The following is a 71767-nucleotide window of genomic DNA, read 5'->3' as shown; positions in this document are numbered from 1 at the left end:
CAGCAGCAGTTTTGTGACATCTCATCTTCCTTTTTAATCCAAAAGAGCTTGACAATTTTGGCCACGTAGAGGTTGCATAAATTATGATGGTTGAATAAGAGATTTAGAGTTCAATTCCGCCTACATCAAAAAACGATTAGTGTTTTAGTCTGATAATAAAAAACTATCATTTTGGAGCAGATGTTATAAGTTAAAACTCTTTAAAAAGAAAAACATGAAATGAGAAGCAAGGGTTACCACTTATTATAGCACATGTACAGATTTCACATGCATATATTACACCATCACTTAGTCACAGGTCAATTAATCTCACCAAACTAACATAATTATCTAGAGTCTAGACATTGATATCCAAGATGAGGGTTCTTATCTTAATATCTTTGAGGAGGATCACCAAGTTCGATACTGATACAGTGATACTATACATCAAAGCTAGTATACGTATCCTCCTTGCACATCACTTCGTTTCAACAATTGTATAAGACTGATCACACATGATAGCTAGAAAAATATGATATGCATATGTTGGATTTATATAAAATAACTTTTCCTTATTTGAAAAGAAATGACAGATCGATGATTCAACATCCCACATAAAAAGTTGAAGAGACAACTAAAACAAGAGTCCTGTCAATGAATGTTTTTAGGCATTTGTTAATGGATTATTTTAGAAAAGTTTTAATACCACATGAAACTATTTAGTCTTTACTGTATATTTCCAAATCCAAGTCATTCTCTTTTGTGGTTTTAAACATTTTAGTCTCTTATTTTGTATATGCATCGACCCTCATATGTAATGTTGATTTAACAATTATATAGGATTTATGCATGGTAAAAGATGATACATATGCTGAATGTATAAGATAATTTCTCTTCATGTTAACAGATACCCTCATGCACTCATTATATGCACTTGTTTTAAGGAGACTAAAACAAGATTTTCCAATGGATTTTTGTAGTTGTTGAAAAAATTGTCACAAATAACAATCTTTTTTGTAGAAGTAGCAAAAACTAATATATATGCAAAAGCATTCTACTATTACGTGCCACTACCAGTAAATTTAGAAGATCCAAGATACTTTTAGTAATGTATTATTATTGCATACTACTAGTAGTAAATTCAGAGAATCTAAGACACCTTTAGCAATATATACATTTTAAACTAAAAGTGACTCGATTTCTTATTAAAAGTCAATTGATTAGGGTATAAAACTCAACCTTAACCAATATCCAAAGACACTCATTACCTTGATGTTTTATCAAAAAATGCATTAGTGGGTATCATATAAAACCATTTAGGTAAACCACATTAAACGTTGAAATGAAATACTAGCAGACCTCTTTAACGACTCCTTTGTTTTCTTGGTCAGACAACCCAAGACTCCTTTTCTAGAACCACATTAAACGTGAAACGAAATACTAGCAGATCTCTTTAACGACTCCTTTGTTTTCTTGGTCAGACAACTCAAGATTCCTTTTAAAAAAAAAAAAAAAAAAAAACCTTTATGTTTCCTTTTACCTTTCCATCTTTCAAGTGACTATGTCACAACACGAAATTGTAACTTGCTTTCAGGAGGATGTAATAAAAAGCACTAAGTATTATCATCATATGTCATAGCAAAGGTGAAAGAAGTAGTAAAGTGTAGCATCATAAAGTTAAGTTACAAACCTAAACCATGGCAAACTAGCCACATAGGTGCTATAAGAAAGCATAATGTACTAAACAGAGTCATAAGGAAAAAGAAACAACAAAACAAGGAAGAAACTGCATCATCATCAACACAGTCCGGAAATGAGAGGCTGATCTCCAAAACAATCAGACCCACCAATACTGGAAAGAAAACGCTTGCGACAGCCCTCCAAGTCTGCCACCTCCTTCCTTAGGATCTCAAGGCGCGAGTCAATAATATCAACAGTGGGCCGCACCCTCCTTATGAAAACGGCCCGGGCAATCTCTCGAAGGTAATCCAAAATGAACTCCACAGCAAAGCCGACGCTGACAAGCTCCTGCACCGCAGCCCTCCACTGCAGGATCCTCTCGATAGAGACAGTGTCAACAAAGCTATGCTTGATGTCATTCAACACACTCCCCAACATCCTCAAAAAATGCTCTCTAGCTGATCGGCCAAGTTGGAAGCCCTGCATGAAGTCCCCACGGTTGTTATAGACCATCACCAAATGAGAAGCACAGTCCTCAGGGATTCTAAAGCCATGAAAATCCACGTAAGGAGGCCCGGAGCCCTAGAAAGCTGCAGGATCAAGGTCATTGACTTCAAGCTAATCAAAGCATGCGAAAAAGGCAACATCCTCACCCACAAGATTTGGAAGGGTAGCGGAACTACTGCCCACTTCAAACTGAGGTGGGACTATAGGGAGTGGCCCTGCCAAGGAAAACACAAGGCATGAGACGAGGAAATAAAAAAGAAAAGAGGAAAGAAACAAACCCATGGGGAGCAAATGAAAAATAGACAAAGGGAAAGAAAGCTTACCAAGACCGGTAACAATGGGGGCTGTGGAAAGAACCGAAGCAGACACAGAAGGAATGGCAGAAACCGATGCTGTAAATATGGCAGAAGCTGGTACAAAAAATACAACAGGAATAGGTGCTGTGGGCGCGGCAGGAGTAGCTGCTGCAAGCACCCCTACACTTGCTGCAATGCCTAGCCCTTCAAAGGTCTCTGCAAACAGAGAAGATAGACATGCAAATAAAAAGAAGAGAAGAGTGGGCCCAGTAAATAAAGAAGGAAAAGTGAACTTAATGAAAAAGGGAGAGGGGCCATACCCATGAATCTAGCCTCGAGTGGAGCACCCTCTTCTTCCTCGGACTCAGAAATCCTCCTCAGCAGGACGAGCTCATCACCAAGATCCTCAAGAATATCCTCAGACTCCTCGGAGGACAAATCAACATCGGGCCCGCGACTGGCCGAACTGGGAATAGAAGAAGGAGTAACTACCAAGGAAGAATTGTCCTTCACGGCCTGAGACAGAGTTCCAAAAGGATCACTGGTAGAAATGACAAGAGGAGTGACGGGAGAAACTGCCTCGGTCTGAGTTATGGCAGGAGGAACAACTTCCTTTGGAGTAGGCATCTCGGCCGGAAATGCAGTGGTCTTGCTAACCCCCTCAATGTAAGTACCCTCTTCTCTGGGTACCGATCCGGTGGGAGGGCTAGGAACCTCGGTAGGAATCCCATGTGCAGCGGCAGAAGTAACGGGCATCTGAAAAGCTTCACCAGCCCCATCAAAAGAACCCACCACGGGTGTGCCCATGGAAGCAGACAGCTCCTCAGCTGTGGGATGATAGATGGAAAAGAGCTCGGGCTGATCCTGGAAGGCAAAAGAAAAAAGAAAGGCATATATACACATGTGGTAAAGAATAAAGGAACCTACGGCTGATCAAGACAAATGAAGAACACGTGGCAAGTGAAATATGTGTAAAAAAAAAAAAAAAAGAGGAAGGTAGTGGAGATTACCTCAAATGCAGGCTCATCAAGCTCAATGGGATGGGCGGCTGACGCATCCTCCTTATGCTTAGACTGCAAAGAAAAGGGGGGGACAAGAGGCAGTGTTAAAGAAAGAAATCAGTAGGAATGGCATGGGTTAACCACAGGAAATTTAAAGTCAAAACACAAAAGACAAGGGAAAATTTTTCTAACATAACGTACCCTTCGCTCAGTGGCAGACGTAGGGTGGGGAGTTGTTTTCCTCTTGCTACCCTGTGTCCTACTAAAGAGGGGAGCGCCTATGGCTAGCTGTGGAGCAGCAGACTTAGGCTTGCTTGCGGACTTGTGCTTGGCAGGAGTTTTCTTGGTTGGCGCAGGAATATTGGTTACCTTAACTTTCTTCTCCCAACCCGGGGGAAAATCACCCGTGAGCCAACACCATCCTTTCTTCTCCTCGTCCCACTCGAAGATGGCAAAACGACTCTGTTTCTTGGCATAAGCTAAAACTGATTTGGAAGACATGAGCAACCGAGGGTTGGGAGAGACAAACATACTTAGCCCGTCAGGAGGGATAAGGGAAAAGGCACGACTACCTACCAACTCTTGCCCAGATGAGGTCATCACAGCCCGCCAATAGCCATGCATCGTAGGAGTGAAAAGACCCTCTCTCAACGAGCCAGGAATGGTAACTGGACTAAAGTGCTGTCTCCAAAAGTCAAAAGCAGTCTGCCGCAGGAAAGGCCGAACTGAAGTAGGAGATTCCATGAGATAGGAAAGGTCATCAGGGATGTCCTGGTCCAGCCCAAACTGCCTCCTCACCTGGTTGGTAGGGTAGTGAACAAATCTGATACCCTTATCGGCCAAGTATGGCAACCATCCAACATTGGTAGCCGCCAAATAGGTGATCCCCATCTCATCAAAACCGGCCAAAGGGGTGGTGGTCCCAATGGTATCAGTAAACGAACCCATAGCAGAATCAATACATGTGTAACCCCTACCTAAGTTTTTATAAGCTCTCTAAGAAAAATCGGTACCACTATCAAAGGACTCAACGACTAAGTGACCGATGGGGTTCAGACCAGACCAACGAAAAGCTAAAGGGAAATCAGATTCAAACCTGCTGCAAAAGTCAGTGATCACTTGCGGACATGATTGGTACTTCTCCTTCGCGAAATGAACGGGCCTACATTTCGCCAAGTATTGGGCACTGTGCTCAAACAACAATTGCTGCAGGATGGTGCTGTGAACAGAGGAAGTGACAATGTGACAGGAGCCCGCCTGGCTCTTGTCACTCCGTAGGATGTCCAGATGAACATAAAAATGCCCTAAGAATATGGGGGCCAACGGCAGACTCACTCCGGCGGATATTTTAATAGCCAAACAAAAATACAAAGGCTCGCTCAAACAACAATTGCTGCAGGATGGTGCTGTGAACAGAGGAAGTGACAATGTGGCAGGAGCCCGCCTGGCTCTTGTCACTCCGCAGGATGTCCAGTTGAACATAAAAATGCCCTAAGAACATGGGGGCCAACGGCAGACTCACTCCGGCGGATATTTTAATAGCCAAACAAAAATACAAAGGCTTGACAACGTAATGGGGGTGCGAACCAAAGACGAACTTGCAAAGCCAAAAAGCAACAAAGGCCGCACGGTGGGCGGCGATAGAAAACTTAGAGGAAGAACTAACCCAGTATGATAACTTAGCATTCCCGGTCATTCTTTTTCTCAACTCGGCCTCAATGGCTTCTTCCTCCGAAGAAAGCTCTTTAGTGGCAGGATCTGCATCACCAAGGATTGGCAGGAGTAGTTGATTGGCCATAACCTTAAGAATCACGATCAGTTCGCCGCAGGAGAAGAAGAATGTGTGGGTGGTGGCACACCACCGGCGGACCAAGTGACGAAGGTTATAGAGGTCTCGAAAATTAGAAAGACTTCAAGATAAAACGATGGCCTTCAGAACACCGACCCACTGCAGCAAACGCATAAAGGCCATATTGGATAACTCTCGGTCAACCCACTCCTTCCAACCCAAGGCCGTTCCTGACCCAAACTCGAAATGAATCGGCACGGGAAGAGAGACCCCCTGACGGATGACCAAATTGGAAATGGAGGAAGACACCGGAGCCCATGAAATATTGGGGTTCCGTCTGCACATGGAGAGCTACACGTGGCCTGGCGGTGGCGGCACATAATCGCCGGGAACCTCGGGGAAGTGAGGATAGGCATTATACCAAGGATCGATTAGAGGGGCGCACTCACTGTCTGAGTCGCACAGCGTATCTTCCTCATCGAAATGATCGGATTCAGAGTACATGGCCTCCTCACCCATTTCTTTTCTAGCAGGAGGATTAAAAACTTTCTCTTTCCCATTGTGGCAGGAAGAACTTTGACTTTTCACCAGCGCCATTGTGCGATGGTTCGATAGGACTAAAAGGGGTATGGGTGTCCAAAGAGAAGAAGACAGTAAAGGAAGAGGGACAGATACAATGTTTTGAAAAAGAAGGTATTTGTGTTTCATTTTCGAAGGGATTCTCTTCTTAAATACCTGAGTCACTAATACCGGCCTGAAGGAAGGCGACTGATTAGCCATCAAAAGAAGAATGAAATTAATAAAGCGGCAGTTGTGTCTTAGGATAACTGCCATTCTGGGAAATTCGAAGAGTCACCACTGTTCACGGCAGGAAAATAAATATATGTATATATGAAGGGGCCCATAGTTTTAAAAAGCCCACGAAGAAAAAGAAAGAAGGAAAACAGAAAGGACAGAAAGGTCTTTTATTCACATATAGACTGCAAGAACGCTCCATATGTTCAGGGGGCTAAATGTAGAGGGTCATTTTTTGAAATAGACAGAAGGCAGCCCAACCCAGCAATACGGGCAGCAGAGAAGCATCAGACTAAGTAAAACCATTAGGTCCAAGCGGCAGGAATAATGGATCACAGGCCCTTAATATAAACAAATGGGTCTTGAGGAAGTAAGTGGGCCTAAAAGGCCCAGAAAGAGAGAAAATAGCACCCATTGGCAGTATATGGTATGGAAAAGTGAGAATGGGTCGCAGCAGGCCCAAAGCAATGTAAATAAAGAAAGTAGGGGATAATGGCAAGCCCATGAATCCCAAGGATGAGAATGAGGAAATTGGGCTAGGGAAGCCCAATTAAGTTAGTAAAAGCCCATGGGATGCGGAGTTAGTAAATGGGCCAAAGAAGTCCAAAGGAAGTAAATGGGCCGGAGAGGCTCAAGGAAAAAGAAAGGGACACTAGAGCCCATAAGTGAGAACACTAATGGCCATATTAAGCCACTGGGGGAAAGAATGGAACGGCAGGCCTGAAAAGAGGCCCAGCAGGAACAAATCGCGTGGCAGGAAATGCCAAGTAATGCGGTAGGAAGCCAAGGCAATTAAAGAATTGGGTTGAAAAGAACGCAAAGCCCAGTACTAAGTAAAGCCCAGACCCTAAGGGAGCGGGAAATCAAAGTAGCAGCTCATGAAAAGCCAGAAATGGACAGCAGGCAGTGCAGGCAAAGTCTCCAATCCACGGCAGATGCATGAACAGTAGGCAGATTTCAAACATATGCAAGCGCAAGGCCCAGGCACCACCAGCCTGTACCCAGCCAATACGGGACATGGTGAGGTCATGGGTTAGAGGTAAGAGGGTATGGTTTGGAGGTAGGGAGAGGGGAAGACCTATTTTGAGGTTCCTGCTCAAGCTCTTTTGGGGGATACGTCCTGCTGGGATGACATACCTCCTAAAAGAGGCATGGCTGAGTTGGAACCACTAGGTGCATGCCATGAGGGATAAAGAGAGAGAAACATCACCGCGGCAGGAAGAGGTGCCACGGCAGACTAACAGACAAAATAGTTGTCTTTGTCTGTAATAAGGGAACTCGCAGACAGAACAGTGATGGTCGGTAAGTACACCCAGACCAGACAAAGGTGGTTAAGGGGTAGAATAGTAAAATTCGGTCACGACAGGCACTATAAGAAGGAAGCCTCTGTTGTGTACAGGGAACACAACGCAATACAACACAACGTAACAAGGACTCTAAGGCATACTTAGGAAAACAGGGGAAGCATAATACTGAGAACCACAATTGTGGAAATCATTAAGAAAAGACTAAAAAAAAAAGAGAGAGAGGAAAAAAAGGAAAGAAAGATAGAGAGAAAAAGAGCAAGAGTTAGCGACATGCACTGATAGGTCCCTTCCTTTCTCTCCCTCTCAAATCCTTGCTTTCTTCTATAATCGTCCTAGGCATTGTCCATTCAGGTCCGCCTCCCTCAAACCCATTAATTTCCACAGCAGGAATTCTTTTCCTCGGAGGTTAATCGTGTTGAGAAGAGGCGTTCTTCCTCTTTGGCCTTGCTCCTGCAGACCGAACTGAACTTATTTCCTTTATCTGTTGATTAAATCTTTATTACTATTTGCCCTTACTATTTCATTTGTGAAAATTGTTAATATCATGGTAATTATGGATCATTTGGTCATTTCCTATTAAAAGAACTATCTGGTTATTCTAGAATACATGGTTCTGTTTTACCAATTGTATCTGTCTGCCACAAGCTTCTCTGAAATAGCTCTGCTTGTCGTAAGCACTCTCCTGGCAGACGAGGCATAGTTTGCGCATAAGCCGGCCAAGTTGAGTTCTAGTTGGACCGATCTCGACTCCCGCAACCCAGAACACTTAGGCCTACAATCACAAAGGGACAGCCCAGCCCAACACAGTAAAAAAAAAAGGCCCCTACGCCCTGTAATTCACTCTTCTATGCATCCCCATCATGAACATCCTTTACCATTTGCTTTTCATCGGCTTTTCTCATCTCTTCTGAGGGCCTGTCATCCATATCAGACTTATCTTGACACAAACTCTTGTTCTTCAGAGAAGCAAGCTCTTCCAGGCTTTCTTCCTTACTAAGACGTGGAGCATCTCTACCGCAAAAGAGCAGGAAGTCTCTTGAAGAAGATGGTTGGCGTGTGCAATGCTAGTTTATGGCGTCAAGTAGTAACTCATAATACCAAAAGAAGACAGTTTTGAGTATTGATAAGGGAATGGCATTGCTAAGAGCTATCAATGATGTCTTAATGCTTTTATCAGATGCTAGATATTATGTTTATTGTTTACACTAGTGTTAGATTTTGATCCGAAGGTACTAGACCCATACTAGCTAGTTAAAAGTTTTGGATTTTTGGGTGATTAGGCATATTCTATTTGTGAGAAATGTTCAATATGTTTTATACAATATACATTTAGATATGCTCTTCTGGATTATATGCATCCTTTTCACAATCCACCTTGTTTAACCTCTGATTTGTCCCTACTGTATCTCCAGCAGAGAATCCATGTGTATAGGGACAGAGCTACCGAGAGAAGAACCTTGCATGGGGGTTTTGAAGTGGGCCCCGGACAAAAGAATTCAAGGTTTGATGAAGATGAACAGTCATCATCATATGCTTCTGCCAATACAGAAGAAGCTGCAGCCGAGGCCTTGAATATGTCGTTTGGAGCTGGTAGTTATGCCAAAAAACTTCTGGAAGGCATGGGCTGGAAGGAGGTATGTTCTCATCACAAAATTAGCATTTTTTTGTTGGAAATCTGCTTAGAAGAAAACTGTAACAATTGATGATATTCTTGATTCTAGGCAAATAGTGTCACTTGGCTAACACTAGCACACATTATTACTGGTTTTTGATTGATGATTGGGGTTGGGGTTTGGTCTTTGAGGAAAGATGACTTGAATGGATGGAAAAGGTCCTCCAATTTGACATCTACGACAATCTACATGCTGATTTTGTTAACTCACTCCCTATGTTGACATTTCATTTTGTAATATCTGCAGGGGGAGGGACTTGGCAGCACTACAAAGGGGATGGCGGAACCAATACAAGCAGTTGGAAATGTTGGTAACGCTGGATTGGGGTGGCCTCAGGGAATAGCAAAGCACCATTAAGATAACTAGACATATCCAACAAATACAAGTGTAGTCCCAATCGTTAAGGCTATTACAAGTGTTTAGCTCTTTTTTTTAGCTCTCTCTCTCTCTCTCTCTCTCTCTCTCTCTCTCTCTCTAGTTTATAGTGGTCCTTTGCCAAATCTGCTCATTGTTCTCAAGTCCTTTTTTAAATGATGAAATCCTACCATATGTTACGGTGGTGTGGTAGTCTATTTTAGTCTTGGTAAACAATGTATACTTTTGTGGCATACATGCATAAACATTGCTCTCCTTTTCTAATGGGCAGGAAGAAATCTACTAAACAATGCACCAGTACCTGATTCTAATACTACATTTTTTACTGGACTTTTAAAAAAGGCAGTGAGACTTATAACTGCCAAACAGGTCAGGCAGGCGTTAGACACATCTGTGGTTCAGCCGGTCCAATTCACTGGTAAAATCTTGTATTTGGGATGAGGGAACCTAAAATTCAAGATGATGTTACCTCATCCACTAACCTGGTGGTGGTGCAGATTGAAAATGAAACGCATAAACGTCACCAAAAAGAATGACATTAATATTTGATGTACAAATCACAAATGGAAGGCGAATAAATTAATTAAATCCTACAAAATTGCATTGAATAACTCAGTTGTTGGTTTCCCCATCAATCATCTCTTCATCTCTCTCTTTCTGGATAGGAGCCGAATTAGTTTTTTCCTCCATTTCCTCCTCAATTACGCTCTTTTGTTACGCCTCATTCTTCAGCCTTTCAATCTCTTGATCTTTTTTCTTCTAGCTTTTCTTGCAAGATAAGCGCCTGCAATAGATGCACAATATTTTTTATGATCACTCATATAACACGGTTACATTTAGATCACCTTTACCAATATTTCGTTTAGTTCAAAGCATCTAAAGCCAAATCACAGATTAACCTAAAGATTCCGGCTATAATTGATGATCCTATAAATGTCAAACAAAGACAATCATATAGCATCAATCATCAACAACAAGATATTTGACCCAGAAAATTGGTATAATACAATTATGCAATCATGATTCTGTGGGGAAACATGTCTATTTTCAGTTACCCCTAGAAATATGTTATATATAAGCATATAAACACTAACATAACAATAAACTGCAAAATTTACTCCAAGTAAATTAAGAAATGAAAGAAAGATGAAAACCATTTCATTTGATCTTTCCACATCATTCGTAAGCCCCTCCATATGTTTGTGCAGTCCTGCACGCAATAGAACAAAGAGAATCAATATAGCATGAACTTTGAAAACCATGGTATAGCAACTTTGGTTTCAACTTAATGTACAAAGAGAATCAATATAGCATGAACTTTGAAAACCATGGTATAGCAACATTGGTTTCAGCTTAATGCACAAAACGAGTAAGTGTACCCTTAACAATCTCCCTTATTTTCTTCTGAACAAAAAAGCAGAGCGAACTAAATGTTTGATGCCACAGAAACTGAAAGTGAAGATTAATTGTGACGACAATTTGAGTTCTATCCGGATTGGAATTGTGGTGGGATCATAATTCTAGCAATTTGACAAATAAAACAGAAAGAGGGATGCACCTTATTCATTAGAAATGAATATTCTATAGGTCTTTTACAAACAGAATGTCTTCTCCTCAAAAAGGATTGATTACGTTAAGATATTTGCATGAAGACTTCAATAAATAAAAAATTGTTTAGTTACCAATAAATTATATTAATTTTGATAAGTAGAAAAGAACTCCTAAAATGTTAACTATACAGTATCTGAAAGTTAAAAAGGTTTTTTCCTGTAAATGATTGGAGTCTTTTAATTTACTTGTTACCTAGGCATCTATTATAATTGAAATCCAGCCAAGGAAATAAATATACATACAGTTGATATATACTAAGTACTAACCTTCAAATTGGCTTCTGAGTTCTGCATTTTGAGATTTCTGCAAAGCAAGTTGCATTGCTAACTCATGCATCTGACAGCAGAATGTAGAGAAAAATCAAGTTAACCAAGAGTTTAGCATAAGGAAAATCAATCACTTCTGGAAACATAAGATAACATCATACTATGAACTATATTAAATTGGTTTAATTAAGTATGTGCATAATCCTCCTGAACCATATAGAGTCAGTAGTAAAAGTGTTTCTTATCGTATACCACCTATCCCCTAACCCCCACCCCCGGAAAACCGCCCTTAATGCTAGCTCATGCATGAAATCATGTCTCCGTTTGTCATAGAAGAAACATAAATATAAAAAGAAACCTAGAGAAAAAAATTCTCAAAGCCAAAATGAAAATTGATACAAACTGAGAAGTATGATGACAGGAACTATAATGCAATGCAGTTGCAGCACCTTTCCTTCGGAAGCTAGATTTCCAATCTCCTCATTTTCCTCTTGCAGAGCCATCAGCATCTTACCCGTCTTGCTTTGTGGAGTGAAACTGAGTGCAGAAATAGTATCCTGTTTCTCCTTCAGCTCTTTCTCCTTCTCCTCAACCAAATTCTAGCATTATGGCATCACAAGAAAACATAAACAGACTTTCTAAAAGCAAAAAACAAATACTGAGCCACTTTGGGGTGCTCTAAAGTAACAGAAAACAACAAAAGTATAACTTCAAATCAGAAATCTTATTAAAACAATTAACAGCAATCACAATCAGATATGGTAGAAAATGGCATGAAATGTAAACAAAGAAATTATTACCATTTTCTTTCTAAATGCTGATACTTTGTGTGATTTCAAGTTATGGTCTCCAAAGGACTAGAAGCAACCTTGGGTTATTAATGGATCCCCTGCTTTTATTTCATTTATTGCCTCTGCTTTCTAAACTTGCATCTGGAAACTTAGTGTACTTCAACATATAAAAAGCTCCAAATTGAAATTTTATATTTGACCTAGGAGCGGAGCATATAAATGCCCTCCATTAATCTATGAGGTGACCATGAAGAAAATTTGGTCAAAGCCTTATTATTTGTTCGAATTTAAATATGATCCCTATTCCTTTTTACATAAATCAATTCACACAGCAAATCCAGCAGTCAATTGAATGTAAAAAGACGTGGGCATTAGTCACAATGCCCTACATCAATGGATCAACAAATGACCATATCTTAGACATGAGCATTGGTCACAATGACTGTCCTCCTTTTTGCAATAAAGTCATTGCTGTTCATAACCAAAAAGAAAAGAGAAGGAGCACGTCCATACTCATGGGTAATAACACCCATATCTAATGGAGTTTTACAAACCTTTAAACGTGTAAACTCTTCATGAATTGCAAGATCTAGCAATAATCTCCTAGCCTGTCAAATCAACCACCATACCAATTTTGTTAGTTAATTTAAACAATTAACAAAAAAGAGAACACTTCTTTCCCAAAGAAACCAAATAATGAAACATTTATCTACGAAATTTCCAATTGATAGAGGATAAACATTTTTAGAATCAAGAAACCGTGAAAGAGTAAAAGCAAGGATTATATTGATGTTATTAGACACAATACTGTCATAGCAGTAAGGTAACCAAATAGAGGAATCAGGATGACTAATATTTTTGGAAATAGTGGCAATTAGCCATTCAAGATCAAGAATGTGGATGACATTTGGAAATGTATTGTTACCACAAAAAAAATTAAAAAATTAAAAAAAAAAATCTTGTATATTTTCATAAGACTACATATGATAAAGACAAGGTAAACAAAAATTGCCTGTGTGCAAGCCTAAGAAAACACAAATTTCTAGGTATAACTAGCTCAGAATTTCCACACTGATGCCTAACCAATCCCATTAACTTTCAAAGATGCACTTAGAACAGGTTATATACTTCAGAGAAACATTGTTTGAGCCTCAATAAACAAAGGAATCCAGTTCTCAGCTTGCCCATCAAGTACCATCCCACAAACCTTAAATATGGCCACCAGTTTTCAAAGCTGAAAAGCATGGCAAGACTGCTTTCAATGCCAGTATGAGCATCATTATAATCTTAATATATTTAGGTAAGTGCATATTTAATTTGCTATTAAATATGAGTTTTTAAAAAGTAGCAAATTATTTTTGTAGTAGGACATGCACAACCATAACAGATTTTAGCAACTTTTGTGACACAGAAAGAAACTGCATTATAACATTTGAAGTTTAAAAACAGTTCATAATTAAGTTTTTTCCAGAGTACAGAGAGTCACACTAGAAAGCTAAACATATTTGAAAGTGTGGAGACATGAACAAGTTACAAGATACAATCCAAATTTTTAAGGACTTGTTGCTACACAGTCCTATAACATCAAACATGTGTCCCCTTATGGCATCTTATCCTAGTCTCCAAGCATATTAGCAAACAATTGTAAGGATAATATAACTTGCACGGAAAACGTTATTTTCATAAGTTTGAAGGTCATTGAAAATAAACAAAAGCACTTGCTCTCTCTAGAGAAAGTGGGGAAAAAAGTTAGCAGTAAATTTAACCACACTTCCAATGTTGAACTCCAGCGATTGCACCATAACTCAAAATGAGTACTCAACAAGGGATGATCTTGACGAATTAGGCCAAGGAACTTGCACTGTGACCATTTTATCTTCATAACTAAATTCCACACCTACTCCATCAATCTTGCAACTCATAGGTTTCTCTGATGCAAACACTCTCATTTCTCCACTTCCCCTAACTCCAACTCTTACCAAATTCTCATTATCATCAAATTCAACTGACTGAATTGCACCACCACAACTTAGCATGTTGACTAATCCAACTGGAGCAAATTGGATTATTTGTTTAGGCAAGACTGTCACTGGAGAAACAATGGCTCAAGTGAACTCTCCTATGTCTCTGATGACTTCAACAACTTCAGCTTCTTTTCTTGGAGCATATAGACTGCAAATATATCCACCCCTTTTATGGAATTGGGGTGCTTTCCATTGTTCCATTCAATTTCTTTAGGACTAGTAACACAGGTCACTAAGCGTGAAAATTGTGAGGCACTCTTGTTTCGCCCGGATTGAGGGCACCACCCCCCTCCTTGACAGTTGAAAAGTCCTAAAACTCCCGTGTGCTATGACAAATTTTAAATAACAAAACATTATATTAAAATTACTGTATATAAATCATATGTTGGATTGCATATTTGGTCTCTCAAAATTTCTTTGTACTTTAAAATATTCCAAAAAGGTTCTTCCTATCATTCAATGGATGAAAAATGTTGACATAACAAACGAAATTCAGGAAACCAAGATTACTTTGATGACATGATATGAGTTCCATTTGCCACTTTTGAGTCTTCCATCCATTAGATAATAATAATGACATTTTAAAACAATTTTGAAAGAATATGTATTAAAGTGAAAAATTTTAAAGTATAATTTTGAAACAAATTTCAAAATTGAGAACTAAATATGCAGTCTAATCTAAATTGTATTATATTATGCTTTATAAATATACTTTTAGGTATGCTACAATCAAACTTGCTTGAACTTGTAAATATTAATGGCTTACTTTGTTAAGGTTCCAAATGTTGAGCATTGTTTTCCCATCATGTAAAGGGTCTTCAAATAGGCAATCTCTAGTACGAAGATTTTTTTTTTTTTTTTTTTTTCCTGGGGTTTTGATTTGGAAAACACCTTTTGATTTGTTTCACAGGGTTAAAACACATGTTCATAGCCTTCAGTATAAAGGAAAACAAACCGCTTAAATCAGTAAATTGCAATCAAATTAAAAAAAATCTTGTATATTTTCATAAGACTACATATGATAAAGACAAGGCAAACAAAATTTCCCTGTGTGCATGCCTAAGAAAACACAAGTTTCTAGGTATAACTAGCTCAGAATTTCCACACTGATGCCTAACCAATCCCATTAACTTTCAAAGATGCACTTAGAACAGGTTATATACTTCAGAGAAACATTGTTGGAGCCTCAATAAACAAAGGAATCCAGTTCTCAGCTTGCCCATCAAGTACCATCCCACAAACCTTAAATATGGCCACCAGTTTTCAAAGCTGAAAAGCATGGCAAGACTGCTTTCAATGCCAGTATGAGCATCACTATAATCTTAATATATTTAGGTAAGTGCATATTTAATTTGCTATTAAATATGAGTTTTTAAAAAGTAGCAAATTATTTATGTAGTATCCATGCACAACCATAACAGATTTTAGCAACTTTTGTGACACAGAAAGAAAATGCATTATAACATTTTAAGTTTAAAAACAGTTCATAATTAAGTTTTTTCCAGAGTACAGAGAGTCACACTAGAAAGCTAAACATATTTGAAAGTGTGGAGACATGAACAAGTTACAAGATACAATCCAAATTTTTAAGGACATGTTGCTACACAGTCCTATAACATCAAACACGTGTCCCCTTATGGCATCTTATCCTAGTCTCCAAGCATATTAGCAAACAATTGTAAGGATAATATAACTTGCAGGGAAAACATTTTTTTTATAAGTTTGAAGGTCATTGAAAATAAACAAATGCACTTGCTCTCTCTAGAGAAAGTGGGGGAAAATGTTAGCAGTAAATTTAACCACACTTCCAATGTTGAACTCCAGCGATTGCACCATAACTCCATAACTCAAAATGAGTACTCAACAAGGGATGATCTTGAGGAATTAGGCCAAGGAACTTGCACTGTGACCATCTTATCTTCATAACTAAATTCCACACCTACTCCATCAATCTTGCAACTCATAGGTTTCTCTGATGCAAACACTCTCATTTCTCCACTTCCCCTGACTCCAACTTTTACCAAATTCTCATTATCATCAAATTCAACTGACTGAATTGCACCAACACAACTCAGCATGTTGACTAATCCAACTGGAGCAAATTGGATTATTTGTTTGGGCAAGACTGTCACTGGAGAAACAATGGCTCAAGTGAAATCTCCTATGTCTCTGATGACTTCAACAACTTCAGCTTCTTTTCTTGGAGCATATAGACTGCAAATATATCCACTCCTTTTGTGGAAATGGGGTGCTTTCCATTGTTCCATTCAATATCTTTAGGACTAGTAACACAGGTCACTAAGCGTGAAAATTGTGAGGCACTCTTGTTTCGCCTGGATTGAGGGCACCACCCCCCTCCTTGACAGTTGAAAAGTCCTAAAACTCCCGTGTGCTGTGACAAATTTTAAATAACAAAACATTATATTAAAATTACTATATATAAATCATATGTTGGATTGCATATTTGGTCTCTCAAAATTTCTTTGTACTTTAAAATATTCCAAAAAGGTTCTTACTATCATTCAATGGATGAAAAATGTTGACATAACAAACGAAATTTAGGAAACCAAGATTACTTTGATGACATGATATGAGTTCCATTTGCCACTTCTGAGTCTTCCATCCATTAGATAATAATAATGACATTTTAAAACAATTTTGAAAGAATATGTATTAAAGTGAAAAATTTTAAAGTATAATTTTGAAACAAATTTCAAAATTGAGAACTAAATATGCAGTCTAATCTAAATTGTATTATATTATGCTTTATAAATATACTTTTAGGTATGCTACAATCAAACTTGCTTGAACTTGTAAATATTAATGGCTTACTTTGTTAAGGTTCCAAATGTTGAGCACTGTTTTCCCATCATGTAAAGGGTCTTCAAATAGGCAATCTCTAGTACGACGTGCATAGTGTTGGCATCGCAGAATAGACCCATTTGGCAACTCTAGGCTTTTGAGTAACTTAAACTTGTGTTTTCCAACAGAGTTGCTTACATAAATTGGTCCACCAGAAATAGCTCGGGATGTAGCATGGAATTCAGCACAAGGATGAGTGGATTGGAACATGTCCCAATCTAGATGTATAAAATTTCCCATGCACAAGCTATTATAGGCACAGTGCACCATGTGACACCCATGTAGCCAAAATGTACCATTTGGATCCCCCAATGGGTCAGTGCACCAAAAATCATCTCCTATATGCATCACAAACAGTACTCAACAATTTAGCTTAAAAGACCATTTGCTAAACTGGATATGAGTGTTCTTATCAGCTTAGCATCTGAACTGTAACTTAGAAATTAGTCATTGGACCAATTGAAACATAGATTAGATAGTGACATGGTGCCATTCATCACTCTTGTGTCTGCTTTTCTATGAATGATGGGGTATAGTAAACACAAATGAATGAGAATAGACTAAAAACTTTATAAAACTTGATGGAAAATAACAAAAACAATGCCTGGATTTCCACCCCCCACCCCTCTTTGTTTTGTAATGGAAGCTTTTGTGGATTCATGTAGTGGAAAGCATGAGACCGTGTTCAAGCAAGAGTTTCTATCCATGCTTTGGCTTATCAATTCTATTTCTAGAATTTGGCTCAGCAAATCTATGTGAAGAACTAATAATCTGCCGGAGGGTTTACTTTGCAGCTTCATTTGGTTGAAAGAGAAAAAGGAATGAAGAATTAGAATCTGATTAGATTTCTAGTAAAGCATGAGCCTGACTAGATTAGGACGTAGTACAGAAATATGCATCTGAAATAATCAAATAACTCATGATTTATAACTTAATGCTTTTAAAACAAGCTAAAAGAATAATGGCATTGAAAAATCATAGAATTAGGTCAAAATTTTGACTTCGACTTCTGCTTTATACAAAAGTAATGAGTATTCAATCAAACCAAATTGTCTATATCACTAGACCACTTATCTGCAATCTCACTAAACCCAGCCATCTTATATCATACAAAATCATATGTTTCAATAATTCCATGATTTTCAACAAACTCTAACTAATTCAAGTAGTTAAAACGTATTTAAAAAAAAAAAAAAAGCATAACATCAATCAACTATAGGTGCAAAGAATATAAAGCCGTCTGTGATTTAGTGAAATATTAAAAATTAGTCTTATTTATTTATTGCTTACCACCAATAAATCAACTTTCTGCAACCTGGACAGATTGCAAAAATTAAGCCCTTTTTTTTTTTGGTGGGGGCTGAAGGCAAAGAGATCAAGCTCGTCAAATTGTTCATGAGGGCAATCACATGTGATAAGATTATTTTAGTTAAGCATGAATACAGCACCATTACATTGCCATCTTTGTGGTTGTGAACAATGTTATTGACACAAATATCAATTGAGAAATAATAGCCACAATATCCATTAAGATTTTTTTTCTTAATAAATTAATACCTCTGATGTTCATGTCATAAACACTAAGAAGGAAGAAAGAAACAACATAACAAAAGCTCGAATTCAAATTGCATATTTGATACCAAAAGACTTGTCATTGACCTTCACAAAAATAGCCACCTTCACAAAAACAGTCTCTTATTAATCATGGAATGGAGATGCTAAAGGGTTGGGCATCAAAGTGGGTGATCACTATGTCCCAATTCATTATGGGTGTATTTTAAATCCATCTTTGAGGATTTTAATCATTTTAACGGTCAAGCAAATAGGAGATTGGAGTTGACATAAACATCAATTCAAATACATGTTTAAAGTTAGGGAGTACCAAGGGCCTTCCATTTTTGTGAAATTTTATCTAAATTCCATACACAAATTAAATGAAGAATATATCTACCCCACATTAGTATTAGTCAAGTAGAATGTTTACACCTACATCACAACATTTACTCTAGATATTGAGAATTGTCCATTTACCATAGTTACAGTTCGTTACAGTTCATTACAGTACAAATGTAGTACACAATAGACCATCTAGAAAGGTTACCTTGTGCACTACACAACTGAGAATATTTATTAACTACTGTAGCAACACTTAAATAAAAAATTCTGAGGTAATCCTCCTCAATCCACAACAAATTCATGAATTTAGAAAATAGCAGGTAGTAAAGAAAAGTATGCATACCCATAATACTCAATGCAACTATATTCTATCAAAAGAAAAAAAGGAGGTTACAAAAGGATTACTTCACTAATTAACAAAAAAAGAAAAGAAAAGGATTACAGCACTAATATCTTGTTACATCGAATCAAAAGGGGAAAATGAAAAAAAGGCAAACACAAAAATACCACTCATGTTGTCAAACTTCTAAGCAGCTGTATCCCAAATCCAAATGACCGTCCCTGTAGTATCAACACTCTTCAATTAGCATGACAACCATAAAAATAACAAATATATAAAATTAGAGTGGCGGAGGCATATAAATTACAGAAAAGGAAGAGTCATAAATAAAGAAAGAGATGCATACTTACCCCACGAAGCCATCAAGAAAAGTCTTTACCCAAGGCATAACGTAGGATTGGCATGACAGGATAGAGGCATCCAAGAGAAAAGTTGATCCTTGCTTTGGGTGAACTTTGGAAATACGAAACTTCAGGCAGTGAAGGCGAGATGTGATGCTGTCAAGAGGGCCACCAGGTTCATAATGCTGGCAGGGGGATCCCCAAAACAAGCAGAAATAATCACCAGCTAGATGAGCCAAGCGCGGAGGTGAATTGATCTCTCCATCCAATAGACATTGATCACTGTCATGTATAGGGACATAGGCCAATGACCACTCATTTGTGACCACATCAAATGCCACTAGGCATTGATCGTTGAATTCATACCAATAAAACTTGCTATCAACAGCCACAGATTGTCCCAGAGGGAAAAGATAAAAGCCATCCTGGTTTATAAACTCATGTAGTCTCCAACGCTTGGTATGCACATCATAGATTTGGAGATGACAAGGCTGCAAAGTTGAACCCACCACGATAGTTGGGGTTGAGACCTCTATAGCTGCTGAAAAAATATTATCAACTCTTTTGGAACAGCGAGGAGGATCCACTAGAGAGTCCCATCTATCAAGACTCAAGTTGTAAGCCATGGCCCAGGGTTTGTTTTCTTGATAACCACCAAGGCAACAAAGCTTATTGCCAAGAAAAGAGGGCATGCGCTGACAACAGGCATTGGAGGAAGAAACTCTTGCATAGATTTTTTGGTATTGGTAAGGTCAAAGCAAGACACTAAATCATCGCGTCCAGAAGCACAAAAAGGGGGGCCAGCTATATGGTATAAAGTGTTGTTGGATCCTAAAACGCAACACTTCCTTCCTGAAGGTACAATCACTGCGGGTTTGATATGCTGCTACTAGTGGGAGTTTGGATGAAATATTGCTTGTAGAAACGGACTAGGACCAGGAGGAGGAGGAGCCTGATTGTGCTCAACATCGTCGGAGATGTTAAAGACATACCACTCCAAACCCATACGACCTTGTACGAGAATACAAGCAAATTTCTGGAATGGAAGAGAATCTTCATCACTCGATGGTAGTGAGAACATAGATGAAGAAGGTGGAGACGACGAAAACGAAGACGAAGAGGAAAATGATTTTGGTGTTGAAAATCTGGAATTCGACATGGCCAACTCTGGATAAAACAAAAAAAAAAAATCTCAAAATATAAGTCAGAACCGTAACCGTAACCCTAACCCTAACCATGGCATAAACTAACAACGTAACATACAACTACAAGTAATTCACACAAGCATGTTTTGGACGAGCACAACACAAACCACAACAACATAGGCAAAAGCAAGTCAGATTGACACACCCAAAATGAAAGAACCAATTTCGAAATCAAACCCAAACCTAGAAATAGACCATCATTAACTTGAAACCCCAAAACCCAAATCAAAATACCAAACACACAGAGGATCCACAAACCAATTGTTTTGCACCCAAAAACAAAACCCCAATTTTCCAAACCCATCCAATCCATGAAGAAGCACTGGGAAAGAGGGGGAGGAAAACACAGAAATTGAAGACAGAAAATAGAATTGGGTTTTGGTATATCATATACGGTCCCATACGGATGGAAAAGCAGAGAGAACCACACCTGAGAGAGACCCTAACGCTACTTCTGAAAGACGCTTGCTATGAATCAAAATCAAAAAGCAAAGAATATTAATTATTACATTACCTAATGAAGCCGAGAGTTTTTTTTTTTTTTTTTTTTTGAACCGAGAAAATCAAAATCAAAATCAAAATGAAGTAATCAAAAGAAAGAATATTACCTTCATACGCCGAAAAGCAGAGAGCAGAGAGGGCGAGGGAGAGACTGATTATGCGAAGCGAAAAAAGAAAAAAAAAAAACCCAGAACACAGCTTCAGACACCGAGAGGAATGATGAGAAGGGAAAAAAAATTTGAGAGGTGAGACCGTGAGCCTGACTGCCCTATATATAGAGATCACACAAGGTCAGTGAGGGGGCTCAGGCTCCCCTCGGGCCCAAAAAAAAAAATTTTGAGTAAAGACCCCCCCTTAGTTTCATGAACCACAGCCGGCCAGCTCAGTCAACAGCCTATGTAAATTTAAAAAAAAAAAAATGGAGAAGAAGAAGAAGAAGAAGAAGAAGAAGAAGAAGCAGTCCAAACTCCAAAACGGCAAAACCAAACGGAACATGTGAAAAAGTGAAAAACGAAGGAAAAAAGAAGAAAGGAGTGAGGGGAGACAGATGTCGAGTTAATGCCATTTGTAAAAATTGATTGGTAAGTTACATACGCATGATGTGTTTTAAACCTACGATTTCACTCTTTCACCTGGCACTTATTAGGGGAGGAAATGCCAATTGAGCTAGAGCTCATTGATGCTTTATGTAGTGATATTGTTAGGAGCTTTGGGATTTTCTTTGAAATTATGGTTGAGATATGCTTTTCAGTTCTCAAAATTTGGCTTAAGTTTGTTGTACTTTAAAATTTGAAAAGTTTCAATTGCGTCCCTAAAATATTTAAAAAGGTATTAATTTTTCCCCTTCTTCTTTTTATGGTAAATTTATTCCATGCCACATTAATTTTTTTAATGTGCCATGGTGGCACTTTGTCTGCCATGTATGCAATTTTTGTAATGGGATATGTTTCAAATTTGTTCAAGAACTCAATTACGATATGTGATAAAGTGTTGACATGGCACTGAGGAATGAAAATGAAATTTGGAATAAATTCTAGGAGTCAAAAGTGTGTTTTAGCCTAAAATTCTTGTTCAAATGTGTGTGCATGATGCATGATCTTCTTGACACTGACTAATATATTTGATTTTGGCCTTAAAGTTTAAGCCTTAATGCACATACGCTTAAATTTTATTTTTGTGTATGCTTGAGTAGCATAGCTACAAAGATTGTTCTGCCTATTGCTTTTGCAGTTATTAATTTTCTATTTATAAAGTCATTAGATGAATTTTTGATTTCTTTAACTTATAAGGGAAATTTAGGAACGAGTAGGGTCGGGTATTGTGGAGGCCATGCTCTCAAAATCACTGCCTGTCTTTTATGGTGATCTTAGAAGTCATGAGAGGGTAATTTTTTTGTATATTCTTTTAAAACATTTTGGAACTTTGAATTGCTCTCTCTCATGGAAGTCAATAAACCCAATTACTCTAATTCCCTTTCTTTTTGTAGGTTCCATTACCATTTTCTACCTTCATTGGTTATTGTAAGCAACGAATGCAAAATAGAGATTTTGCTTGTGCCAATTCTGAATTGGAAAGTCATGGCCTAATTGGGCGTTATGCAGAGCATGCAGAAGATGCTCCTGAACAAATCCATATAGCACAGGTTCCAACTTCATGGGCTTTCGTATAATTCATAGATTTGTATTTATTTGGATTTGGATGTATCAATTTTCGGTTTTTAGGTTACACTTTGCCTTTGAGAGGGTTATGGTTTAACAACTTTGAGTATTTTATTATTTAGACACCAATTATGAATGCTGATAATGAAGAGAAGGTTCAGTTGGAAACTTTGAGGGAGGATATTGGAACAGTAAGTATATTTCTTTTCACCATCTACCATTGTCTAGTCCATTGCTCTCTGCAAAAGTGTTCTTTCAAAGATTTTATTTTTCTAATCAAGCTTGGTTACTTCTGCAGCCTGCATTTTTGGAGAGGAAAGCACTAGCATCTATCAACTTGTGGATGAACTATGCTCAAGCTAGATCAAGTACTCACTATGATCCACACCATAACCTTTTGTGCTTAGTTGCTGGCTGCAAACAAGGTGAAGTCATTATTTTGGTTTCCTTTGCCATGGATGGCCCACATGCATGCTGGATGACCTAATTACCTTATCAAATGACGAGAAGGATGGGGTGGGGGGGTGGGGGTGTGGAATGAAAGAGGGGATTGGGGTCTTGCAACTTTTAGAACTGTTATTTCCTTTTCAGTTGCAAAACCATGTTAGGCATTTCTTTTTGCAAAGCACAAGTTCACATTGGCTTAAATGTATTTGAGGATACAATCAATTAAGTGGAAGTAACATTTATATATACCTTCTGAATCATTATATCCACAAAATGTTGACTGCTGATTTGTTTCACTGAGATGGTTGGCATTTCATGGCTAGTTTTCAGGGGATGACATCATGAGCTGAGATACTGAGATTTTGGTCTATCAATAACATTGGTGTATAACGCGCACCCAACACATTCAGCCTTGAATATTAAATAACTCAACATAAGTCTTTTTTTGTTGGTGGGGAGGGGGGGTTTGCATAAAATAGTTTTCTTTTGTATGGGCACTCAACATAAGAGCTTCCGTGCTATGCAGTTGTCTTATGGCCTCCTTTTGCTACTCCAATGTTATACCCATTGCCAATATATGGTGAGGCCTCAAACCATAGGTATGCTACTTTCAATACTGGCAACAAGAAATTAATTATTTGCTTCTTCTCTACCCATAAGATTTATCAATGCTGATACTTCTAATTTTTGCACAATGACAAATAATTTTCAGATTTCAATTTTTGTGTGGCCTGCATTTAAAATAAATAAAAAAACTTTTGTGCATTTGGTAGTTCTGTTGCTTTAGAAAACCCTGATTTTTCAACTTATCCAAGAGCAAAATACGCAATGGAGCACTCGCAGAAGGTTGTTCTTCATGCAAGTAATTCAATTCCTGGAGGCTCGTAAGGTCTAATTCTGTCTATTTATACCAATGTTGCATTTGTTAGATCCCTTATTTACAAATATATATATATATATATATTGTTGACCATTTTCTAGTTTTATGATATGTCCCTCTCTTCAAGTTTAGTAGTGTATGGTCTCACCATCTCTCTATCCCCTCTTTATTGTGATCTGCTTCTTTTTGGTGATGATTACTTTGTCTACTTATGATTACATTCTTATCATACTAAGCTTAGCCTTCAACTCCAACTTATTAGCTGTGTGCTAGTTATTTTCTTTGCTTCTTGTCTAGACTCATGTTTGATCTCTGAAATGGAACTAGAGACAATATGGTTATTCATTTTCTGTGAAAATTCTAACATGCAATATATGCATGGTTGTTGAAAGCTAAAAATTTGATTTTGACTAGGATACCTGTTAATGCATCCTTTGGCAGTACTGCATAACAGAATCTGATTCATGCTTAACTTCTTTACTTCGGTCAGTTGCGCATATTCTCCTGTCATTCCGTTTTATTGTGGGCTACTCCATCTGTTAAAATGCATGACTTTCTTTTCTTTACCTTAACCTTACAAATTTATGATCCTCAATCATTCCACATGTGATGGTACACTCTCAACTATCGCTGTCAATGGTTTTCACTGCACATGATAGGATTTTTTCCTTGACAGTACCTATCTCTGTGCCTGTAGTTTCCTCTGTTATCATTGTTTATGTGGCATTCTTAAATCACTCACAATAATTTTTATTACCATTTTACTAGTAACATAAGAACAACAACAATAACTAAAGCTTAGCTGGTTGTTATCTGGATGGATGGCAGTGTTTGTGACATTATTAGCGCAGTTGACTTATTTTTTTCTATTATTATTTTTTTTTAAGTAACGAGTGTCATATCATTACAGTGTTTACTCATTATTTAATGATTTCTCTTTGTGGACTTAACCTTCTTCTATATGTATCTTCAGGTTAGGTGATTGTTTTTTTCTGTTTGTTACAGGTTCCACCAAGTAGACAGTGATGATTTGACCATTGCTATAAACTTTTGGTGGCGATCCAACATGATGTCTTCTGTGGAAGAGGATGCATATTATTTGCGCGCAGAATATTGAAAAGGTACTTGTAGTATAGATTCTTTAAAATATGTTGGTTAAGCTAGCTAGTGTGAAAAGCTAACATTAGTTCTGTGTCAATTTCATGTGTCATTCACTCATCGAATCAACATTTTATGTAAAAGATTGATGGATAAAGAAATGGTATGTATCTCTCTTACATATATCATTTGATGCCAGATAATGTTGGCAAACTGCCATTTTATGGGGTGGGGAGTGGGGAGTAATAGAAACAATCCTTTTTATATTTATGATTTCCACTTTAGAATGTATTTTAGGAGAAAGAGAACAGAGTTCGTCGGAACCGTAACCCGATAGCTTAAAAGAGAATTTTCTAGAACCATCGGCTTCCCCACCACTGAAAACAAAACCGAATAGATACTTATTTAGTTGTTATTAATTTTGGGATTTGGGGGTTTCTAATTAGGGTTTTTTTTTTTTTTTTTTTTTTAAGGGAAACACCATAGAAGATCAAATTCTACCTAGGCTTTGTCTCTCAGATATTTAGTTGTTATTAATTTTGGGATTTGGGGGTTTCTAATTAGGGTTTTTTTTTTTTTTTTTTTTTTAAGGGAAACACCATAGAAGATCAAATTCTACCTAGGCTTTGTCTCTCAGCTTTTTTAATTTATTTTTAGGATTTTCCCCCCTGACTGATTGGTGTCCAGTTGCCTATAATAAATTGGAGACACAATGTTATGTTATTTTTGCTACGTTGGTGTGAATTGATGCTTGAACCTTTTCAGTTTTCCCTATTTAAAAAAGAAATGACATATTCATAACCGAGTTGGCTGAGTGATTGAAAGAATAGTGGAAGCTATAGCAACAACCCAGCCCACCTGCGGTTTCCTTCAATTTCATCATCATTTAAATACTTTTGTTTGATCAAGCACATGGAAGATTATTCTCATGAGAATATTTACATAGAATTGAAAGTTGAAACTTCCTCTGATGGTTCTGTGTTTTGTTTTTTTGGTTGGATTCATGTTGTTAAACTGTTCTTTCATTCCCATTTAGAATGTTTGACTCACTAACTTTTGCATTTTTCTGTATTTTTTTGGGTGGATTCATGTTGTTAAATTGTCCTTTCATTCTCATTTAGAACATTTGGCACCATTTCTACCATCACATCCTGTGGTAAGAGAAACATGTCACATCACACATGATGTCAAAATATGCTAGAATAAATCTTAAATCTGTTTTGAAAATTTTAACTTTCTAAGTGAAGAATGATACTACTATATGCGAACCCTTAAACAACTGTCAAATATGTTGAGTATATTGAACATGAAAAAATAATTATTCACCCCGGTATTTTGGTGCATCTGACTTTAAGATTTTCATTGATTATCCTAGAAAATATGTTCCCAACTTTTAGATTGCAATTCTATTAGATACATTCATCAATCTGTTGCTATAATGTTTTTTCTTGCCTTTGTAGGTACCAGCAGTTGGTATTCCAGCACTTAAAAGGGCTCAACCTCTTGGTACCATCTTTGCTGCTCCTTGGGGTTCTACACTTATTTTGCCAATTTCATATACATACATAGCCATGATGGGTTCTAAGGGACTCACTGAAGCCTCAAAGATAGCAACCTTGAATGCAAACTACATGGCAAAACGTTTGGAGGTTCTAAGGGACTCATCTTTTGGTTTTATGTTTGCATATATGTGTTGATCTTGAAAAATAATTTCATTTGGCTTTATGCAACATGAAATAGAGGTTCATTGTTTTCTTAGTATAATAGAATGATGTGAACATTACAGAGCCACTACCCCATTCTTTTTTGAGGAGTCAATGGAATAGTTGCCCATGAATTCATCATTGACTTGAGGGATTTCAAGGTATCTCAAATCATACTCTTCCTATGGATTCCCAATTCTGTAAGTTTGGCTTACAGTGAGTCATTTTAATTGCAGAACATAGCTGGTATACAACATGTGTTTGACAAAATGTCTTACTCACTTTTGCATTTTTTCTCTTTTGATAAATCGATTGTTGTACTCTTACATTAGTTTAAGTCAACTTCATGGTTTGTGTCTCTTGGTTTTAAGCCTTTTCCTACAATTAAGGTAGTTTTGACATGTATGAAAAGTACCTCTCTAAATTTCTGCCACGTTTACCATTAAAAAACGAAAATGAATCACTTTGCATAGACTGTTATGTTCTAGGTGTTCGCTACTTTTTTATTAAAAGCTTTAATGCTGCCTATATTGATTCTCAGGATAAAACTTCAAATGGAAGTTTAAGACCTAGGGTAAAAGTGTTTGTGAACATGTGCAAAGAAAGAAACCTGTAATTGCCAGATAAGAACAATGGCTGAAGAGTTACAAAAAGGTAACGGTCAATAATATAACTTTTCCAAAAAATTTGAAACTCTTCCACCTTTCTTTTGATTTGGCAGGTATAGGCTCCTCTAGCTTATGATTACTTATGTGCAAAAAGATTTTGAAGTGCTGTAGAAGGAACATTTTCTTCGGTTATTACATTTTTGCTATAGAAACATCTATGATATTACTAACTATCCTTCTAATGACCATTATTCAATTATAATATACCTTTTGATATGGTCTTTTAGGGTAAACATGAAGGAAAATGTTTGATGATTCAAAAAAATTTCTTATCATAAATTATGTAATTTATAAATTTGTATTTACCTAAGTTAGATCATATTTCTTTCTGATGTCTTATACTTTTTTTTTTTCGAAATTATTTAAATATGTCTGCAGGGTATACCATTGGCTATGTGAATATTAAAGCAAAAATGTTGTTTATACTTTGCAAGTTGAACTTAGACATTGATGCTCAAGGTATGTGTATGCATGAGTAGATTTACAATATCAGCCAAGTCATAAATAGTTGTTTCTACAATCAAGGCTATTTTGCTATGTAGGGAAAACACCCATTTTAAAAATAGACATGCGTTAAGCAAAAACCCCTTAAACGCCACACCCCTATACAATCAGCACATCCCAAAGATGAAATGATGTATTCATTCGGTAAAACACATAGTGACAAAAGAAAATATCTTCCTTCTCTCAATTTTCATTCTCACATCTTTAGTACTTGCACTTTTTGTTATGTTTTGTTTCTTCTCTGCATATACCTAAGGTAGCATAGCATTATTATTTTCCTTCTTCAAATACTGCTTTTGCAATCCAAAGTTTCTACTGTTGCTTTTCCTATTTGAATTAGCATCTCCATTTTTAGTTATTTCTATACTCTAGAATTTTGTTTTTATTTCATTGGCTAGGGTTCTTTGGTCACACTTTGTTAATTGCTTTTATTTGGATTTTTTTTCTAGATTTACAATAATCTGGCTTTTGGTTTGGTGATTTTAGGGGTTTAGTGATTTTTCCCTGGAACTTCTTATCGGTGCTTAGAAAAACACATAATTATTCATGTAGGTAATTGCAACGTTTTAAAATTTTCTGTAGGGGGGTTCTTTTTACAATTCAAAATTGAATTTAAAGCTCTGTATATATTTTAAAAGAAATTTCCCCTTCTGAATTGTCTAGGGTTCTTCTTTCACCCTTATTAAAAAATAGATGGCTTTATTGTTTTTGTTTTTTTCCCTTCGATTTTTGTTTTTTTCCTATTCTATCCCTGCCAGAAATAGTGATAATTGGTGGGTGTACTATTGTGGAATTGCGTCGTGTTTTGGTTTAGGACTCTTATCACCACAAGTCAAACTCAAAACCCACACGCACGATGTAAAGGGCAAAGAGCAAAGGGCAGTGGACAATTGGGCCTGGATTTTTTAATTTGGAAATATTTCCTATTCTATTTTTTCTTTCTAATTGAAGCTCCTTTGGAATCACAGTTCTCTCTAAATGGTGACAAGTTGAATTTATTGCTTTGGAACTGGGTTTAGTAATTTAATTTGGATGCTTTGGTCACAATATATAGGTTTATTGTTTAGACTTATTGACAATTTTTTTCAAAGTAAAGACAGTTTTCTGTAATTAATCTTAACGAAATCCTGGGGATCAAATAAGTGTAGGATTAAATGTTGTGCTGATATTTGCTTTTGTTTTTAAATCTTATTTAGGTCTATTGTTCAGTTAAGGTTTGTTGGAACCACAGGCAAAGAGAGATAGGCCGTATCCCTGTAACCGGTAAAGTATTTGCCTTTTTTTTTTTTTTTTGGTTTTACAAATCTGGGGATTCAATATGATCATGGTTTGAATTTCTTGGTTGGATTGGTTTAGATTTCGTTATTTGAGTTAGGCTTCTGTTAATGATGCCTCCTACAGTATAATACCAGTTTAAATATAATATGGTTTTAGATATCCAGTAAGGTAGTGTTTATGTTGGAGAGGGTTTGTACTTTGTACATCATACCTGTTTGATAAATTTCTTATAGACATGTTATTGGTATGATTTATTTTTTGGGGGTTTATTGTTGTTCTCTTCAAATTCATGTTCTTTGAATTGTATTAGTCATTGAAAGGAAAAGATAACATTTTTCTTATGTCCAGTTTAATCATTATTATAGTCATCTAAACTAATGACCATTCTTTGCTTATCACATTTAGTATATGAAGGACTTAATCTCTCTAATGGACAATATTGGGTTATCAGATTTTTTAAAACAAACAGTGTTACTGCATATTAAAGGATTATTTATTTTATATGGTTGTATGATTATTTTCTGTCATTTAAAAAAACCTTCTTACCCTTTCACTTTTTGCTGAATATGCCAAATTTCAACTTGGATGGTTTAAAATCTAAAAGTTCAAAGTGTACAGTAATTTATAATTTTCTTAAAAGTAAAATTATGAGATTTTTGGTTAACTACTACATTTTTGAAAAATAAATAAATAGATTAATAACTAACAAATTGTTATGCACTTTCCAATAGATTGTTAGACACTGTTATCAACTTCCTTACAAAATTTTTTGTATTGGTTTTGCTTTGTAAAAAAAAATTCAGTTTGTTAGTTTTCTTTGGTTTAAATGTTTAAAAAATTAAATAAAATTTTTTTTAAGGCTTTTAAATTTACATTTTAGTCTACTTCAAAACTTACATTTTTTCTTAAGGGAATTTCAGTTGTGATTAGTGATGATTCTCCATATAAAAGTTTCGATATTCAAAATAGAGCTCTTTCATATGGTTTGTGATCTCGGGACTGTAAGAATTCAGTTGCGATAGTAGTAGACTACCTAAAACCAACATGTTCTATTTTATTGAATACTTATATATGAAATAGAGCATAGAATTATTTCGTTATTGAACTTGAGTTTGGCTTTAACAAATGCTCAATTTTCTTGCTGTTTGTTTCAAGTAAACCTGCCATGTTTTTCCATGGATTTTAGATAATTAGAGTTAATTACCTAGCGTGCAACACATATTTTATAGGATCTCAGGTTTTAGAGCTTCATTTACATTGCCGTTTGTCAGTAATTTTGTATTTTCAATGACAGTTTTTTACTCACATGCTAATGTAGATTTATCATCTCTGCATTGGCTTATAAGACTGTTGGTAACTATTCAAGAAAAGCTCCTGAATTGAGTTGAAAGGTCAGGACAACTTAATTTCCCCTTTTTTTACTTTTATTTAAATTTGTCTCTTTATCATTTGTTAATGTTTGATTAAAAAAACGTTGAACAAAAAAAGTTTAATAAGATTATTAAATATGTACTTTTTGACTCTTAAATTAGATGCTAAATTTTTTTTTCCCTTTACCATGTCTAGGATTCTTCTTTCACCCCTATTGAAATATAGATAGGTTTAGTATTTTAATTTGGATACTTTGGTCTCAAATTAACATCTCTACTTTTTTGTTTTGTTTTGTTTTGTTTTGTTTTGTTTTTGTTTTTTTTGTTTTTTTTTTTTTGTTTTTTTTGTTTTTTTTTTTTGTTTTTTTTTTTTTTTTTTTTTTTTTTTTAAGACTCATGTTTGATCTCTGAAATGCAACCAGAGACAATATGGTTATCCATTTTCTGTGAAAATTCTAATGTGCAATATATGCATGGTTGTTGAAAACTAAAAATTTGATTTTGACTAGGATACCTGTTAATGCATCATTGTATGGTATCTTGTGAAGAATTCAATATCAATTTTTTTTAATTAGAATTTTGCCTGGTGGATTTGGTTGATTCTGTCATGGCATATAATATTTTAACTGTAAAGTTTTGGAATATATACATCTCCACTTTAACTTACTCTTGTACAGCCAGTACTCCTTGTAGTTTTGCGATCAATTAAACTTTGACAGCATTGTCTTTTTCCCCAAAATAAGTCTCAATCTATCACCATGTCCTCTCTTCATTTTTTCTCTTTTACATTTTCCCAATTACCATATCATCATCTTGGTAGACATGCTTGTATATTGGCTTACCTGCAAACATATAACTATAAATCTAGTTCCATATGTTGAGCAGTGAGCACCAATACAGAACGTGCAAATTGCCTAGAATGTCGTTCAACTTTGCCCTTGAATAGGTTAACTTCTATCCAAAAATTTGAAACCTAACTGCAGTGCATTCTTGGTAAATTCTCGTTTTTGTTGTTTTATGTTGCAGGCATTCAATAATGTTTTGAATAAACACGTGGGAGTAAACTTGGACGGACCTAAACCAGGGTTTTAAGGACAGTTTGGAACAACTGGTCCCTGCAGTATCTCTATAGTGAAGAGTACTCATTCATGTTCACAGCAGAAACTTTTGCCCCAGTCAGTGCTTTCATGTCAGCCATCCACAATTTTGTATATTAGGAATAGTTACTTTGAACAGTGTTGTGTATATCACTATATCACTGTTTCATGCAACAGTTCTATGCAATGCCCCTTTCACATATAATGAGACTCATGGATGTAGGTCCCATACATAAGAGGACCATTACATATACATGTTACCATAATTTCTGGAAAAAACTTAGGTGCTTTGGGAGCAATGTCGTTCCTCAAATATTTTGACAAAATTTCTCGGCATTCCATTCTACAAATAAACCATTTTTCTGCTTTTTTAAAGGTTGCATTTGTTTTTGTGCTTTCGAAATCTGTGGTTCTATGAGTGGCAGTTTTATGTATTATAGTTCAAGTACATTTCGTATGTTATTTAGGTGTTGATGGCAGCATTATGATCGCAGATGGGAAAGTGCAACTTTGTTTTCATTGATTTTTGGATGCATATGCTACTTCGGAAGGTTAGTTTTGCTTTCTTCCCATTCTCTTAGTCTATCAATTTCTTCTGTAAGTTGAGATATTTACCTAAGAACTAATTCAAATCAGACGTGGTTTATTATTGAGCTAACACAAATTAAATTTTAGATTTCAAAGAAAGAGCGAGATTTGAGTTTAGAGAAAAGTAGCAGGTTCAAAAAAAGAGAAAATCAGATCTCTGTTCTGTATTAGAAGTAAAATTCTTATTACAACTCAAAACTGATTACAAAATGGCTAGGACTTGTCTATTTATACACTCATGTAACCATTAATTGGTTATGCAACCCTCATACCCTGGTTGCTTAACCAAGTTATAGCCTCTTAACAGTTAACAAACATCTAGCAAACAACTAATGGACAGCATGCAGCTAACAGCAGCAAATAATTAACAACAACAATTAGACAACTTGGCAAGACAGAAGGTTTTAGAATCGTGAATTGTCCATACTTCTACATTAGAAATTACCCCTATAGAAGAAACTTGTCCATAAATTTGGACAGTGTCATAGAAATCTTCCTCAGCTGCATGGTAAGGTAGTAAGGGCTTCACATTGAAGACATATGAAATGTTGAAGTGGAGTGAAAGCTGCACTTGGTAGTTGGTAAGCATTGTCATTGACTCTGCTCAAGACCTTGCAATGACCTACTTTTCTAAGATCTAGCAGGTTGTCTTTATTGACTAAAAAGTAAAAACCACCTACAGGAGGTCTCCTTCCTTGAAGAGATGCTTCTTTCAATGAACATCAGCTGCTGACTTGTACTTTGCATTGGACACTTCATTCTTGGATTTCACTTGGGCAAAAACACTCTTCATAAAATCTGCCATGTCTATAGCCTTGTTGTTTGTCTTCTTTAGGAGGTGGCAAATGGATTTACTATGTACAAGCTAGGATTATATGATATTTATATCCCAGCTTAAGGGCCTTTTTGGATTGAGGGAGGAGGGAGGGGGTGTGGAGGGGAGTAGAGTAGAGTTGGCCAGAAATAGGCTAATTTCCAACCAAATCTACTCTACTCACCCTACCTCCCCTTCAATCCAAACAGGCCATAAGATTTTTCTAAGGAGGTTTACATACTAAGGGTAAAGGGTAAACGTGTAATAATGTACTAAGTTTATTAGTATAACTTCTAAGCATATGTGTTAGGGTAAATTAAAAATCCCTAAACACTTTTCCCATACACAACACTACCTTTCATCCATGCTAAAATTTTAATTGTGTATATAAATCATTCAGTCCAACAGAAACATTCCTTTAGTTGGTGATGTAGAGCAGTAGCTCCAATGGTAGACTGATATAGTATCTTTTAAGATTTTAAAACCTCATCATTAAACTACCAATAAATTGAACCTGTTAACCAGAGCTTCTGTAAGGAAATTTAAACCTCTTTTAACGTTCTTTTCTTTGAGGCTTGAAATTGACTGTTAGCTAATCTTCAATTGTAGCCAGCACTTTATTGGTGCCATTAATGGAGTTCTTGTATCTGGAATCATCATTTCTTTTGCAGCTCTTGTGGTAATTCTCTCTCTTTCTAATATGCTTTTATATGATACTGCACCCTTTTTGTGATGTGGGAGTTTTTACTAAGAAGACAAGTTCCAAAATCATGCTTTAACTAATTATATACTTAATTTGGGTAATTCAAGATTAACAGTTATTCATTAAGAATTTGAAACAGGGCAATATTATGAATTCTTAGAATAATTCCCTCTTCTAATGACTTGGAAATTTTTCTAAATAATTTCATTTGAATTTGTTTATTAGATCCTTGACAAAATATGATAGGCTCATTCAAATTCCAAAGGACAACCAAAAGGGCAAGTCAATTTAAAAAATAAAAATAAAAATCACTTGATCCAGTGAATTAGAGGATGTTGAAGATGATTTAGATGTCCATCATCATCTATCTATCAGCATATATGCATGCATGAACTTTAGGACCAAAAAATATTAAAGTTAGAATAAGGGACATAAAAAAATATCTTTTGCCTAGTTGCTCACATCCATTTACTTGTTCGGTCTTCTATGTATCTACCATAATTTCTATGCATAGATACATATTAATGATGTATTTTGGTGGTGAGTTTACTTTTGTGCATATTTCACTAAGCAGGAAATAAATTTTTTTGTCAGGCTGTTGCAAATGGAGACCTGCAGTGGGATGCACTTCTGAAAGCCAACTTTAAAGCGGTTCCTATGAGCATACACATAATTGCACTTTCATTTGTTTACCAGGTAACATCACCAAACCTCCTCTCAAAAAAAAAAAAAAAATCACCAAACCTACAGTAATTCAACACTGAAGCAGTTTTGACATTTCATATCTATTTTTTTCAGAATGTAGTACCTGTTATTTGTACGGATCTTGAAGGAAACCTTTCAAAAGTAAGGTGATAAATCTTATCGTCACTGTTTTGCTTGATATTAAAATTAACATAGTCTGATGTCATACATTCTAAATAAAAAGTTCATTATAATTGTAACATGACAATATAGCACACATTTTCTTTGTACTATTTTGAACATTTGTAGATGTGGTTTGTTTAGATGATGCATTTAAAATATTAACATGTTAGCTCAGAAATCCTCCTTGTCATTATATTTCAGAGAATTATATTAAAAATCATTGCAAGACAGAAATGATGGGGATATCACCTGTTAGTAAATCATCGAATAATGTACATGTGAGAGATTGTATACCCGAACAAAAAGGACAACCTTGTCATATAAAATTTGTAAGGTTACTCATTAATTTAAATTTAAAAGAATTTCTATTGACTAGTACATTTTCTTCAATATTCTTCTATGCCACTGATTACAATAATGGACCACTGTAGTCCCAATGTCCATGTCTTTTCTGTACTATTCTTGGATTGAAGAATGGATTATTATTATTTTTTTTTTCTACACCACATCTCTCTTTTAGTTCAAGAGATGGAGAATTCTCTATTAAACTTAGGAAGTCTGGATTATTTTCAAATTTAGTAATAAATTGAAATATCATAGAGCATAAGCTGCCAGACACCATTCTACAAAGATGAATGTTATAATACATGTATAACAGGGAAGAGGCTTAAAACTTCAGCATATTAAGTGGGTTGTTTTAAATCAGGATATGTCAGAGAAGAGAAGAAATAATTTCAAATTTTACTAATCCTTTCATAAATGAACTTGAACTTATGATTTGTACGGCACTTAGTTATAGATAATTGGACATGGAAGCACTTGGGGACGTGCCTCATTTCAACCTTTGTCTGACAATTTTTTTAGTGGACAGAAGTTTGAGGGTCTAATTCATTCTTGTCAAGAAATGTGTGCATAACTGTTTTCCTGTTCATGAATCTTCTGCATGCAAAGAAACACTCTAAGCAGGGATAAATATATGGCTAATATAATGAATTCACAAATGCACACATACCTTTGTCCCTGTGTCTAGATTTTCGGAAGTCACAGTGTTTTTATCAAAACACAATGTTCTTGTTGGCCTCCTCAAGTAAGAGGCTGAGCTTGTTTTATCAACCGTTCATGCATGCTAAACAGAAACCTGCAAATGTAGATATCCATATGTTAGTGGGTAGTTGTGTCAAGTTTTTAACTTCAAAATGTAGATTTCTGGACCAGCATTTCCTAAGAAGAATGAAACATTTATTTTATGTGCAAAGACTATAGCTTGTCTCTTTTTTCTTTTCTTTTTTTGTTCTTTTTCTTTTTATTTAACAATTATTCAAAATGATGGGTGATGTAAAATAAAGATCTAATTCCAAATATCTTGCGACATCCTTTAAATAGAAAATACCATCTTTTAGGCTGGTGTAGGGAACAAAAATAATTTTTCTCAAGTAAGAAAAAGGTTAGGACTATTGGGCTAAAATGCTGGCCAGAAGCTAAAACACATCTGGTATATAGAAAGAGACCAGCATTAGACTAAGATCCCTTGGCATCTCTCCCAGTTTTTAAACATCACACAAAGAGAATATGCATTACACATCAAATGCTATCCGTTGGTTCATTATCAGCTTCAGATATGTCAATGCAAGCCTTTCTGTGTGTGCTGGGTGAGTAAGAATGTTTGAGGACCAGGTCAAATTGGGGGCTAGTATTACTTGGATTTAGGATTAAATCCACAAAAATTGTCCCACCCTAACACATAAACCCACAAAGGAATCTCACGCATATATAGCCCACCTGACCGGCTATAGGGTCAACACAAGGAGAGGGAGAGCCCAAATATTCCTGTCTTAAAGACTTCAAATTTGACAGTAATGTTTCAGCTCTCTAAGTAACCTTAAATGTATGCTGCCTTCAAACTAGCTTTTCGCTGATCTTGTAATATTTTACCCACTTGTCTGATACATTGTTTGCTTCAAAGGGACAAGATCTTAGGTACCTTTTCTTTATTGTCTTGAGCACTGCCATAGTGATAATGCAGTAGTAAAAGGCCATAGGTCTTAATTTGCAGGGAAGTGTAACCCGGACCTTTCAACTTGCCATACCCATGTAGACTCAAGTTGACAAGGGTAAGCTCCAAAAGGTGGAAGATCTGTGCAAAACAGACAAATCCGACGGTCAGATGTGTACCCTCATGCTGCATCTGAAATTTAGAATGCCCATCAATATATGTACATGTGAAGTGTGGAAAGAACTAACTGTAGTCTCTTCTTTTATTCTTGACTTCCTCATTTGCTTTAACACATGATTTTTATTAGTTAGCCATAATTCGAAGAGGGTGTCATTTATAAATGAGATTTAACTGTCTCTCAATTCTTTCCTGTCTGATGAGTTATGCTCTAGATAGTGTTTGTTTTATCTATTTTGACATGCCTATTAAAGAATTTGTATGTTTAACATCAACTTGTTATTTTGCAGGACTGCCATAGTTCTAGGCACAGCAATACCGCTTTTTTTATTTCTTGTCTGGAATGCTGTTATTCTGGGAAGCATTTCAAATAATGCCATGGGCTCAGGTAATATCATGAACCCATTGCAGCAATTGCAATCTACCAACGGAGTTGTTGGAGTAAGTAAAGCATGGAACATTTTTAATTTTCAAGTCAGAATTTAAAATGATGTGCAATTCAAAGTGATGATATCCCTTCTTTTTCTTTTTTCTGGTTTCATTTATATAATCTGCAGCCTATTATTCTAGTGTTCTCACTTCTTGCAACTGCTACATCGTATATTGGATTTGTTTTGGGTCTGGCTGAATTTCTTTCAGACTGTAAGTGCCCTTTACATCCCTTTTGATTAAACTAAGATCATGTCCATTTCTAGATAGCAAGTATTATTGGCATATTGCTTCCGAACTCTGTCTATGCGTCACTGAACCTGAATTCAGTGACAATGAAACCACTGGCATTAGAAGCCACTTGGCTTTGCCATTAATCAAAATATTATTAGAGGTAGAGTTATCACTGACCGTGTTGGTTTCTATCTTTCTATTTGAGTTAAAGATAGAATATAGGATCCATATTTGGATTCTTAAAGATCTTACTATTTTTAATTTGGTGAATGTTCAGTGCTGAAACTCCCAACGAGGGAGAGCCGGCCTCTACCATACCTCTTGACTTTGATTCCTCCACTGGCACTATCTTTGCTGGACCCGGAAATATTTTTCAAAGCCTTGGATTTTGCTGGAACATATGGAGGTTCTTAAGTACTTCTATGTTTTATACTGTTTCTCTTGTTGGCCACTATAATAAATTTCTTCTAATTTAACATAATGTTGAGTAGGAAGATGCTTGTACGAGCTGTGGCTTACACCTTGCAAAATAGCTACAAGATGATTATCCCTTTCAAACTATAGCAATCCTTTTAAAAATCCATGATGTTATGTTTTTGAGTAATTGCTTCTGTATGTTTAGTTGACTCAAATGGTCCAGGGGCCACCCATCCCAAAAACTAAGGCAAAAATAATAAAATGATAATAATAAAAAGCCAATAAAAGGGAATTTTCAATTTGGGTTCTATTTTTTTAATTTATGCATTATAAATTTTAATTTTACCTAATATGGCTGGGATGTTCCCTGTTTCATGTTTTTGTTAGTATTGGTACTGTTTGGAGTTCTCCCTGCAGCAATGTCCCGGTCAGAAAGGTACTCAAATTCATCCCCACCTATGAAATTGCCACAACTGGTTCCAGGAGGAAGGGTAACTGTTTCACTCATCATTGGAGGGGCAGGATGTATTGTTTTGTCAGAAATACTTAGAACTTTGGGCGCCCCTAGTATCAAGAATGAGAATAATTTTGTTGGATATGATCATTGGAAGCCCTGAAAAGCCTATACTTAGAGTTAGTTATGTCCAATTTGATTATCATTCACTTCTATTTTTTCCAAAAGCAAATGTGAGCCTTGCACCATATTCTCTGGCCTGGTCTACACCCTGTCTTGTATATTTTGCTACCTTTTCTGACATTGACATGGTGAGATTAATATAGCGTAGGTAACCAAAGAGCTTCCCTTTTTCATATGATAAAACTTTTAGATGCTGCATTTAGTGTTATTGACAGAGCATAACAAGAATTAAAAACACACACACATACACAAAAGAGATTTCCAAGCAATTATTTGGAAAATAAGACTTAAACATATTTTCATAATCCGAGTAACATATAACGTAGAAACCAACATGTTTAAGTAGCTTCTCAATACAGAAACTGTCCAAAAAGTTGCTACAAATTGTGCAAGCAATTATCCAAGTTGTCCTAACAACTGTGTATCACACTATACAAAAGTTGGTCCAATATGCTCTAGCAAAAACCGTCCAAAATACCTCAAAATTTTGTATCATCCTTTGATGTGGCATAGTCCTACATAATTGTATATTATATATCATAATCTTAGGAAAAGTAATATATAAAAGCACATGTTAAAGTTTTAAACTATAGAAATTAGAAAGTACTTGATTCAATTGTGTAGAGCCAACATGGGATAATCACAAGACACCTCAGGTGGAAAAAATGATGTTTGAGCACCTCTTAGGAAAAAAAAAAGGAATAGAATCAAAGGGTTAAAATCAACAGTAAAACTAATTAGGAAAAAAAATATTTCAAATAATAGAATTGAACTAACCATTCACCATTGAACTAGGTTGTAGAACTTGAGAAGTGGTTGCACCTTTGACTTCTTTCCTTTTCCTCTTTTTCAGCTGATTTTTTATTCTAGCATTGGCTATCCCTTTCTTTCTCACAAGTGTTTGATCTATAATTTTAAAACCTTTTTCATAAAAGGTTTGAAAGTTTTAAAATTTATAGTTGATAGTTGAAGAGGGTAACAAATTAAAACTTATAATTTTCAAAATACTAAATTAATCCCTAAAGTTTAAAAAATAAAAAGATAAAATCTTATAATCTCAAATGTAAAAATTAAACTTCAACTCATATAAGTGAAATAACATTGTGTTTTAGACTTAATAGTACTAAGTGTTTTACCTTTGAAACTATACCTTTCAATTTGTTACTTTTTGAAAGTTTAGGGTTTAGTTACTTACACCTTTTAAAATGTAATTTTTTCCAAACTATTTTTTATTTAAATCAAACACAATTTTTAGCTTAGGAAAAAAAAAAGTCTTTTTTGAGTGAAAAATTAGAAAAATATATAAAATAAGTTTTAAAAACTAAACATACCACAGCCAAAAAAAAAAAAAAACCTTAAAGTGTTGAATGCCTTGAAATGAATAGAATTGAATAAAGATTTATTCTCATTTTTTTTATTCTTTTCTTATAATTTAATAAGGACAAAGTTTTTTTTTTTTAATTATATGTGAATTTTGACAAATTAATTATTGAATTACATTTTTTTTCTCATATCTTTTATGTTTGTAAAATTTTTTTAAAATCAAAGGTCAATAGTTATGTTATCCGCAAATGTTTAAATTTATATTTTTTTATTCTATAAAATTATGTATAAAAAATAAGTTTATGAATCGAATATTAAATAATATCCAATTTGAACAAAATTTATCGTGCGTGTTAAAAACATAAAGAATATACAATCCAATAGTTAGATTTAAAAATATGTAATAATGTTTTTTTTTTTTGTAATGATTATTGGTAACTTGGAGCCAAATTTTATCCATTTAATAAGGTCAAAGTTTTAGTTGAGGGGAGTAAGTTATACCATTGAACGGCAAATTCTTAACTCGCTTTTAAGGTGTACTAAAGAGAACTTTATTTTTTATATAGGATATTATCTTCTTTATATATTAAGAAAATTCACAAAATTAATTATGACTTCATAAAATGTTAAAAATACTTCTAAAATTGTAATTCAACAAAATTAAAAAAAAAAAACTATTAGATAAACTTTATAAAAAAAAATTAGTACACTCTCTATTTGAATATATCTTATGCACGTTTAATACATTTAAAAAAAAAAAAAACTAACACACACTAAACTCAACAGTTTATTCCTTTTCAAATTCTAAATTTAAGTTTCTTAAAAATTCATTCCGTATAATTTTACTAACAATAAATAAATTCAAATTGAAAAATTATATTAAATTAAAAATAATAAAAAAGAGTCTCATTGCACATGTAAAGCGCATATGATGAGACTAATTTTATTTAATAGTTTATATATATTTTATAATCATCAATGAACCGTTGAAATTAAATTATATAGGTATGGTATATAAAAATAAATATGTATATATTATACATCCAATTATTAACTTTGTATAGTTATAGAAACAAAAAAAAAACTGGGGAGTTATTCAAAAATAATAATTAACGTCGGATAAAAAATTAACTTGGGAATTGGGATTAAATACATGACAGAAAATGATGGCTTTTTCCCCAAAAAAAAAAAAAAAAAAAAGATGAAAGAAAATGATGGTTTTTTCCATTTCATTTATATTTTATGTACGTAACGATAAGTTCATGAAAAATATAAACACAATAGCAAGGCTAAAAACACTTGGCAAAAAAGGCAAAAATACACACACACACATATATATATATATATAAATGATTTCTTAATTAAAAGATCAAGATAAGTGTAACACAAGTCGTAGCAAAATCAATGATTGATGAAGGTTCATCAGGGGCTCGCAAAAAGAGGGTAAAAAAATTAGTATAAGCAAAGAATCTGAACATGTATTCAATTAATATTTCGATCACTTTTGACTGACATCACTATCAAACAGTGCTTTCTGCTGACTCTTATCACAACTCTCACAGCCTTTTCGGTGTTCATCTTTGCTTGACCCCCAAGCCAAAGGAAAATGCTGAATCGTTGAAAATAACACAACTTTACGTGACCCCAAATCAAAGAAAAATGCTGGAATTGTTGAAAATCGCATAACTTTACGTGATTCCCAAGCTAAAGAAAAATGCTGGATTATTGAAAATGACACAACTTTACCTGTAACAAAATTGTGTCATTTTGGTAGTCCTAACATAACTCCCAAATCAAAACAAAAATACCACTTTTTTTTTTTTACTAACATATCTATGTGATAAACTGTGGGTGTTGTAAAAAATAAAAAATTGATGAATTTATGTGATATTAATTATAATTAGAGTTCCCATTTGGCCTTTGAGCAATTTCTTGTGAGTTCTTTTATTATCCTCTTAGGTAATACGTAGTTTTCTTTGTGTATCTCTATGACTCTATGTTAGTTGTTTCTTTTTATGATCATCTAGTATATAGAGATTTCTTTTTGTGATTATTATATTTTTGATATCTTTTGCTTAAGATATTAATTTTTTTTTCCGGATAATTAATATTCTGTTAAAGATGCTTTTTTTTTTTTTTTAATCTGTTTGATGTCTTTTTTTTTCTTTTGTGATTGATATGTTTGTTGCCTATTCACTCATGTTTTGGTCTGTGAAGTAACAAGTTGTTTCTTTTTATATGCATAAACATGTTTGTGTTTTTTGTTTTTTTAAATATTAATTCTTCTAAATGGATATGTTGTTGTAATCTTTGCCTGATATTTTTTGTTTTTAAAATTAATTCATGAAGGTTTATCATTTATGGGCCCGCAATAAGAGGGGGAAAAAAAGTCCATTGGCACAAATAAAAACTCCACCGATAATTTGTTACTAAGAGATTAAAAAAGTATTGTTACTGTGAAATAATACTTGGTGTGAAAAAATAAAATTCATTTTTATTTTAATGAAAATGCTAAGGAGTGAATCTGTTATTGGGAGATTAAAAAAGTAATGTTACTGTGAAATGACACTTGGAGTGAAAAAATAAAATTCCTTTTTATTTTCAATAGAAATATAATTTTTCTATTTTATATACTTATTTTTTAAAACATTTTATATTACATTGGTATTGTTATTTAAATAATAATTTTCAGTGTTTAAACACTATAATTATTTTTATAATATTTTTTAACTCACATGTATTTCTACTATATTTCATTAAAATATTAAAAAAAATTTAATTGTGCCTCTTTCTTCACATACAACCATCATCATCCACTTTTTTTATTCATCCTTAAGATACATAAAAAATGGATAAACAAAGAAATGCAAAATGAATAGTATCAATGTGAATTTACACAGTTACTATAGTAAACTTATAAATTTACACAATTATACATGAATTTATATGAGCCATTTTAGGTAAAACTATGAAATTCTACCCATTTTTCTCTTTACACGGATGGAATTGCTCTTCAAGTAAACTTCTTAACTTGACTATTGTGACTATACATTACTTAAAGAATGATAAGTACAACTCCGGTTTAGCTAGGTATGATGTAAATTAAGACAATTAATTAAGAATTTTAACCAATTACTATTAAAAAAAAAAGTTATCACCAAAATTACCAAGTTAAAATCAATCATCAATATATATATATATATAAGCAGAGACCTCATGCGGAAAAGCATGAAGTTTTGTCATGTGGCACACTCTATAAAGAGAATTGAAATACTCTTAAGTCATATCAAAAATAAGAACAAATTTAAAAATAGAGACTCTTTATTTCATTTGGTTTCATGTTTCAAGACTACTTTTTGTTACATTTTTTATTCAATGTTTCAAAACTTTTCTTCTCTCTCACACAAAAAACTCTTTGCATTCCCATTCACCATTTCCACTTTTACTTCTTTATATACACATGCCTATAACCCTTTATGCTATCCCATCTCAAATACACTAAAACAAAAAACGATATCATTTACTTACTGTTAGACACCTATGTTAGTATTGTACAAGGCCTGTTAGTATAACAATAAGTAATTGTACTCATTAAATACACTACATTCTATTGTAACAATAATAGGGCAGTTAGTTAGCAAGGCAGGGAGTTAGTTAGAAGTGTGGTTGGTTATAAGATGTATATAGGCCTTCCACGGATGGTATTGGGCATGAATTGAGATTGTTGATTTCTTTACCTAGCTTTCCTGTCTCTCTCTTTCTCTATCTCTCTCTCTCTCTCTCTTTCATTTTTGCTATGGAGGCCTAGGTTCCCTCAAAGTAACCTACAAAACTTCTAAATCATCTAAATCCTAACACTTTCAACCTTTCAATGACACCTACGTAACTCCGACATTGTCGTACCATTTAATTCTAACTTGTATGAGTAGGCTATGACAAAGGAAGGGAGCTTGCGTTTTTTATTCAGTGATGGTAACTTACGATTTGAGGTTGAAGTCCGACATTTTGGATTTTGTGAAGGTTGTAATTCGTTTTGAGTCTTTGGGTGTTTGGGATTTTAGTTTGGGAACATAAATGTATTTTGTTTTAGAACTAACTAGGTGCAATGTGAATCCATTTGGGTGCTAAGCACTACTGTCCTGACCCTGTTTTATTGCATGTTGGCATTCTCCCATCTGAGGTCCAATTCCAAAATAAGTAAAAACACAGCATGAGTTTTTAATAGTACCTTTGAAATTAGGAGATTAGTGATACTGATACACACGCAAAAGCTAACAACTATTTTAAAGTGTCTACGGTTTGAAAATAGGATTTTGCTAATGTGTGGGCACAAAATAATTAATTATTTAAAAAAAAAAAAAATTGTGAGCGTGAAACACAGGCTGAGTTATCTATATATGACTATACGTGACAATATTGTCAAGCCATGTAGAATGACTTTTTCGTGTTCAGACTGACTTGGACGAGAGAGAGAGAGAGAGAGAGAGAGAGAGAGAGAGAGAGAGAGAGAGAGAAATTTTTGTGCAGGAATTTTGTGGTCATGTGGTAGATGGTTGTCCTAAAGGCTAAAAGGCCAGTCCATTTCACAATGCCTGCCCTAGTCCAAATCAAAGAGTGGGCGGATTTGGAGGGCTAGGACTTGCTTGTTTAGGGTATGTTACAAATACTTGTCATTAAAGAAAGAACAAAAAAAGAAAAGAAAGAAAAGAAAAGTGTGTCTAAATCACGACTCTTAATTGGAATATGCTTTGTGCATGCAAGAATTCTTTTATGAGTTTTATTAACATATGCCCTCATGTTCACACAATAAAATCCTAACAGCTATATCTTTGATATTAGCATGGTTTATTGTACAATGTACCCTAGTAGGATATAAACAAGAGTTCTAAGAGTTTGGATTAAGTGTACATCGGCTTTACAACGCAATTATTGTACAATGTACCCTAGTAGGATATATGCTTTGTCTTCTTTTTTTTTCTTTTTCTTTTCCTTTTTCCTTTTTCCATTTATAGTAAGAAATCTTTTTCTTTTACTTTTTCTATTTGCAGTAAAAGAAAATGATGAATAATAAAAATAAAGCAAAAGAGAAGAATAAAAAGGAGAGCCTAACACGTAATGAGATGAGAGAAAGAAGTACCAAAAGAAAAGAGTAGCAGCGAGCGGAGGAGACGGAGAGACGGAGTGAGATACTGAGATTCCGATTTGTATAAGCCAAGCCGGTCTTTGTCTTTCTTTTTCTTTTTCTTTTCCTTTTTCCTTTTTTCTATTTATAGTAAGAAATCTTTTTCTTTTACTTTTTCCATTTGCAGTAACTTCAAATGGTGTGTTTGAGTTGAAAAGTTGAGTCCCCACTCCACTGGGAGTGAGATACTGAGGCTGCGTTTGATTTGATGGAAATCGAATTTTGAGTGTAAAATGAATGCAGGGAAAAACGATTTCCCATAAGGAAATTAAAATCTGGACATTTGGGTGTGCAATGGAAAATAGTCTGAAAAACAATTTTCAATGTTTGGTTATACTCTGAAAATGTTATTTTCCTACAAATTTTTCACATTTTCTCAGCCATTTTCCTAGCTTCCAAACAAATTGTATATCAGAAAATCCACCATTACCCACATACCAACACCCACAGAAAATCCACCACCACCCATACACCAACACCCATAGAAAATCGACCACTATCCACACAAAACCCACCACCACACAACAAAAAAACCATCAAAACACCACCACCCACACCACCACAACAACAACAAAAAAATCAGAGATCAAAAAGAGAAAGATTGAGAGATTGAGGGAAAGAAAGATCGATCTTCAGCAGCGACGATCTTCACATTTTAAACTCACATTTTCACATTTTAAACAATATTACACACTTTTTTAACCATACGTATTTCAAAAAACTCCAAACAATAATTCTCAAACTACTTTACCAAACACCCCCTGAGATTCCAGTTGCTTGCAACTTGGATTTGGATTTGGTGCAATACCTAGGAATGGTTGAGATTGATAGTTGCAAAAAGCAACTTTTAATCTCAACCATGGATTAAAAAATGTTAAGAAAAATAGAGAAAGATCAGAAGAAATGAGAGTCAGAGTAGAAAAGAAAAAGGAAAAGTCTAGGACCACATAATTTTTCACAATTTTTTATCACAATAATGACATGGTAGAGTATGATTAGTAAAGAAAAAATAGTGGATCTATGTATAAATGATAGTTAACCACTCATAATCTGTCACGTTAGAGTTGTGGTAAAAAAGTTATAAAATAATTTGGTTTCCTAGAAGTACTCTAAGAAAAAAGCAATCCATATCAAATAAGAGAGCTAACAGNATTTTTTCTATATAGAAAAATTCAAAATAATTTAGAAGCTCATATTGAAAATGCAGTATTGTCAACATCTAGTTTGGTGTCCTAATTTCTAAAATCAATCAAATAAATTTTTGAAAAATCACCATATATAAAATTGGTAATAGTTCATTATAGAATAATGTAGAATTACCACAAATATATTATGATGTTAATTAACACAATACAACTGAACAAGCTTATGTTAAGTTTCGTCTATACCAATTTTTTTTTTAATACTTTGGCCCTCTCATTTTCGAATCTTGGTTCTGTTCCTGCGGGTCAAGGAAATGAAAATGAATGCTTTCTATTCCACTCTCTCTTGTCTGTGCTCACTCTCTTTGGGTTAAGGCACCTTAAAAGTCCAGCCCACATCATATAATAGCTCTTGGTATAGGCTTGGACAATTTTATTTCCATTTATGGTAGGTTACGTGATATTTTATGTTTAAGTGACCTTTTTTGGGATGGTGTGCGCCCCAGTGGGAGAAAAAGAAGAAAAAGGAGCAAGGATACAATGCATTTTTTTCTTTTTTGGATGCCATTTAGAAAGAAAAGTTACAAAAAGTCTTGGTTGACCATACAGTGATGAATTGGCATAGTGGTTGCCAACTTAGCTAGGCTACTGACATAGCTATTTACAATTCTTGGGACGTAGATGGAGTGAAAGTAAACATCATTTCGGGCTAAGGAAGCCCAGTCAGATAACAAAACTCTCTCCTGCCAGCTGGGAGGCCAAAAACCATTTGTGACTTTTACAGCTCTCTTACTACCACATAAGAACAAAAAGTGGTTGAATCTCAAGCTCCTAGCCTTAACTGCTGCCTCGATCATTGCTTCCTGAATGGCTATAGAGATTAACTTCCCTGTACAACTGGAAATCCCCTGCAAAACCTCAACTCCTTGAATGCTCTTAGCTTCATAGGCAAGTCCGGTACGATTATGCCTCTTTTCTCTAACAGCTGCAACTTTAATGATAAGCTGCCGGGACCACCAACTTTAAAGAGAGAGAGAGAGAGAGAGAGAGATACAATGTATGAGGGCAAAGAAAAGTAATGAATTTTTTCTTTTAACATTGAAACATATAAGGTGAAAGACAAATTTGGAATTTTGGGGTTGTATCCAAAGTGAGCGAAACTCTCCAGTGAATTTATGTTAATTTCTAAAGAAAAGATATTGTTGTATTTGGTGTTAATCTCAAATTAAGAATAAACTTGAAATAAAACTTGAAAATAGGTTGTAATAGATTTTTTAACAGTGGATTTATTTGAAGTTTGTTTCAAGGTTTTCTCTTATAAATGTTTCCACATAAATTTATGTGTTTTTATATATAATTGATATTTTAACTTGATGATTTTGATGATAATATATTTTTAATTATTGATTTTCTTAATTGACATCGTACCTAATTTGTGCTTATTATTGTTTGAGTAATATTTTTTTGATGAACTAGTTTGGGTAATATATAGTCACAGTAGTTGAGCTAACAATTTTAGGTGTCAACTCACAATAACACTTATTTATCTACTCATCTAAATTTTTGTGTTCTTATGTATTATTGATATTAGATGATGTCCCGCAGACTACCTTACAGTTTCACTTGAAATCATTTTAATGTATATTAAGACCATCATATAATACTTATTTTGTTGTATATTATTTATGTTTGCCCACAATATTTTGAATACTTTGAAATTTTATTTTCTTAATTCATTTTTTATTTCAAAAAATTATATAATACTATAAGACTATAACATATTATAATATTTACCGTTAAAAAGAGATTTTATTTTTTAAACTGATTAAATAATTTTGAAATCTATAAATAATAATTTAAAGCATAAAATTACTTTTATATTATAAAATTGCACAAATTTACACAACCTCTCAAACACTTTTTCAACCACTCTATTTCACAACCAAATATGGAGACCTCAATCGCAAGTACCCAACTCATTGTCTCAGTGAAATTAAAGAAATTATTTGTAAGTATTAACATATAGAGAATGTGATTAAACAAAGAGGAATTGGCTAAAAACACATCCATTTATCAAAATTTAATAGTTTTTATTTGGGTTTCCATATCCTTTAAAAAAAACTGAAAATAATTTGAAATCATCATCAATTTTTATTTTTATCACTATGGTTCATACTACATAAAATAGCAGTGAAAAAAACCTACAAAGAAACATACCAATTATGAGTTCTAACACAATTTAAAAAAAAAAAAAAAAAAAAAAGCTAACTTCGAAAATAATCAATTAGAATGTTCATTTTTCTTGTATTGCACTGGTGCAATACCTCCATTTTTCTCACAATTTTTTTAATTTTTTTTACTTTTTAACTTTAACATTTTAACTCTTTTTTATTATATTTATTTTAATGGCTGAGATTAAAAGTTACTTTTTCAACTTTCAATCTCAGCCCTTAATTAGGTATTGCACCAGGTGCAATACCTAACCTGATGTGAATCCCACACGAATAGTGTCTGAACCGGCTATACTTCAGGTTGTGTCTGAAAAAATCAATCAGTGCTTAGCACACTCCTTGATAATAAATAATGGGTAATAAATAAAGTGACTGATAAGAAGTACGCTCTTGAAATCCTAAGATTCAGTGTGATGATGATATTATTTGATGATAGAAATTTTTTATTGTTATTTTTAAAAATCAAACTAGCTGTTAGAGAATAATTTATTTAACTAAAATTAAAATTTTTTGTTAAAAGTACTATAAATAAAACTAAAAATTAATTAAAATAATATAATGAGATTTATAAATAATACCAAAAAGTACAATGAGACTCATGAATAATAGTAAAAATAAGCAGAATAGTAACAAAAATAATTTAAATAATAAAAAAAAAACTATATTTTTCAGTCAATACCAAATGCAATATAACTGCGCATACACTTAATTACACTTTCTCACAAAGTTCAAACACATTACTTAATTCAAAGTACTACTACAAAAAAATATGAAGATAAAACTATTAAATACGAGTAAAAAATCATTTCAATTACATGTGATATTGATACATATTAATATGATGAAAGTGTGATATTGTCATATTGTACCGACTAATATGAAAATAATTTTAATTATATGTGATATTGATACTGATTAGTGATTAATCTGTCAGTCTTTGTCTTCCCTCTTTCCCATTTTTTTAAAATTTGAAATGACTTTGGACGTTGACATCCAATAAACAATTTGAACAAAGTTGCTTTGCCTATGCTTGTCGTACGCCGTTTTCAGTTCCATTAATTAAAGTTTCATCTTTAATTAAAGCTGTTTCTAACTCTATCGGCTCTCTTGTTTGATATGGATTGCTTTTTTCTTAAATTAGTTCTAGGAACACAAATTACTCTATAACTTTTTTGCGACAACTATAACGTTGCAGTTTGTGAGTGGTTAACTATCACTTACACATAGACTCACAATTTTTTTTTACCAATCACACTCTACCATGTCACAATTGTAGCAAAAAATTGTAAAAATTTATGTGGACTTCTCCTTTTTCTTATCTACTCTCACTCTTATTTCTTCTGATCTTTCTCCTACTTCTCTATTTTTCTTAACTTTTTTAAATAATAGTTGAGATTGAAAGTTATTTTTTGCAATTATCAATCTCAACCATTGATAATAATTACACCCGGTATAATATTCTTGGTATTGCACCGGATCCAAATCCAGCTGCAAGCAACTAAAATCTCAGTATCTCACTCAGACTGTGGAGTGGGGACTCAACTTTTCAATTCAAACACACCGTTTGAAGTTACTGCAAATGGAAAAAGTAAAAGAAAAAGATTTCTTACTATAAATAGAAAAAAGGAAAAAGGATAAAGGAAAAGAAAAGGAAAGAAAAGAAAGAAAGACAAAGACCGGTTTGGCTTATACTTATACAAACCGGAATCAGTATCTCACTCCGTCTCTCTGTCTCCTCCGCTCGCTGCTACACTTTTCTTTAAATACTTCTTTCATTCGTCTCATTATATGTGTTAGACTCTCCTTTTTATTCTTCTCTTTTGCTTTATTTTTATTATTCATCGTTTTCTTTTATTGCAAATAGAAAAAGTAAAAGAAAAAGATTTTTTATTATAAATAGAAAAAGGAAAAAGAAAAAGAAAAAGACAAAGACAAAGACGTCAGTAAGCGGACCAGCCCTGATCTACTCTCACTCTCATTTCTTCTGATCTTTCTCTTACTTCTCTATTTATTAAGACCAGCCCTGATCTCTCCTCACTATCTATTTTCTCTCTTGTTCTCTTTCTCTCTCTCAGAGGTGAGTCCTCTCATTTCATCTCTTTACCCATTGCTTTTTTCTTTTCTACTCTCACTCTCATTTCTTCAGATCTTCTCTTACTTCTCTATTTATTAAGACCAGCCCTGCCTGATCTCTCACTATCTCTTTTCTCTCCTGTTCTCTCTCTCTTTTTTGGTTGAAAGGATATTTCATTAAACAAACTAACCGGCCTCTAAAACGGAGGAAACAACCCGGTCATACAAAGTTCCAGCCGCATCAAGGCTGAGGAGGATCCTGTTTTCAATTACAACCGCCGGTTCGCTCATATGGAACCCGCCATAAACGGCGTCGTTCGCACATTCAAATCCGTTCAAAACAACCACCGTTCCAACACGCCAGATCGTAACCGTCAATTCCGGAGATCACGCGTCCCAACAAAGCCATCATAACGGAGCTAGATTCGTCAAGCGAGGACGAAGATGAGAACGATTTCTGTGAATTGGTGCAGAAAAGGGACAGCGAATTAGAGCCGTCGATCTTGGACCAACGAGATGAGGCCACGTCAGACAATTGGGTGCAGCGCAACCCTACCATGGTCCGCCTCACTGGAAAACACCCCTTCAACTTCGAGCCGCCACTTACTCGGCTCATGCACTCCGGCTCCACTCCACTACGTTCGCAACCACGGCAAGTGGGAGACCTGGACCGTCGCATTAACCGGACTCGTCAACAAACCGACCATGTTCACCATGGACCAACTCGTCACCGAGTTCCCGAACCGGGAAATACCGGTCACTCTAGTCTGCGCCGGTAACAGATGAAACAGACAATTGGTTTCAACTGGCCGCATGAGCTACCATTTATTAATACCCCTTTACACATAGCTGCATCTTATGGGAACATCCAATTTGCCCTAGAATTGATGTATTTAAAGCATCATTCGCAAGGAAACTAGATCCAAACGGATTTAGTCCTATTCAGCCTGAAAAGGACTAAATCCGTTTGGATCTAGTTTCCTTGCGAATGATGCTTTAAATACATCAATTCTAGGGCAAATTGGATATTCCCATAAGATGCAGCTATGTGTAAAGGGGTATTAATAAATGGTAGCTCGTCGATGTTCCCAGAAGAGTCAGGCTAAGTGGTTTGCAAATTCAATCATGGGAGAAGAAATGACGAAATAAAAAAAAATAGCCGACCTTCGAGCTGTATGCATCTGTAATGTGTGTCAATTTTTATTTTTTGTTTCTTTGATAATAAAATTTAGTCTATGTTTCTTTATGCATCGTTGTAGTACTTAATGTATATTGCAATAAAGCAGTGTGATTGGCTAGCATTAATTTTTGAATTTATATTCAAATTTCTAATAGTGTTTGGTTCAGAAAGCTCAGGATATTATTGGGTGCTTTAAATTTCAATAATATCATGTTTTGGAAGCATACTATCATGACCGTGAAACAGTGGTCATACTTATATTATTTGCAATAATAGAGTGAAGCTTTAGAAAAGAATAAGCTCTACTTTGAATCAGAATAAGGTAAAACACAGTTGGCCTGGTCATAATACACAGAATTATGATTGATTTCAACCTCTAATGAGTATCCATAAACGTCTATTCTTCAAAACAAGTGACAACCAGAACAAATAGTAATTGTCACTTGTTTGTAGGGTGATCATTAGATGGAACAGAGTAGGATGACTGAAAATCCCACCTAGTGATAATTCAATGATCATTGGTGAGAGCTCAAGACACAGTGATGATCAGTTGTACTCCCAGAAAAGGCTTATTAAGGTTTCACTGAAGGCACTTGGGTCTGCCACCTATGCCCCTGGCAACTCTACTAGATCCCAACATTCCCGTGAAAGTTCTTTACCTGCTACACTGTCACTGATATTTGGCAATCTAGATAAATTTGGAGGTGACATTTATTATTCAGCTGTGACTGTTATGAGTGAGATAATCCACAAAGACCCAACATGTTTTCCTGCTCTGGATGATTTGGGTCTTCCAGCTGCCATTTTATCATTGGTGGTAGCTGGTATACTGCCTTCGTCAAAGGCTCTAACATGTGTTCCTAATGGTCTTGGTGCCATTTGTTTTAATTCCAAAGGCTTAGAGGCAGTGAAGGAAGCTTCAGCATTACGGTTTCTTGTTAGACATTTTCACCAGTAAGAAATATGTTACGGCAATGAATGGTGCTATTGTTCCTTTGGCAGATGCTGTGGAAGAGCTTTTACGCCACGTATCTTCTCTGAGAAGCACTGGTGTTGATATTATCATAGAAATTGTTAATAAGATTTGCTTCTTTTGGGGACAGTAACTATACAGGGTCATTGGGGAAATTAGGTGGGGGCACTTACTTTAATTAGTCTGTATTTTTTTTCCTTAAGAAATATGTTACGGCAATGAATGATGCTATTATTCCTTTGGTTAATATTGCAGCGCATTGCTTTGGAACATGGCTTGATACTGGTAGACACTAAATATGAATTTGGAAAGGCAAATGATGGTTCAGTTGTTTTAATTGATGAGGTTTGTCATCTTCTTTGAAGCACTGATCTCTCTTTCTCTCTTACACATACACCCTCATGCTCACACAAAGTAATATTATTGTGATTGGATTACATTTCTTGTTTTGAAATTTTAGGTGCATACTCCGGATTCAAGCAGATATTGGATTGCCAATTCTTATGATGAGCGCTTTCGGAATGGTCTTGAACCTGAAAATGTTGATAAGGTTTTGTTATTTGTTATGTGATGTTTGCTAATTACCTCTGTAGCATAATAACTTGTGTGTGTGTTAATGTAAGGTTTCTCGGATGTATAAATGTGTCATGTACAACATGTGACCTTTTCAGTCTGGTAGGACTCTGTATGTCTCGTAGACTACTAATGGTGGATTAAAATTTAATATAGGAGTTCCTGCGATTGTGGTTCAAAGATCATTGCAATCCATATGAAGATGAGGTATTTCATGTTCTTAAGTCCTATTGAATTTGCTTCTTGAGTTTTGTGCATATGCATAAGCATCTAATGTCACTTTGGTGATACAATATTTAGGTCTTCCCTGATGCTCCTGCAGATCTTGTTTGTGAACTAGCCTGGCGGTATGTCTTTTCTGTTATTTCCTCAGGCTTCAAGTGTTATGCTTTTACAAATAAATAAATAATAATGAAATTAGCCAATGATATATGGTTAATGTCCGTAGGAATGAAGCCACTATGGTCATTAATAACAGCAGTTATACAGTCATTCTCCACTATTTATATTCTATAATGTCTTTCTCATCTCTCTTATGTTTTTTTTTTTTTTTTTTTTTTTTTGCACCCAAAGATAGAAAGTTTGTTTTAAAATAAATATTGACGTCTAGAATAATTCAACCGCCTTGATGGACTTTTTTTTCTTTTTTCTTCCTGAGCGTATGACAAATGAAAAGATAACAAAAGAAGACAGGGAAAACCAATCCCACCATGGATGATGACAAAGAAAAGGAGAGAACTTGTAAGAAGTAGGTGTTTTTTTTTTTTTTTTGGCAAAAGAATTCTGAACATTAGGCATAACAAGGATAAATTTTTGTGTAAGCAGGTCCCATGAGACCACCACAAGAGCATAAGGGAGCACTAAACCCATTAGCCAAAATAAATAAATAAGTCTATTTAGGTTAACACCTAAAAAGGTCTTAAGCACATGAGAAAACATTCATTCCAGATAGGGTGTAAAGCCCTCCAGTAGAAACACTCCACATGAACATTTTACTAAACAAAGAATTGCACTTGCCGCACGCAATTACTCCTTAAAACTCCATTTCATAACATTTTTATTTATATAAAAAAAAAAAAAAAAAAACCATTTTTCAGCTCCACGATAAATAAAATAAAAATAAATTAAAAAAAAACCATTTTCAGCTCCTCGATAAATAAAATAAAAATAAATTTTTAAAAAAAAGCTCTAGCCACCATAGGTGCTACCATCAAAGATTCTGCCAGTGCAAACTGATACGACTAGAGGAAGATAAGATTATAGATAGGTTAATTAATCGAGCGAGGAAAATAAATGATTGTGTGTGGTAAAATTTATTCTTTAATTTATATTAAGCTGATATGGCACGATATAATTGAAGGATGTAAAACCTGAGTTTTATACCCCGTCTTAATAGAATTTGCACTTTAAGTAAATTGATCAATAAGCCACATAGTCATGCCATATTGCTATATTGACAAAAGAACTACATGAACCTAAGATGTACATACACCTTTAAAAACTATGCATAATAAGTTTTATCCAAAACTCTATGGATGAATCCCACGTAGCAAAATAAGGATGAATCAGAGCTATTCTTGTAATATCCACTTCCATAGATTCCCATGGCTATGGGTGGTGAACCCAACGTACCCAGTTCTGCACATTGCCATACTAATTGAACCTTAAATTAGATAATCAAGGGACAAGCCACTATCACATATGTTGCCATGGAATTAAACATACTAAAAAATCGAAAAGATGCATCCAATCCCTCACCCCAATATCACATCACAAAAAATACACCAATTGCCGAACACAATTACTTCCTGTGCGTCAGAACTAAATTGCAAAGAGGACAAAAAAAGATCTATTATATTATTGAATATAAGCAAAAAGCAACATTCCTGTAAACTGTAAAGTAACATATAAAAGAAGTTTACAACAATTAGTGAGTCAGTTAACTGATAATTTGGCTTGGTTGTGCCCACCTCATAGTCAGATGACAAAGCCTTGGGAGACTGAAAATGCTGCCTTCTTGACAAAAAAATTGTGCATGCAATATCAGCAACTCACGTGCTTCCCAAGACCAAATTCCCATCATTTTATAAGAACAAAATTTGTGCTTGCTTCTCCTGATTATTCCACAAGACGTACATGGAATGGAACCAATGCAATATTTTAAGCCTAAATTACTGTAAAGAGGCCAGTGCACGTGCAACATTTTGAGAAATTCAATCATGTATTGGCTCCTGCATGAAAAAAGCAAAATTATGGTTTTATTTATGACAAATATTTTTTTTTTAAAAATGCTCCTATTTATGACATATAACAGTAATAATATATGTCATTGGTTTACCTCCATCAATGGCATCTCGAATTTTGATTTTGTTATTGTCTCGTACAAGAAAATGTATCTGTCAACATAAAGCGTTCTCAACATAAATGAATGAGAGATACACACCATTTGAATAAAAAAAGTTTGAAAGTTAGTACACAATCTTAAAGAGTGAATCTACAAACGCATTATTGAAAATAAGTCTCAATTATAAACATCATGATCAGCTTTTTTATAACAAAATTGACTACCTATTGATGGGTAACATATTCATTACCAACAAAAGACCAGGCAGTACACGCAGCTGCCCCACATGTGCAATAAAGACAAAGGTGAGCTTCATTATAGGCCAGAAAAATACACAAGATGTGCTAGTCACCACCTCGTAAGTTTCCTTAAACAGGTCTTGCTAAACTAAAATCACCTAAGAAAATCATTTATTTAGGCAAGAAAACCAATATTACCCTGATTTCATTATTGGTTCCTTTGCAGATCATAACAAAGGTTCTCCATGTAGAACATTTTACGAGTATATTTGTGAGTTTACTTGAATCTCTTTAAGAGTTTCAAAAGCCTCTAGCATGGGCTGACCAAGAAGGTTATGAGCAAGGAGCACAGAGATTATGTTCAGCTCAAGTTTCCTCACGGGTTACATGATTGCATATTTAACACCACATAACATATCACTTTCCATTTATACACAGCTAGCATCCAAGGCATCAGTAGCTCATGGTCACTGGAGCAGTCAGACCTTGGAGTAGTCCTACTTCTTTGAAAGAATTACATCTGGAATTGTTTGCTTGTTCTGTGGATAAAGAAGCTAGGATTTCTGATATGGTTGACATTGCACCTAATGGGGGTGATAGAAGCTGGAACTTACTCTCCGCCATGAGTTCAGGATTGGGAGAGACAGCAAGGTTTTATGCTTTGTGCATATCTCATCCAAAATACCTATGGGAGGTGATGATACCATGGTTTGGCAATTGAATCATAGTGGTGCCTTTGATGTGTGTTCTTTTTATAAATCATTATTGAAAGCTCCGTCGGTTTTTTTCCCATGGCAATGCATTTGGAGTGTTAAGGTTCCTACAAGGTGTCTTTTTTCTTATGGACAGCTGCTAGGGGTAGGATTCTCACAATAAATAACCTTGTCAAGAAGAACTTGCCTCTTGTTAATTGGTGTTGCCTATGCCGGTGTGAGGAGGAAACCGTGGATCATTTATTACTACATTGCAAGTTTGTCCATACCTTGTGGAGTGAAGTCTTCTACTTGTTTGGGGTACAGTGGGTGATGCCGAAGATAGTAGTCTCTCTACTTTCTACATGGTGGAATTGGTTGGGCATTCATTCTTCCAATGTTTGGAATATGGTATTGCATGTCTTATGTGATTAACTTGAAAGGAACGCAATGCCGAAACTTTTGAGGACACTGAAAGAATTATGAACCTATTGAAGTCTTTACTAACTAGGACTTTGTTTGAGTGGTCTCCTATTTGGGGTTTTACACATTGTACTTCTTTGCTTGATTTCATTAATTCTATTAGCTTTCCCTTTGATCTGTTTGTATCCGTTTTTTTTTTTTTTTTTTGAGTGAGTTTACTATCATAAACTCATTGTACTTTCTTATCAATAAAGATTCTATTACCTATCAAAAAAAGAGATGCCCTAAAATTAAGAGGGAGAGGGGAGAGAGACTATATGGACCAGAATATAATTACAATAATAAATTAATTATTAAAAAAAAAAAAAAAAANGCTAAATTATTCAAGACGTCAATATTTATTTAAAAACAAACATAGCGAGTAAAAATTTATTTCTAGACATTGGGAGAGGTACATCTATAAATTGCCATGAGATAATGTAGACACTTGCTTAGTAGAAATTAAGAATGGCTGAAGACTCTGTGAAATTGCTAGGCTATTGGGAAGTCCTTTTGCCCTTAGAGTTAAGTGGGCTTTGAAACTAAAAGGGATCCAGTGCCAGTATGTGGAAGAGGATCTCCCGAACAAAAGTCTCATGCTCTTGCAGTACAACCATATTTATAAAAAAGTTTAATTCCTTGTCTATGATGATAAACCCTTGGCAAAGTCACTCGTAATTCTTGAATATATTGATGAGGTGTGGAAGCAGAATCCTCTCCTCCCAATAGATCCATATGAAAGGGCTAAAGCACGGTTTTGGACCAAATTTGCCGAAGACAAGGTAAGAGAAGAAGCCACCTTCTCTATGAGCTTAGTTATATGAACTACTATGCTAGTTACACACCAACTACCACACCCCTAATTATTGGGGATAGCTCTTAAATTATGCTCTTATTCATTGAAAAGAAAGCATGCTTCAGTCGGAGGACTATTGGTAATTCAAATATTAGATGACTTATATGGAGATTTTTCTTACTTCTTAAAATAAGCATAAGATTTTCATGCAGGCCTATGATTACATTCTAAGAACATTCACATTAACTCAAGCAAAAAATTTTGTCTATCTTAGCATAAAACTTTTTAAAATTTTTTTTTTTTTTTACACACTCACTTTTCAAAACACTTAACATCAGATTACCTATTTTACACTATAATACATTACATTAAAAAATCAAAATTTCAAGATTTTTTAATTGTTCATCTTTTTTCATATATAATAATTACCATCTACTTTATTCCTTCGGCCTTAGGATACGTAATAAAATAATAAAAAACTATATGCAAAATGAATAGTATTAGTGTAAATTTATACCGTTACTATAACAATTTTTACAAATTTACACATTTTTAGCTTGCTAATGTGGGTGATTTTGGAGGTTGAATGTGTAAAATTGATACCTTTTTCTATTTTGCATTGATGCCAACGCTCTAACATGCAATTTCCATCTAAGCTGACTGCCATAGAATAACCAATTCTTTATTTCAAACTCTAAAAAAAATTAATCAGTCTACTCTTTTTCAGTGTGGGCCAGCAGTGATGGCTGCATTTAGCAAGAAAGGGGGAGGAAAAAGAGAAAGCTGCAAAAGAAGCTCGTGAGAATTTAAAGACTCTTGAAAGTGGTCTTGAGGGGAAGCATTTTTTTGGGGGTGAAACATTAGGCTTTGTGGATATTGCTGCTGGGCCGCTGGCTGGATTGGATGCTGGGCTCAAATGACTGGGGAAATCATAGGCATAAAGCTGATTGATGCAGAGACCATGCCTTTACTTGATGCTTGGTAAAAAGATTTCCTTAAGGTCCCTTTTATTAAAGAATGTATGCCACCTCAGGATAAATTGCTAGAGCACAACAAGGAATTCCACAAAATTTTGACTGCTGCATTGGCTTGAAGTCTTTATATCTCTAAGCACATACTTAAGGCTACCTGCATATGGTGCATGAATGATTGTTAGTGAATATTATAAAACTATAAAGGATATGGACTTAGGCTGATATTCTTGATATGAATATGATGCATGTAAGATTAGCAAAATCTGATGAATAAGAATTGCAAAATTACTAGGCAATATTATATATATGCAATATTGGAAGTACATGTTTTTGGCAAATTGGTGTTTTTTTGTGCTTTTGTTTTGTGATGTGATGTTGGGGGTGAGGGATTGGATGCATCTTTTTGATTTTTGAGTATGTTCAATTGCATGGCAACATATGTGGCTTGTTCTTCATCATCTAATTTAAGCTTCAATTAGTGAGTAGTTCTCGGACTACACACTTTTTTACAACTTTTAGTTACAACTCTGACATGATAGACTGTGAGTGGTTGTCTATTACTTACATATGAACTCACCATTTTTCCTTCACCACTCACACTGTGCGACATAACAATTATGGCAAAAAAATTGTAAGATAAATTATGGTACTAGATTTTGTCTCACTTAGTAAAGCAACATGCAAGACTGGGTATGTTGGGTTCACCCATAGGGAACCTATGAACTCTTAAGAATAGAAGTGGATATTCCAAGAATAGCTCTGATCCATCCTACTTGGATTCATCCATAGTGATTTGGATAAAATTCATCTATAGTTTTTTTTAGGTGTATGTAGTTATGTACATCTTAGGTTCACGTTTTTGTTTTTGTGTGTGTGTGTGTGTTAATATAGCAATATAGTATAACTATGTGGCTTATTGATCAACGCATTTAAGTTTAACTTGATAATTATTTACCCCTAACCTACAACAGAAACAACTGGACCTAAACTTTAATCTAAATAGACCTTTTTTAAAAATATCTTTTTTTTTTTTTTTTGGCTAATGTGTTTGGTTCTCCCTTGTTATGGAGGTGGTATATTTGCACTAGTCTCATGAAACCATTGTCTCACTGACATGTTGGCTCCACACAATGGTCTCATGAGACCGGCATGTTTACAACAATTAAAATTCTAGTTGTGGGCCTACTATTCAGATTTCTTTTGCAAAAATAATCTGACTTAATTACAATTTCTCTCTTTTCTGTTGTCATCATCCATGGTGGGATTGATTTTCCCTCCATCTTCTCTTTTTTTCTTTTCATTTGTTATGTGCTCAAAAAAAAAAAAAAAAAAGTCCATCAAGGCGGCTAAATTATTCTGGATGTCAATATTTATTAAATAACAAACATTGCGAGTCAAAATTTATTTTTACACTTTCAATATAATTTATTTCTAGACCTTGGGAGAGGTACATCTATAAATTGCCATGAGATAATGTAGACACCTGCATAGTAGAAATTAAGAATGGCTGAAGACTCTGCGAAGTTGCTAGGCTATTGGGTAAGTCCTTATTCCCTTAAAGTTAAGTGGGCTTTGAAACTGAAAGGGATCTAGTACCAATATGTGGAAGAGGATCTCCAAAACAAAAGTCCTATGCTCTTGTAGTACAACCTTGCCTATAAAAAAATTCCAGTCCTTGTCCATGATGATAAACCCTTGGCAGAGTCACTCATAATTCTTGAATATATTGATGAGGTGTGGAAGCATAATCCTCTCCTTCAAATAGATCCATATGAAAGGGCCAAAGCATGGTTTTGGGCCAAATTCGCCGATGATAAGGTAAGAGAAGAAGCCACCTTCTCCATGAGTTTAGTTATATGAACTATGCTGTATACAAGGCCGGCCCAAGATTGTTTGAGGCCTAAGAAGAGAATTTTATATGGGGCATTTTTACATCTAAATATCACCTAAATAATATTTATTAATTTTTATTTAATTTCAAATCCATTATTAATTCTTACTTATTAATATGACTAATTCACCCAAAGTGAGCTAATGATAATTACTATATAGGTTTTACAAATTGGCATATCACCAATAAAAGAAAAGTTATTCAAACATTCATTTTATTATATTATTTAAGTAACACCGATCATATTCCTGTCACATCAGTTTTTAAAATTTTTTTTTCCTAAAATTTGTATTGGCTTTAGCATTTTTCATACACTTTTTTTTTTTTTTTTTTTGTGTGCGTGAAGAAAATGCTAAACTTATTACAAATACCTTCTTAATATTGGGATAAAATATACACCTAACTCGCACTTTTTCTTTAATTAAAAAAAAAAAAAAAAAAAAAAACTAACTTAACTTACCGCCCAGTATTTGGAGGCTTTTTATGTCAAGGGGCCTTAGGCCATGGCCAAAATGGCCTAGGCCTTGGGCCAGCCCTGGCTGGTTACACCAACTACCACAGCCCTAATCATTGGGGATAGCTCTTAAATTATGCTCTTATTCATTAAAAAGAATGTATGCATCAGTTGGATGACTATTGGTAATTCAAATTACTAGATGACTTATATAGAGATTTTTCTTACAAAACAACAATCTTAAAATAAGCACAAGTTTTTCACATAGCTCTATGAGTACATGCTAACATGCAATTTCCATCTAAGCTAACTAGCATAGAATAGCCAATTCTTATTTCAAACTCGAAAAAATATTAATCAGTCTACTCTTTTCGATGGTGCCAGCACTGATGGCTGCATTTACCAAAAAGGGAGAGGAACAAGAGAGAGCTGTGAAAGAAGCTCATGAGAATTTGAAGATTCTTGAAAGTGGTCTTGAGGGGAAGCGCTTTTTTGGGGGTGAAACAATAGGCTTTGTGGATATTATTGCTGGTTGGATTGGATGCTAGGCTCAAATGACAGGGGAAATCATGGGCATAAACCTGATTGATGCAAAGACCATGCCTTTACTCAATTCTTGGTTCCAAGATTTCCTTGAGATCCCTCTTATTAAAGAATGTATGCCACCTCAGGATAAATTGCTAGAGTACATCAAGGAATTACACAAAAAAATTTTGACTGCACCATCAACTTGAAGTCTTTATATCTCTGAGCACGTACTTAAAGCTACTTGCATAAGGCGTATGAATGATTGTTAGTAGGTTATATAAAACAATAAAAGATATGGACTTAAGCTGATATTCTTGATATGAATATCATGCATGTAAGATTAGCAAAATCTGATGAATAAGAATTGCAAAATTACTAGGCAATATTATATATATGCAATATTGGAAGTACATGTTTTCGGCAATTTGGTGTATTTTTGTGCTATTTTTTTGTGATGTGATGTTGGGGGTGAGGGATTGGATGCATCTTTTTGATTGTTGAGTATGTTCATTTGCATAGCAATATATGTGGCTTGTTCTTGATCATCTAATTTAAGCTTCAATTAGTCAATAGTTTTAGGACCATACACCTTTCACAACTTTTTGTTACAACTCTGACATGATTGAGTGGTTGTCTATTACTTACACATAAACTTACTATTTTTCCTCCACCACTCACACTCGACTGTATAACAACTGTGGCAAAAAAGTTTTGTGTCTCTTATGTAAAGTTTGTTTAAGATCTAATAAAAGTTTGATTATTTACTTCTACTAATTTTTTTTTTTTTAATGTTTTTCACAGTTCTTTGCCAAGCATCTGGTATAAGTTATGTGACCTGTCATCATCAATAACATGATTACATTATGCTTTCAAAATAAAATGCCATACTTGGATACCTAAATTTGGATTTGGATTTGGATTTGGTTTTGAGATCAATAAAATGTTTTTTCCAATTATCATTTTTCTTAAACCTTATACATTTTAATTTTAGTAACATTTTTTTAATAAATACATGAGGTAATGGAAAAGCTATTGATAATCAATAATATATTTCTGAAGGAATTTTTGCTATGATATGTTGAATAACATATATATTGCAAGATGATCTTCATATGTTAGTAGAAAAGAGCTTTCACGTGCTCAAGTGAATCATTTAAAAGATTAAGAGAATCATAGTTATAGTAATCTCCTAATTTCTGTATGACTTAGAAATTTGTCTTCAAATTCAAACTATAACATATCAAAACACTAAAATTGTGTAATTCACTCAAAAAATAAAAAATTAATGATGATGTCGAAAATCATCAGTAAGCTACACAATACTCACGTGCTCGAAACATGACTTGCGAAACAACAACGAAGAGAAACCCTAGGAGAGTATCGGTGTGGTATCGGCCAAAGACCCCTCGAAGATTAAGATAGAGAACCTTTTTTCACAACTCTAGAGTGCCAGAGCTGGGATGAATTATGCGTACCTTGGTTTGTGAGGGTTTTGGGGTTTTTATAGTAGCATAGGGTTGACATCCGCTTCTTGACCTAAAAGATCTTTCCTTGTAGGAGAGAACCTCCTTAATTCGCATATCTTGCAGAATCCTTTCCTTGTAGGAGTCTTTCTTGAATAGGGTTAAGTGTGTGGCACAAGATATTTCCTTATATACCTATTCGTGTAAACCAAGCAAAAGACATGTTGGACCAGTCAGCTTCATCCCGTCAACTTCTCCTTCCATGAACGCCATTCTGGCCGTCTCTAACCCATGCATTGACGACCTTCAGGTGCTCCCGTCATCCTCAATATGTATCGTCATCTTTTTGAAGTCAGTCACGAGAATATAAGCAAAGTCGTCAGCTACTACAAGGTAGTCAGCTATTACGTGGGCTTCAGGAATTATACTTATCAATTAATATCAGATAAGAAGGAAAAATAAAACATAAGGAAGTTTGAACACTTTCATTTCATTTTTCCTGATTATAAAAAATCAAAATCCTCATTGCAAGTAAAAATTCAATGGAATTTTTATATTCTCTACCAGGAAGATATTTCTCTCTTTCTTCCTCCTCCCAACTTTCTCCCCAACAAAAGACAGACAGAAAACCTGATTGCCCCTCCCTATCAATAGGTAAAGTTAAACTGTAAGGGAGAAGTATCTCTGGATATTTGAAAAGGAAAAAAAAAAAACATATATAAGGCTTAGAAAAATATACGAATCCAGGAAGTTTAAGTTGCAAATAACATAGATGCTAATGAGCTTTAGCTCCAACTCAACTTTAACAACTTAGCAAAGGAAAAAAAATTGTAGAATAAAAAAAATTTAAAGGACTGAACTGTTGACACACTCCAAATATACAGAATCGTTTGAAAAACTCCATAAATTAGCAAAGCAACTATCACCTAAGGCTTCCTAAGTCAATATTCAGCTGCCATGGGAGTAAACCCAAGCAATAAAACCAAGAAACAAACTAAAAAACTGTAGATCGAAAAAAAAATTGTGTCGAAAATATAAAAATAGAAAAAAAAAATTCATGTCAAATGACTTCAAAAGTATATTGAAAAATCACCATCATCCACTTTATTATCCAACTGTAGAGTTAAAATAAAACCCCACGTCATTATTATTATTATTATGTTTTAATTACTACTTTTTTTTTTTTTTTTTGATGAGGTGCTCATTTTTTCTGTATTGCAATTGCTAACAAAAGATTCTTATTATGTTACATAGAATATGTAATAATTCAACTTTAACAAATCAGCAAAGTAAAAAAAAATTATAGAATAAAAAATATTTGAAGGATTGAACTGTTGATACACTCCAAATATACAGAATTGTTTGACAAACTCCATAAATTGGCAAGGCAACTATCAACTAAGGCTCTTCCTAAGTCATATTCAACTGCCATGGGATTAAACCCAAGCAACAAAACCAACAAACAAACTAAAAACTGTAGATCGAAAAAAAAAATTGTGATGAAAATATTATTAAAAAAAAATTATAGAATATCTACTTTGCAGTTGTTACAAAACATTACAATGACTAGCATTTGGAAGTGCCACAGAAAAATCAGTATTTGAAAGAAATGAACAAGATAAAAATAAAAGATAACATCATTGCTAACATAAAGAAGACAATCAAAAGGTTGGAAGACGAGAACAGTGCAACAAAAATATCTATTGCAGAGATGCAGCAAGTGCATCAAATGAAGAAAGGGAATTTATGTCGCTACTCGCTATGCATGCGCTATATACATATGTTTAGTTTCCATCTTCTTATTTAGTACGGCTATGCAAATTAGGACCGGCAAAAGAATGTTTTTGCCATAATTTTATGATGTGAAAGGACATGCAATGGTATTATGTGAGTTGTATGTTGTAATGCAGTATTTGTACATCAAAATGCTACAATTCTGTAATGTTTGGAATTTATAATCTAAAGAAATGTAACAGATATTAGTAGAACCATGTTATACATCTCTATTCGTTATAAAGTTCCAAGAAACTATTTGTAGTTATATAGTCAATTATAGAGATAAAGGCCACAAGGGGAAAGCACTTAAGGACAAGTTGTGGGCTGCAACTACAGCATATACATAGCATGAGTTTCTTGAACAAATGGATGAGCTTAAGAAATTGTGCCCAAAATATTTTGCTTAAAATACTAAAGGGCTTTTCAATCAAGAGACCATATGCAAAAGTTCTAGCACTAAAAATTCTACAACAAAATGGGATTTTCTTATAAACAATGCCAAACTAGAACATAATTGTCTAGCCGTTGCTTTCTAAGTATTAATGGTGTGACCTGTTGGGTCTTTTAAGCCAAGTTAGCGTAGGAGTTTTCCAAAGCCTGTTACTCCACAGTATGGCCCAAAATGGTTCACTCAGTGACTGATTTCAAAATTGGGCTAGTTCAATATGAGTTGCTAATTGGGGTTTGTGGGCTAGATGATAGAAGACCACTGGGCTGATCTTAGCTTTTAGATGCTGAGGCATAAGAAAAAGATGCTCCACCCAACTCTAGCTCTATTCACTGAGGCATAAGTACTTGGTGGGCCTATCACACTAATCAAGAGAGAGAGAGAGAGAGAGAGAGAGAGAGATATGTGAGTAGATTAGATTTAAGATTTGGAAGGTGAAGTAAACCATGCTATTTTCTTTAAAACAAAGAGGGTTGATTTCTTGGTTGAGACTTGAGATTTAATGTTTCGTAAATTTTTAAGGAGAATATATTTTTTTTTTTAAGAATCCTTTTTAAGGAGAATATGATGTCTCTTGTCAACATTAAAAATCATCCATTACCAACGTTGTGGGACACTTATTGTGTGAAATGTGTGTTGGGCTAAAGTAACGAAAAAAGAACCTAGATATATTTTGTTCTTCCTTACTTGGTCACATGTTTATTTAATTTTATTTAAATATATAATGTGTTGCCTTAATTTTAGACAAAAATATAAATGAAAATCATTTATCCAACTCTTAAGAGGGTGTTTGGTACACCCACTTAAACACATATTTTCAGTTTTTAAACAATATTACATGTATTCTATACACTTTTTCATTCCATAAGTATTTTTATAAATGTTTTCAAACAACAAAATACATGTTTTCAAACACATGTACCAAACACTCTCTTAGTGTTTCACTTTATATTCCATCTCCTACAATATGCCATTTGTAATTTGTTTGATTTTTTTATTTTTTTCTCATTCTAAACTTTGGTTACTTTATAAGAGAACAAAAGAAATGTACAATTCGTAAAGCATGAAGTAGATACTTAAAATGAGGCAAATTACTTAAACTTCATTATAGTCAAGTCAGTATCTATGTAGAGAGTGTTAAAGATGACCAAATTATCCAAGCTTTAGTTCTTCTTTTAGTTAATTTTAAATGTCTTATGAAACAACAACTAATCAAAAAAGATGTTTCATTAGAAAATGGCATCACAAGAGAAGAAAAATCAAATCTGCCTGTCCTGACCTTTCACCTTGTGTATCTGTCAATGATGGCTGTAAACTATCGACCAGTCACTGTGACAACATACAACTCCAAATAAATTTTAAGGTAGCCTTTGTATTATTAAAAGAAAGTTCACAGACGCAACAAATTTGACAGCAAATTTAAGTAGCAAATTATTAGTGGTAGAAAAAAAAAATGGCAAAAACATCATTTTGGTCACTATATTTTGGAGATACAATCAATTTGATTTTTATATTTTGATAACAATCAATTTAGTTTCTGTTATTTTCAACTTACAATCAATTTGGTTCTTACTGTTAAGTCACTAATAAAAAACGCCTACATGGCAAACAGTGTGCTTTGTTGGCACACTTGAAGCTGACATGGCAACTAAAATGATAATAATTTTTTTTATTGACACTACACCTCAAAATCTAAATAAAAAAAAAAAAGTTTATCAATATTAGAAAAAAAAAAAAAAAACTATTAAGAACAAAATTAAAAAGAAAAACATGAATTCAGATTTGAGAAGTTGGGAAACACAGATCGCTCTGAAATTCCTTCAAGAAATCACTAAATTATCTTCAAACCCTCTCCTTTGCACATTAACCTCTGAATCTCTAACTTCTTTTCAACTAACCCTCCAAAAAAAAAAAATCCGCTTTTTTACATTACTTGGTGTGCTTTTGCCCGACTTCATCTTCTCCACCACCACCACCACCACCATTAAACTTAGTTGTTCGGGACAAGATGAGAAGCTCATTGTGATGAACCTAAGCCATGGCTATGGCACAAACACACACGAAGCGGAAGTAGGAGAGAAAAAGGGAGATTGAAAGAGGAGCAAATTTGGGTCTTGATAGCGGCTATGGATTATGACGGAGATCTAGGTGCGACAGAGGTATAAGGTAGAGAATGAGGGAGGGAGAGGAAGAGAGAAACGCAGAGATGGGTCTTAATCGTAGAGAGAATGAGAGGAACCATTTTGTGCTTGGTTTTCTTTGATTTTAATTATTTGATATTATCCCTTTGTAATATTTGTGTATGATATTGGAGCTTCAGAGGTTAGATGTAACTTGTGAGCTTCATTGTTATTTTGTTTTGTAAATGTACTGAGTTTGATCTGACTTGTTTTGTAACTATTGTTATAAATAGAAATTTTGGATTGAACCTGTAAAGAAATTTTTGCTCAAATTTGTATGTACTGGGTTTGTGTTCATCCCATTTGAAAATAAATTTAATTATATATTTTTCTAGGCTTATGTTCATTGAGTTCATATTCAATCTGTGTTCCCACTTCTCAAATCTGAATTCGTTTTTTTTTTTTTTTTTTTCTCTAATATTGATAAAGCTGAGATGGCATTTTTCTAATGTCAATAATTAAAAAAAAAAAAAAAATTATTATTTTAGTTGTCATGTCAGTTTCAAATATGCTAACAAAGCATACTATGTAAGCCTTTTCGATAAAGACTAAATTGATTGCAAGTTAAAATAACAGAGATTATATTGATTGCTACCAAAATAGTGTTTTCGCCAAAAATTTTTTATTGAAAATTAGTAGAAATTTTGCCAACTCAATTGATGTGAAAAATGTTATCAAACTTTTTGTACATGTAACTTTATTCTTACTAAAACTTCGAAAATTTTCAGAATTACATTTCAATGATAGTGGTATCTTAAATTTAACAACGTGTCCCTTAAGATACACTTAAATGGTGGTCTTAGTAGACTTGAAAAAGCGATGCAAATAGAGGTCCTATGTTCCAAGGGATTTCAGGGTGTTTTATGAATAAAGGTCCTATGTTCCAAGCTTTTGGTGAGACTAGAGTCATAAAAAGATTCAAAACAGTACATTTCCTAAATAGTTATATCCATGCAATAGTTATTTGGCAAGTCATCAAAACAGTACATTTCCTGTGGACCTGTAGGCTGTAGCAAACAAACAGTACATATCCAATATATCAAGCAAGAAACAACATCCAACCATCCTTTTAATCATTTAAGGATTTAATTGTACTATTCCAATCCCTTAATTATGGTTGTATTGGCAAGTTATAACGCTTTCCTTAAAATTCAACTGATTGATCATGGGGATTAGAGTTTTTTTTTCACCCTCTTCCATTAGGATCTTTGATAAACTTTTGAAATATATATATATATATATATTTTCTAAAATCATGTTTAATGAAAATTCAAATTTTCACTGCAGTTAAGAGAGATGTTGCTTAGTTTTGAAATTTAAGGTGATATCGTAATTGTACCAAAAATTATAGGACAACTCAAATGCTTTTTTTTTTTTTGGGGATAAATACTCAAATACTTTGTTAGTTGAACTAATTGAAATTTGCCTAGTGCATATAAGGTTAATTGTCACATAAGAATCAAATCATAAAGCGATTCAACAAATCTAATGATAATGGGAGATAGTGCAATTTTTTCTCATCATTTAATCATCAAATTAAGAATGAAAGTCATAAACAGATTCAACAAATCTAATGGTTATGAATCCTTGAATTTACTCAATTCCATGGATACATGGCACATTCAAACTCACCAAGATACATAAACGACCGTTGGTTTTTGTTTTCTTTTGTTTAATATTATTATTATTATTATTATTTTCTTGCTGATTTAAACAATTTTCGGTTTAGTTGTTCAGCTTACCGTTTCACTTAGTTTACATTAAGTGTGTGTTTGGCAAAAATTATTTTTGCCAACTTATTTTACTATACAGCTTATTTTTGCTACTATTCATAGGTCTCACTGCATTTTTTGGTACTATTCATTGGTTTCACTATACTATTTCAGCTAACTTTTACCTTTATTTATAATCCTTTCAACAAAAACTTTTCAGTTTCAGTAAAATAAGCAAATTCCAAACATATGTTTAATGGGATTAAGATAACACAAAATATATGTTCAAAATTTCAGAGAGAGGAAGGACAATTAATAAAAGCTATATCAATTATCAAGAAGAAATAATTTTTAATGGGCTTTTCTGTTAAGTTCTTGGTGTAACATTAGCATTTCCAGAGGTCTACTTTCTAATCCCCATACATAAGATTACGATCATCACTCAAATAAGTGATATTAATTGAACTCTATAGGAATATCACTTTTATATATATACTTATTCCGATACCATGATAAATTAGCGACTGTTTTATAAGTTAAAGTTATTAGAAAATAGTGATCTTTTAATTACTTAATTATAATTCTAACAATGTAAGAATGAGAGAGAAACATGGACGAATAGAGAACATAGGGAGAGAGTAGGACAGGTGGAGGAAATAAGGGAAGACAAAGAAACTAGGAGTGAGAAAGAGTTTGTGAGAACACACAAAAGAAATGAGCTAATTCTGAGTAGTCTTGACTCCTAAGTCTAATCTAGAATCCAATTTTAGTTGACAATTGGTTTTTGATTTTACTAAAAACCTGAAGATACATTGAACACGTGAGAATTGAATGGAAGACACATGTTTTTTGTTTTCACTACAAAATACTTGTCCTACACCAGCGTTTTTTTTCTAGCGTTTTTCAAAACGCCATAATAGGTCAGCCTATAGCAATGCTTTTAGAAACTGCTGGTATAGGTTGACCGATAGATTCAAATTAAAATAGTTAACCTAAACTTAAGTTCCCACCTCACAATAACTTATACTTGTGGTGTGACCATCACACCAAAAGTGCACAATAAGATTAGTTTATTATTATTTTTTTTTTAATAAATTGTTCCAGTACCGCATGTGATAATATTGCAGAGGAAATTCTGCGCACCAACTTAATATATATCTTTTTAATCGGGCTAATATTACACAACACCTTTTATCTCATTTCAGATATAGAAAATGTTTAAGGTAAACATCATTACTATCAATTTAAAATTTTCAAAATTAGCACTAAACATATATTGATCTAAGGCCAACACTCAAAAAAGAAAAGCATTGCTACATAGCTTACCCAATGATAGCATTCAATACAAACTTAGAAACTTTAAAACCTTTCACTAGGCAATGTCACGCATACAGATACAGTCATGTCAACTATCTAGCTTCAAAAAAAAAAAAAAAAAAGCCCCACCCACCCTTTCACGTTCATGCATGAGCACAAAAATACACTGCAGCTTGAATATCAAATTAATTTTATTACCAATTAAATTTCAGATTTACAATAATATTATGTTTTTTGAAAAATTATTGAATATTTATGTAATACCATAAATGCATACTCCCCCCCTTACATAAATTTTAGATCATACCATAAATTTAATTAGTGGACTCACTTTTATGTGAGAGGAAATAGTATATAATTTATGATATTCTGAGAGTATTTTATAATTACTCATGTTTAAGGCTCCAGTTAAGAGTCCTAAAGTGATTAAGGACAATGGAAGCTAACCCCATGTTAGGAATGTAATTGGCTCATTTTCCTACTAATGTTAGGAATTTAATTGGATTTGGATGTACACCACAACAAACTTGACTTGTTTCAACCCACTTTTTTTAAAGGGGTTCACTAAAAAGTGCGAAACCATCACTAAAAAGTGGAGTGTATGGTTGACTAGCTTTATTTCGAGGGTCAATAAAATCCTCGAAATACACCTATACAACCATTGGAACATGCCACTAAAATCTAGCTAGCGGGCCAGTTTTAACAATCCAGCGATAGTTTTGCCTCCAAATTTAAACATTTTTCAACGCAACCTATGACAACCCTTGATAAAAGATATCCCAAAATTTTCAAAGGAAAACTCATTTTGGCTCATCTCATCTTTGACGGGCTGATTCACAGTGGTCGGCAATCTCATCTCTGACGATGAGCTAGCTGTTGATAGACGCAGCCCTCTCCACCGCCTCATTTTTCGATTATATGTCTATCTCTCTCTGTTTGTTTCCCAAGAAATTATGGAAATTACGTAGCAAAACTCTCCAAACATCTCTCTCGTTTTCTCTCTCTCCATCCAT

General features: G+C 34.3%; 4 protein-coding genes, 3 long non-coding RNA genes and 2 pseudogenes across 14 annotated transcripts; 6 read left to right on the top strand and 3 right to left on the bottom strand.

The window, feature by feature from the left end:
* Positions 1 to 9921: 9921 nt before the first annotated feature.
* Positions 9922 to 11783, bottom strand: LOC136071348 (uncharacterized). Its single transcript, XR_010632634.1, has 4 exons — positions 11729 to 11783; positions 11280 to 11349; positions 10557 to 10612; positions 9922 to 10186 (listed from the first exon to the last, which is right to left on the bottom strand). It is a non-coding gene; the product is annotated as an uncharacterized LOC136071348 (long non-coding RNA).
* Positions 11784 to 14949: 3166 nt separating this feature from the next.
* LOC112039353 (lysine-specific demethylase JMJ31) lies at positions 14950 to 25343 on the top strand. 5 transcript variants are annotated; one of them, XM_065782500.1, is made up of 8 exons: positions 14950 to 15429; positions 22539 to 22622; positions 22726 to 22881; positions 23020 to 23088; positions 23196 to 23322; positions 23871 to 23943; positions 24118 to 24233; positions 25230 to 25333. In XM_065782500.1, the coding sequence occupies exons 2-7, from the start codon at positions 22569 to 22571 to the stop codon at positions 24230 to 24232; spliced, it is 594 nt and encodes a 197-aa protein (XP_065638572.1). In that variant the 5' UTR covers positions 14950 to 15429; positions 22539 to 22568; the 3' UTR covers position 24233; positions 25230 to 25333. The 5 variants fall into 5 exon arrangements, with proteins under 5 accessions (XP_065638572.1, XP_065638573.1, XP_065638574.1 ...); XM_065782501.1 differs by lacking the exon at positions 14950 to 15429 and adding an exon at positions 21296 to 21820 and having other exon boundaries at positions 24118 to 24206; positions 25230 to 25343; XM_065782502.1 differs by lacking the exon at positions 14950 to 15429 and adding an exon at positions 21296 to 21820 and having other exon boundaries at positions 24160 to 24233.
* LOC112039352 (galactinol--sucrose galactosyltransferase) lies at positions 15971 to 20210 on the bottom strand. Of its 2 annotated transcripts, none has more exons than XR_010632628.1 (3): positions 19543 to 20210; positions 16927 to 19413; positions 15971 to 16486 (listed from the first exon to the last, which is right to left on the bottom strand). XR_010632628.1 is itself a non-coding variant. In XM_065782497.1 (3 exons), exons 1-3 carry the CDS (start codon positions 19553 to 19555, stop codon positions 16256 to 16258), a joined length of 612 nt encoding a protein of 203 aa, XP_065638569.1. In that variant the 5' UTR covers positions 19556 to 20210; the 3' UTR covers positions 15971 to 16255. The 2 variants fall into 2 exon arrangements, 1 of the variants encoding a protein (XP_065638569.1); XM_065782497.1 differs by having other exon boundaries at positions 16927 to 17294.
* Positions 25344 to 25467: 124 nt separating the features above from the next.
* On the top strand, positions 25468 to 31236 carry LOC136071341 (glycine dehydrogenase (decarboxylating), mitochondrial-like). 3 transcript variants are annotated; one of them, XM_065782504.1, is made up of 7 exons: positions 25468 to 25485; positions 26783 to 26971; positions 27109 to 27186; positions 27567 to 27679; positions 28072 to 28152; positions 29394 to 29460; positions 30794 to 31236. In XM_065782504.1, exons 1-3 carry the CDS (start codon positions 25471 to 25473, stop codon positions 27130 to 27132), a joined length of 228 nt encoding a protein of 75 aa, XP_065638576.1. In that variant the 5' UTR covers positions 25468 to 25470; the 3' UTR covers positions 27133 to 27186; positions 27567 to 27679; positions 28072 to 28152; positions 29394 to 29460; positions 30794 to 31236. The 3 variants fall into 3 exon arrangements, with proteins under 3 accessions (XP_065638576.1, XP_065638577.1, XP_065638575.1); XM_065782505.1 differs by lacking the exon at positions 27567 to 27679; XM_065782503.1 differs by having other exon boundaries at positions 27109 to 27679.
* Positions 31237 to 36503: 5267 nt separating this feature from the next.
* Positions 36504 to 38944, top strand: LOC111999373 (uncharacterized). The gene is made up of 4 exons (XM_065782517.1): positions 36504 to 37525; positions 37642 to 37726; positions 38025 to 38153; positions 38552 to 38944. Exons 1-4 carry the CDS (start codon positions 37346 to 37348, stop codon positions 38779 to 38781), a joined length of 624 nt encoding a protein of 207 aa, XP_065638589.1. The 5' UTR covers positions 36504 to 37345; the 3' UTR covers positions 38782 to 38944.
* A 13341-nt stretch (positions 38945 to 52285) lies between these two features.
* LOC111999378 (uncharacterized) lies at positions 52286 to 54008 on the top strand. Its single transcript, XR_010632627.1, has 5 exons — positions 52286 to 53064; positions 53161 to 53250; positions 53366 to 53455; positions 53635 to 53685; positions 53779 to 54008. It is a non-coding gene; the product is annotated as an uncharacterized LOC111999378 (long non-coding RNA).
* Positions 54009 to 55613: 1605 nt separating this feature from the next.
* On the bottom strand, positions 55614 to 55897 carry LOC136071352 (uncharacterized). Its single transcript, XR_010632638.1, has 2 exons — positions 55817 to 55897; positions 55614 to 55709 (listed from the first exon to the last, which is right to left on the bottom strand). It is a non-coding gene; the product is annotated as an uncharacterized LOC136071352 (long non-coding RNA).
* A 1786-nt stretch (positions 55898 to 57683) lies between these two features.
* LOC111999366 (glutathione transferase GST 23-like) lies at positions 57684 to 59104 on the top strand (annotated as a pseudogene).
* A 1384-nt stretch (positions 59105 to 60488) lies between these two features.
* On the top strand, positions 60489 to 62064 carry LOC136071353 (glutathione transferase GST 23-like; annotated as a pseudogene).
* The last annotated feature ends 9703 nt before the right edge of the window (positions 62065 to 71767 follow it).

Source organism: Quercus suber, unplaced genomic scaffold (assembly GCF_002906115.3).
Source record: "Quercus suber isolate HL8 unplaced genomic scaffold, Cork oak 2.0 scaffold_304, whole genome shotgun sequence".
In the NCBI taxonomy this organism is placed as follows: Eukaryota; Viridiplantae; Streptophyta; class Magnoliopsida; order Fagales; family Fagaceae; genus Quercus; species Quercus suber.
Note: the sequence above shows the minus strand (reverse complement) of the source record. Positions and strands in the feature narration are given on the sequence as shown.

Bases quoted from the DNA above. Each gene is read 5' to 3' on its own strand.
- LOC112039352 (XM_065782497.1), bottom strand. The intron at 16,487-16,926 runs GTAAGCCATTAA...AATTTGTCACAG, and splicing joins ACATTTGGAACCTTAACAAA to CACACGGGAGTTTTAGGACT.
- LOC112039353 (XM_065782500.1), top strand. From the start codon at position 22,569: ATGCTCTCAAAATCACTGCCTGTCTTTTATGGTGATCTTAGAAGTCAT. The intron at 22,623-22,725 runs GTAATTTTTTTG...TTCTTTTTGTAG, and splicing joins ATCTTAGAAGTCATGAGAGG to GTTCCATTACCATTTTCTAC. The intron at 23,323-23,870 runs GTGAAGTCATTA...CGTGCTATGCAG, and splicing joins AGTTGCTGGCTGCAAACAAG to TTGTCTTATGGCCTCCTTTT.
- LOC136071341 (XM_065782505.1), top strand. The intron at 26,972-27,108 runs GTTCTAAGGGAC...TGAACATTACAG, and splicing joins ACATGGCAAAACGTTTGGAG to AGCCACTACCCCATTCTTTT.
- LOC111999373 (XM_065782517.1), top strand. From the start codon at position 37,346: ATGTTTAACATCAACTTGTTATTTTGCAGGACTGCCATAGTTCTAGGC. The intron at 37,526-37,641 runs GTAAGTAAAGCA...TATAATCTGCAG, and splicing joins CTACCAACGGAGTTGTTGGA to CCTATTATTCTAGTGTTCTC. The intron at 37,727-38,024 runs GTAAGTGCCCTT...GTGAATGTTCAG, and splicing joins GGCTGAATTTCTTTCAGACT to TGCTGAAACTCCCAACGAGG.